The 72,089-nt window shown below is 46.3% G+C and overlaps 1 protein-coding gene across 1 annotated transcript; it reads right to left on the bottom strand.

Annotated features, from left to right (window-relative positions):
• Positions 1-25,656: 25,656 nt before the first annotated feature.
• H3-3A (H3.3 histone A) lies at positions 25,657-44,238 on the bottom strand. Its single transcript, XM_077485851.1, has 4 exons — positions 44,096-44,238; positions 42,616-42,770; positions 37,297-37,450; positions 25,657-25,864 (listed from the first exon to the last, which is right to left on the bottom strand). Exons 2-4 carry the CDS (start codon positions 42,741-42,743, stop codon positions 25,736-25,738), a joined length of 411 nt encoding a protein of 136 aa, XP_077341977.1. The 5' UTR covers positions 42,744-42,770; positions 44,096-44,238; the 3' UTR covers positions 25,657-25,735.
• Positions 44,239-72,089: the final 27,851 nt, after the last annotated feature.

Raw genomic sequence — 72,089 nt, 5'->3', positions numbered from 1 at the left:
GGGCTACAAACTGAAAATTATGATTTTCTATTTCAAAGTGCAGAAATTTCTGGTGAGCGGGAAATATTGGCACGTGGAGATATACATCTTTGATATCGATAGAAGCCAAAATCTCCCCTCCTTGGAGGATGGCAACAACCGACCGGATTGACTCTATGCGAAAGGATCAGATGTTCAAGTGCCGATTCAGATCTCAAAGAGATCTAGAGATCTCTGAGATCTAGAATAAGTCTTACTTCTCCGTTTGGTTTTGGAACCGTAAAGAGGTTTGAATAAAAACCTGTGCCTTGTTCCTCTAAGGCAGTGTTTCTCAATTCCAGTCCTCATGGCCCACTAACAGGTCATGTTTTCAGGATTTCCCTCAGATGAAACAGCTGGGGTAATTACTAAGGCAGTGAAACTGATCAAATCACCTGTGCAAAATAATGGAAAGCCTGAAAACATGACCTGTTAGTGGGCCATGAGGACTAGAATTGAGAAACACTGCTCTAAGGGAACTTCTGATATCACCGACTTGGATAATAGATGATCCAGCGCTAGAAGGAGAGCCGCCTTCTTCTCTGGGTCCTTGGGAACATTTGAACTTAGAAACCGAGGAGAAAGAAAATCTTGGAACTCTAGTTTGTAGCCTAGAGAAATGGCAGAAGCCACCCAACTGTCTCGACATTGTTCTTGCCAGATCCTTGAAAATTGCAGGAGCCTTCCCCCCCACCCGAGTGAGCGGAGGCACCCCTTCATAAGGAGGTTTAGCATTCTGTTTTGTGGGCTTTCTGCCTCAAGATCTCTTCTGACCTTGGTGCTGCCCTTGGGGTTTTCCCCTTGAGGCCTAGAGGCTGATGCCCCTGGCACAGGCGAAGAAGCCCACTTAAAGGAGAAATGTCTGACTTTCTTCTTTACTGGTAAAAGAGAGCTTTTGCCATTAGAGATCTTTTGTAGGTATTTATCCAAATCATCTCCAAATATCCGTTCATCATGAAAAGGGAAACTGGCTAAGCTGTTTACACGGTGCTTCGGCTGACCAACTTTTCAGCCAAAGAATTCTGTGAGAATGCACTAGTCCAAGCATAAGCCGTGAGATTTGAATGACAGCGTCTCTCATAGCTTCTACTGTGAAACACAGTGCATCTGATAAATCAGAGCAATGTTGGGCCTGTTCATCTCCTCAAACTGTTCCTTAACCACTTCAATACAGGGCATTTATACAGCTTCCTTACCAGACCAATTTTTAGCTTTCGGCGCTCTCGCACTTTGAATGCCAGTTACTCAGTCATGCAACACTGTGCCCAAACAAAATTTTTATCATTTTTTTCATACAAATAGAGCTTTCTTTTGGTGGTATTTAATCACCATTGGGTTTTTTATTTTTTGCGGCATAAGTGAAAATTTTGAAAAAAAAATTTTTTTTAGTTTCTATGATAAAATTTTGCAAATAAGTCATTTTTTGTTCATAAATTTGGGCCAAAATTTATACGGCTACATCTCTTTGGTAAAAATAAACCAAATTAGTGGATATTATTTAGTCTCTTTGAAAGTTATAGAGTCTACAAGCTATGGTGCAAATCATTGAAAATTGATCACACCTGATGCACTGACGGCCTATCTCATTTCTTGAGGCTCTGAAATGTCAGGAAAGTACAAATACCCCCCAAATGACCCCTTTTTGAAAAGTAGACAGTCCAAGGTATTTAGTAAGAGGCAGGGTGAGTTTTTTGAAGTTGTAATTTTTTGCCACAATTCTTGGGAAAAAGAAGAATGTTTTTTTTTTACAAAATTGGCATAATAACAAGTTATTTCTCATACACAGCATATGCATACTTCCAATTACACCCCAAAATACATTCTGCAACTCTTCCCGAGTATGGCGATACCACATATGTGGGACTTTTACACAGGTTGGCCACACAGAGAAGTCCAACATGCAGGGAGCACCGTAAGGGGTTCTAGGAGCATAAATTACACCTCTAATTTCTGAATGACCTATTACATTTGTGAAGGCTCTGGAGCACCAGGACAGTAGAATTACCCACAAAATGACCCCATTTTGGAAAGCAAACACCCCAACGTCTATTCTATGAGGCATAATGAGTCTTTTGAACAGTTAATTTTTTTTCCACAAGTCTTCAGAAAACGTGGAAAGAAAATTAAAACATAATTTTTTTTTACACAAAGTGGTCAGTTTATAAGATATTTCTAACTCAAAGCATGTACATAGCAAAAATTACACCCCAAAATACATTCTGCTACTCATCCTGAGTATGGCGATACCACATGTGTGTGACTTTTACACAGCGTGTCCACATACAAAGGCCCAACATGCAGGGAGCGCCGTCAGGTGTTCTAGGAGCATAAATGACACCTCTAATTTCCTAACGACCTATTACATTGGTGAAGGCCCTGGAGCACCAGGACAGTAGAATTACCCACAAAATGACCCAATTTTGGAAAGCAAACACCCCAATGTGTATTCTATGCAAATAGGTACTTGGGTACTCTGACGGGCTGGTGACAGGTACTCGGGTACTCCGCTGGGCTGGTGACAGGTACTCGGGTACTCCGCTGGGCTGGTGACAGGTACTCGGGTACTCCGACGGGCTGGTGACAGGTACTCGGGTACTCCGACGGGCTGGTGTCAGGTACTCGGGTACTCCGACGGGCTGGTGACAGGTACTCGGGTACTCCGGGCTGGTGACAGGCATTCGGGTACTCAGATGAACTGTGACAGGTACTCAGATGGGCTGTGACAGGTACTCAGATGGGCTGTGACAGATACTCTGGCTGTGACAGGTACTCGGGTACTCAGATGGGCTGGGACAGGTACTCAGATGGGCTGGGACAGGTACTCAGGTGGGCTGGGACAGGTACTCGGGTACTCAGATGGGCTGGGACAGGTACTCGGGTACTCAGATGGGCTGGGACAGGTACTCGGATACTCAGATGGACTGTGACAGGTACTTAGATGGGCTGTGACAGGTACTCGGGTACTCAGATGGGCTGACAGGTACTCGGGTACTCAGATGGGCTGACAGGTACTCAGATGGGCTGGGACAGGTACTCGGGTACACAGATGGGCTGGGACAGGTACTCGGGTACTCAGATGGGCTGGGACAGGTACTCAGATGGGCTGACAGGTACTCGGGTACTCAGATGGGCTGACAGGTACTCAGGTGGGCTGTAATGGGTGATGACAGGTACTTTGATGGGTGGTGACAGGTCCTCTTTATTGGGGGGGGGGGTAATCCGTGTGTGTTGGTGTGTACACTGAGCGGTAACGGGATGTTACCGCAATCTCCTCCTCACACGATCAGTGTGTGGAGGAGGAGAACCCAGTAACATCTCGTTACCGCGGTTTATTTACATTCTGTGACCGGCTGTGATTGGACACAGCCGGTCACGTGGTAAAGAGCCAATTTCATTGGCTCTTTACTGCGATCAGGGTTGGGCTGTGTCAGGGTGACAAGCCGCATCCTCGATCAGCGCTCTGCACGCGCCCTAGAACGGCACAGTACATGTGACCGGCTGTGATTGGACACGGCCGGTCACATGTATCAGGGGGGGGGTCGATGGGGATGGAAATAACACAGATCGGGGATGGGCTGTGTCAGAGGGACACAGCTCATCCACGATCGCCGCGCTGCGGGCCCCCGGGGGCCCGCAGGAGCAGCGAAATACAGAGGCAGTCATATGACGTCCACCCAGGATGGGAGATCCCATCTGTGGCCGTCATATGACTATGGCCGGGTATTGAAGTGGTTAATGGACTCGGATAAGCCAATTGCGGCAAGAACTGGCTGCGCTACTGAACTTGCTAAAGCCATATGGCTTTTAGAAAGAAGCTCCATCTTTTTATCTGTTGGATCCTTTAACATTAGAGCATTATCAACCAGACATGTGAGATTCTTATCCAGAGGCTATCGCAGCATGAATCGCTAGAACCTTCCATTCCTTATAGAAGTCCTCTTCCATAGGATAAAGTGTGGAGAATCTCTTAGGCGGATAATATTGTTTATCCGGGTGTTCCCATTCAGCATACATAAGCTTCCTTAGCCATGTATGAATAGGAAAGGCATCCCCAGATGGAAGAGGTTTTAATGATCCCAACTTAGGGGTGGGATCATCAAGAGCCTGCGCTACAGGCAGCAAAAAAGTTGAACGACCCAACTAAGTAAAAGAGTGCACAAGCAACCTGTCTTGTGATGTTACTCCTTCTATATTAGGATCCTCAGAAGAGGATAAACCAGTATCTACCAAATCTTTGGGAAGAACTACCTGATCCCCAGGCTCCTGAACCTCCAAAGGAGGGTCTTGAGCACTAGATGGGGATCTGCTACGTTTGACCCCACTATGGAGGGATCAAATAGCATCAATCTTCTTTTCCAAACCAGAAATGGTAGAAGACAAAACCTCTCGTGTGACATACTCAGGGGCTGAAGCGTCTTGTGCGACTGCAAGCACGGTTTTCCCTAACGGCTCAATCTGACCGGCTGCAACACTCTCAGAGGAGGGCGACATTCTTTTGGGAATGGTTTTAGTTTGTTGTGTAACCATTGACCCCTTAGAGGAGTTCCTGGTCCCTTTGCCACTCATAGCTTAAAAGCACAAAGCAGAGGCACTACCAGCAAAATAATGTAAACTGCTAGGCTATAGTACAGCGCAATAGCTGCTATTAATCCTAGCCTCTTTACAGTACAATGTGTCAAAGGGAAATGCCTGTCACCAAACTTGATCAAGCCAACCTCTTTGCTCTGCCCCTCCACCGCCAGGCAGCAGCTATACACACAGTGCTTAAATCACTTCCTGTACATGTGGCCAGCGTCTGCTGTCGTTAGCCATGCCTCCCGCACTTTCCCGCGCAAGCAGCGTCTGTAGACCTGGCAGGGGGGTAAATCCTCCGCTGAGCAGCCGTAGTCTGTCCCTTTTTTAAAAAAAAAGCCCAACTGTTTTGGCATCCTGTCCCCCGAAGGGAGAAAAAAAAAACAATCTGGGGGCACAGGAGGAGACCAGACCCCCCCCCCCCCCTTCTTACCGGAGGATCTGTTGCGGGTGGAGAGGAGGATGAAGGCTTCTGCCGTTTCCAGCATCAGGACGGTGAGGGCTCAATACAGCCCCCAGTGGTGACACATAGGCATGACAACATTATACATAGAAGGAGAAATTCCTGAGAAAATCTCCCTTACCTTTTCCTCATAGCAGGGTTTTATCAGAGATAAAGACCCAATCTTCACCCTTCACGGTAGGGTCCGAGACCTTTAACCACTTGCCGACCAGCGCACGACGATGTACGTCGACAGAATGGCACGGGCAGGCAAATGGGCGTACATGTACGTCCCTTTAAATTTGCTGCCCTGCCATCGGGAGCGCGCCGCTGGCGGCGCTCTCCCGCGCTGGTCGGGACCCCCGTGAGTCTAATCGCGGGACCCGCGGACTCGACCGCCGCGGGCATCCCCGCGATCGTCTCACGGAGCGGCCGAATGGAGAATTGCTGTTGTAAACAACATTTCTCTATTCTGCCTAGCAACTAGTGACGCTGATCTCTGCTCCATGTGATTGGAGCAGAGATCAGTGTTCACTAAATGAAAGCCCAACCCCCCCACAGTTAGTAACACACCCCTAGGAACACTTAACCCCTACACTGCCACCCACTGGTTAACCCCTTCACTGCCAGTGTCATTTACACAGGAATCACTGCATTTATATAGCAGTGATTACTGTATAAATGACAATGGTCCCAAAAATGTGTCAAAAATGTCCGATGTGTCCGCCGCAATGTCGCAGTCACAATAAAAATCGCTGATCGCCGCCATTACTAGTAAAAAAAATATATTAATAAAAATGCTATAAAACTATCCCTATTTTGTAAACGCTATAACTTTTGCGCAAACCAATTAATAATCGCTTATTGCGATTTTTTTTACCAAAAATACGTAGAAGAATACGTATCCGCCTAAACTGAGGGAAAAAAATGTTTTTTTATATATTTTTGGGGGATATTTATTATAACAAAAAGTAAAAAATAATGCGTTTTTTTCAAAATTGTCGCTCTATTTTTGTTTATAGCGCAAAAAATAAAAATTGCAGGGGTGATCAAATACCACCAAAAGAAAGCTCTATTTGTGGGAAAAAAAGGACGTCAATTTTGTTTGGGAGCCACGTCGCACGACCGCGCAATTGTCAGTTAAAGCGACGCAGTGCCGAATCGCAAAAAGTGGTCTGGTCTTTGACCAGCAAATTGGTCCGGTCTGAAAGTGGTTAAGGAAACCTTCAGGAACCGGGAAACTTCGGGTTACCCACAATTAGTGATGGACGAACGTTTCGCCCGGCGGTCGTTTCGCGGCGAATTTCCGACATTCGCGGTCCGCACGTTCGAACGCCTTTTTCCGTCGTTCGCCGCGGCGGACTTACGTGTTTAATGTATACAAGAACTTTAACCTTTGGTGACACGTTTATCATGTGATACAGGACAGCCAATTGAGACATGACAGCACATGGACACTTGGACATTCCCCCTAACCTATAAATACACCCGATCCGGTGGCCATTTTACATTCTTTCTTCTGTTACGATAGGGACAGGTTCCTGTGTGGAGTAGGGAGAGATAAACCACTAGCTATTTGGTACACAAAAGTTCTTTTCAGGACTGGTATAGGTGTTAGGTGTTGATAGGTTTGCTGTGCTGCTGATTCTTGCAGCAGCCTGAGTGTCTTTTGTTAGTTTAGAGAAAGGGAAAGGACGGTGTATGCTACAGGGACAGCCAGATTAGTCTTTCATCATCATCATCATCATCATCATCATTAGCTGTTACTATCAAGGTCCACAAAAGAGCTGTTCCAGTAACCACTAATCGTTCTCTTTTTTTGCCAATTTGTATAGGGACAGGAAGGAAGCAGTGTTGTCAGGCAGTGAGGGTAATTTTAAAGACTTGCTGTTATTATTAGTTCCACAAAGGTTCTTTTCAGGACTGGTATCAGTGGTACAGTAATAGGCTTGTACATGTATAATATTCTTTCTTCCAAATATAGAAAGGATATTATACTTGACTGCTGCCCTTCTGCTGCAGTCTGCTAAACATTCACAACTCACTTGTTCCACAAAAGTTCTTATAAGGACTGGTAACTTGGTATAGGGTGCTACGGTACATAGGCTTGAGTGCGGTACAGTCTGCTGTTCTGTAAGGACCGCTATCGGTCCACAATAGATAGGGTTGACGTGCACCACTGCTGACCGCTGCCCTATACTGCAGCAGTCCTTCAGCGGTATAGGGACTGACGTACAGTCTGCTAATCACTAACACACAACCTGCTTGTTCCACAAAAGTTCTTATAAGGACTGGTAACTTGGTATAGGGTGCTACGGTACATAGGCTTGAGTGCGGTACAGTCTGCTGTTCTGTAAGGACCGCTATCGGTCCACAATAGATAGGGTTGACGTGCACCACTGCTGACCGCTGCCCTATACTGCAGCAGTCCTTCAGCGGTATAGGGACTGACGTACAGTCTGCTAAACACTAATACACAACCTGCTTGGTCCACAAAAGTTCTTATAAGGACTGGTAACTTGGTATAGGGTGCTACGGTACATAGGCTTGAGTGCGGTACAGTCTGCTGTTCTGTAAGGACCGCTATCGGTCCACAATAGATAGGGTTGACGTGCACCACTGCTGACCGCTGCCCTATACTGCAGCAGTCCTTCAGCGGTATAGGGACTGACGTACAGTCTGCTAAACACTAATACACAACCTGCTTGGTCCACAAAAGTTCTTATAAGGACTGGTAACTTGGTATAGGGTGCTACGGTACATAGGCTTGAGTGCGGTACAGTCTGCTGTTCTGTAAGGACCGCTATAGGTCCACAATAGATAGGGTTGACGTGCACCACTGCTGACCGCTGCCCTATACTGCAGCAGTCCTTCAGCGGTATAGGGACTGACGTACAGTCTGCTCACTTCCTTGACCCAAAAAAGCACACCGTACTATATGCCCCTACCCTCCTCTTTGAAGAGGTTGAGCGGTGTCATATTTCTACTGGGGCTGCTTATGATATCCCTGTGCTGTGCTGACTTCCTCCTGGGGGTTCTTATTATGAAGGGATCACACTATCCCTGTGCTGTGCTGACTTCCTCCTGGGGGTTCTTATTATGAGGGGATCACACCATCCCTGTGCTGTGCTGACTTCCTCCTGGGGCTGCTTACGGTGCTGCTGTCAGTGCTGTATGTCACGGTGCTGCTGTCAGCGCTGTATGTCACGGTGCTGCTGTCAGCGCTGTATGTCACGGTGCTGCTGTCAGCGCTGTATGTCACGGTGCTGCTGTCAGCGCTGTATGTCACGGTGCTGCTGTCAGCGCTGTATGTCACGGTGCTGCTGTCAGCGCTGTATGTCACGGTGCTGCTGTCAGTGCTCTGTATTACGGTGCTGCTGTCAGATGCCTCTATCACGGTGCATGTGTCATTCCGGTATGTCACGCTGCTGGTGATCATCTCCTGCACCCTCTTCTTTGCCTACCCTGGTCCCTGACCTTCCCTCTCCTCCATTGCCTTCATTAGCTCCATAGTCCTGAATTGTTAGAACAATTTCCCAAATAAAATAAAAATGCTTGTAGTTATCGATCCCAAATTCACCTCATACATGTATTATGTCATTGTCCAGATGGTGGGACTACGTTTTACCCCCTAATAATTACCACGTGGCCGCAAATTCGACATGAAGGTTTGCAAAGTTCGCCTCCCATTGAAGTCAATGGGGCCCGCGGCGAACGTTCGGTTTCGCGAACGTTTGGGTCCGTTCGCATTTCGCTTTCGCGAAACGTCCCGTCGGAAGTTCGTCCATCACTACCCACAATCCTGGACCTGCGACAGCACCCTGCCAGTAAAAACTTTATGGCCTTACTACCAAAAAGTACTGGATCCCAGGGCCCTGCTCTCTAAAGAGAAGCATTCACAAGCAAAAATAGGATTTTTTGCACTCCCCGTAAAATCCTTTTCTCTGTAGTTCACCGACTGACAGCTCCTTTCTTAGACCATCGGGTTGTTACGCCACCTTCAGTAGAGGACTAAGCAGAACATCAGCAGTATAACGTAAACAAAAATAGGAGGGGAGGGTGCTATGTCAGTTGGTGAACTACAGAGAAAAGGATTTTACGGCGAGTACAAAAAAAATCCTATTTTCTCTTACATTCACCGACTGACACAGCTCCTTTCTTAGACCATTGGGACGTCCCCAAGCAGTGCCAAAAGGAGGGGTGGAAAAACAGCATATAAACTTCACCCACAATGACATGCGGGAACTAGTATAAAAACTTTACACACAAAAACAGTGTGTGGGAATAACCAAGAACTTTTTTACTTAATCTGGGAGTCACTACCTCCAAACCGCCTCAGAACTTGCGGTAACAAATGCAACAGTGCATTTACTTAAAGTGGAGGGCCACCCTGAAAAACAAAAGTACATTAACCACTTAATAACCGCCCTATAGCCGAATGACGGCTTCAGGGCGGTTTCTTAACTGTGGGAGGCCGTCATATGACGTCCTCCCAGAATTCCGCTCTCGCCCGCCCCCTAGGGCGCGCACTCGAGAGCATCCGTGATCACGGATCACGGTAAACGGCCGCTCGTCGCGGCCGTTTACCACTTGATCGCTCCGTCAAATGACGGAGTGATCACTTGTAAACAAACCGGCGTCATGTTATGACGCCGGTTCCTCCCTCCCCCTCTCTGTACCGATCGGAACAGCGGAGGGGGAAGAGATCGGTGTCAGCAGCGATGTGGGCTGCATCTGCAGTGCCCACATCGCTGCTCACCGAAAATTAACCCCTCAATTCCCTGCAAATACTCTGCAATACCCTGCCATTACTCTGCATTACTCTGCAATACCCTGCAATACCCTGCAATACCCTGCAATACTCTGCATTACTCTGCATTACTCTGCAATACCCTGCAATACCCTGCAATACTCTGCATTACACTGCAATACTCTGCATTACCCTGCAATACCCTGCAATACCCTGCAATACCCTGCAATACCCTGCAATACTCTGCAATACCCTGCAATACCCTGCAATACTCTGCAATACCCTGCAATACTCTGCAATACCCTGCAATACCCTGCAATACTCTGCAATACCCTGCAATACTCTGCAATACTCTGCATTACCCTGCAATGCTCTGCAACACCCGCCAATACCCTGCAACACTCTGCAATGCTCTGCAACACTCTGCAATGCTCTGCAACACCCACCAATACCCTGCAACACTCTGCAATGCTCTGCAACACCCGCCAATACCGTGCAACACTCTGCAATGCTCTGCAACACCCTCCAATATCCTGCAATGCTCTGCAAGGCAATACTCTGCAACGCCATACTCTGAGATACCCAGCCATACTCTGATATACCCAGCCATACCCAGCCATAGTCGGGGATACCCTGCAATACCCAGCCATAGACACCCCCCCCTCCCGCCGCCCTCCGGTGCTTCTACCGACTCGCCAATACTATCAAATCCAGAATCTTTTTTTTTTTTCTTTTTTCAGGCTTCCCAGCTTAGAGGTGAGATGCGGGGTCTTATTGACCCCACATCTCACTGTAAAGAGGACCTGTCATGCCATATTCCTATTACAAGGGATGTTTACATTCCTTGTAATAGGAATAAAAGTGATCAAAAAATTTATTTTTGGGGAAAAAAATGTCATACTAAAATAAATAAAGTAAAATGAACAATAAATTTTTTTTTTTTTTTTAAAGCGCCCCTGTCCCCATGTGCTCGCATGCAGAAGCGAACCCATACGTAAGTCCCGCCCACATATGAAAACGGTGTTCAAACCACACATGTGAGGTATCGCTGCGTACGTTGGAGCAAGAGCAATAATTCTAGCCCTAGACCTCCTCTGTAACTCAAAACATATAACCAGTAAAAAAAAAATTTAATCGTCGCCTATGGGGATTTTTAAGTAGCGACGTTTGGCGCCATTCCACGAGCCTGTGCAATTTTGAAGAGTGACATGTTAGGTATCGATTTACTCGGTGTAACTTCATCTTTCACATTATGTAAAAATTGGGCTAACTTTACTGTGTTTTTTTTTTTTTAAGCACAAAACAGTTTTTTTTCCAAAAAAAAGCATTCGAAAAATTGCTGTGCAAATACCGTGCGAGATAAAAACGACCACCATTGTATTCTCCAGGGTGTTTGCTAAAAAAACATATATAATGTTTTGGGATTCGATGTAATTTTCTAGCAAATAAATGATGATTTTTACATGTAGGAGAGAAATGTCAGAATTGTCCTGGGTGCTCCAGAACGCCTGATGGCGCTCCCTGCATGTTGGGCCTCTGTATGTGGCCGCACTGTGTAAAAGTCTCACACATGTGGTATCGCCGTACACGGGAGTAATTGCAGAATGTGTTTTGGGGTGTAATTTGTGGTATGCATATGCTGTGTGAGAAATAAACTGATAATATGACAATTTTGTGAAAAAAATCTTGATTTTGCAAAGAATTGTGGGAAAAAATGACAACTTCAAAAAACTCACCATGCCTCTTACTAAATACCTTGGAATGTCTTCTTTCCAAAAAGGGGTCATTTGGGGGGTATTTGTACTTTTCTGGCATGTTAGGGTCTCAAGAATTGAAATAGGCCGTCAGTACTTCAGGTGTGATCAATTTTCAGATATTGGCACCATAGCTTGTGGACTCTATAACTTTCACAAAGACCAAATAATATCCACCAATTTGTACTTATTTTTACCAAAGATATGTAGTGGTATAAATTTTGGCCAAAATTTATGAAGAAAAAATTACTAATCTGCTAAATTTTATAACAGAAATGAAGAAAAATTCATTTTTTTACAGAATTTTCTGTATTTTTTCTTTTATAGCACAAAAAATAAAAAACCCAGCGGTGATTAAATACCACCAAAAGAAAGCTCCATTTGTGTGAAAAAAAGGACAAAAATTTCATATAGGTCCAGTGTTGCATGACTGAGTAATTGTCATTCAAAATGTGAGAGCACCGAAAGCTGAAAATTGGTCTGGTTATTAAGGGTGTTTAAGTGCCCAGTGGTCAAGTGGTTAAAAATTATAAAAAAAAAATAAAAAAAAAGAATTTTTTTTTTTAACCACTTCCCACCCGGCCACTGCATATAAACGGCCGGGTGGGAGCTCTCTACTTCTGACAGGACGTTCCTGAACATCCTGTCAAAGTAGCGGGATCGCGCGGGCGTGCTCCCGTGCAGCTGCGCGATCCTGATGCACGCGTGTTCCCCGCACACGTCGCATTTCGGATCGGCAGGAGGGCAATGTAATTTGCCCTCCTGATCCGCACGATGGCTGTATCTAATCACAGCCATCGTAAGGTAAACAAAGGGGGATGGGTGGCAGATAACAGGTGATCGCACCGCCGCATGCCCGCGCAGCAGCGCGATCCCAATCTGCCTGTGACCCCCGGAGACTGCAGAGCAGTATACAACAGGAGGTCCATGTGATTGGCCCTCCTGATCACATGACGACTGTGTCCAATCACAGTCGTCATGTAATGTAAATCCAGAGAGGTTGTAACTGCTCTCATCTCTTCCTCTCCTCACACAGAGCCTGGAAGGGGAGGAAGAGAGATCTGTGCTTCAGCCGGGAAGATCAGTGAGTTTATAACTGTTTGTTCGCTGTTTACCCACTGATCACCCAGCTAGTGTCCCAAAAACACAGTGTCCAAAAACAGTGTCCCAAAAATACCTGTCATACAGAACAGCGGGCACATCTGTCCGCCAACAGCGGGCACATCAGCCCGCCATCTGACACATCAGCCGCCCGCCATCACCAGGCGCATCTGACCGCCATCACCAGGCGCATCTGACCGCCATCACCAGGCGCATCTCACCGCCATCACCAGGCGCATCTGCCGCCATCACCAGGCGCATCTGACCGCCATCACCAGGCGCATCTGCCGCCATCACCAGGCGCATCTGACCGCCATCACCAGGCGCATCTGCCCGCCACCATCAGGCACGTCTGCCCGCCATCATAAGGCACATCTGACACCTGCCATCAGACACTTTTGCCTCCCACCAACATCTGGCACATCTGCCGTCCGCCATCAGGCACATCAGCCGCCCGCCATCACCAGGCGCATCTGACCGCCATCACCAGGCGCATCTGACCGCCATCACCAGGCGCATCTCACCGCCATCACCAGGCGCATCTGCCGCCATCACCAGGCGCATCTGACCGCCATCACCAGGCGCATCTGCCGCCATCACCAGGCGCATCTGACCGCCATCACCAGGCGCATCTGCCCGCCACCATCAGGCACGCCTGCCCGCCATCATAAGGCACATCTGACACCTGCCATCAGACACTTTTGCCTCCCACCAACATCTGGCACATCTGCCGTCCGCCATCAGGCACATCTGACGCCCGCCATCACCAGACGCATCTGACCGCCATCACCAGGCGCATCTGACCGCCATCACCAGGCGCATCTGCCGCCATCACCAGGCGCATCTGACCGTCATCACCAGGCGCATCTGCCGCCATCACCAGGTCCATCTGACCGCCATCACCAGCCGCATCTGACCGCCATCACCAGGCGCGTCTGCCCGCCACCATCAGGCACGTCTGCCCGCCACCATCAGGCACGTCTGCCCGCCATCATAAGGCACGTCTGACACCTGCCATCAGACACATTTGCCTCCCGCCAACATCTGGCACATCTGCCATCCGCCATCAGGCACATCTGACGCCCGCCATCGGGCACATCTGACGCCCGCCATCGGGCACATCTGACGCCCACCATCAGGCACATCTGACGCCCGCCATCTGACATCTCCCGCCCGCCATCTGATATCTGCTGCCCGCCATCTGACATCTGCCCGTCAACATGACTAAAAGGTCGTACAGCGCAGAGGAGGCTTTCCAGATACTCCAGAGTATGTCGGACGAGAGTAGCGGGGAACTCTCTCCGTCAGACTCGGATAGCGATTATGAGCCAGTGGAAAGCAGTGGCTCCGAGATGGAAACTGTGGAAGATAGAATCCTAACAAGGAGAAACGGGAGAAATGAGAAGGCGCAGACATCCACCAGCAGCGCAGCACTCCAGGATGATATGCAGGCATCCACCAGCAGCGCAGCACTCCGGGATAGGCAGGCATCGACCAGCAGTTCTGCAACCTTCCTTGAAGATAGGCCAGATGCTAGCAACGGAGCATCCCATCAACGAGGCAGTGCCCATACTAGCCTTCCAGATGTTCTACTGTATCCAACATGGCTGCCCAATACGTCAGTAGAACCTGTAATTTCCCTTTTTACATCCCAGCGAGGCCCTCAGATACAGACGGAAAATGTAACCCCACTTTATTATTTTCATTTATTTTTTACCAATGATCTCCTAACCGACATTGTGGAGCAATGTAATCTATATGCCAGCCAACATATAGCCAAAAATCCAAGTTCTTCCTATGCCGTCCTTTTTTTGGAAACCCCTCACCGTGGCAGAATTTAAAATTTTCCTTGGCCTAACCCTCAACATGGGGCTAACAAAAAAAAAATGAAGTCCATTCCTACTGGTCTACCCAACCTATCCACCACATGCCGGTTTATTCGTCAATTATGTCCAGAAACCGTTGAGATGATCTTGAGATTTTTACATTTCAATAACAATGCCCAATGCCTCCCTCTAAATCATCCCAGTTACGATAAATTATTCAAAATTCGGCCCCTAATGAATTTTTTTTCCGCCAGTTTCAAGCAGATGTTTACCCCTGATAAAAATATTTGTGTGGATGAATCCCTATTACACTTCCCTGGACGACTTGGAATACAACAATACATGCCCAGTAAAAGAGCCAGACGTGGGGTAAAATTTTATAAGGCGTGTGACAGGGCCACGGGTTACACATATGACTTTATAATTTATGAGGGAAAAGACCGACCGATAAACCCCCCTGGATGCCCTACCTACATGGGAACAAGTGGCAAAATTGTCTGGCAGCTGATCCAACCATTGCTTGGGAAAGGTTACCACCTATATGTAGACAATTTCTACACAAGTCTCCCACTTTTCCGCCATCTGTACCTAAAGCAGACTGTGGCCTGTGGGACAGCACGGACCAACCGCAAAGGCTTCCCACAGATATTGGTCACCAAGAAATTAAAACAGGGTGAAATGGCCAGTATGCGGACTGACGAGGTACTAGCAGTGAAGTGGAGAGATAAAAAAAGAGATGTCTACATCCTTTCCACAATACACAATGACACCTTGGTGGAACTGCAGAGAAGAAAAGCCCCCATCCAGAAGCCAAAATGTATCCATGAGTATAACTTATACATGAGGGGGGTGGATATGAATGACCAGATGATGCAGCCCTACTTGGCCACCAAGAGATCACTGTTTTGGTACAAGAAAGTCGCCGTTTATTTGATGCAACTAGCCATGTTCAATTCATATATTATTTTTTCTAAGAGCACCCAAAGTTCCCTGACCTATCTAAGATTCCAAGAAGATGTTCTCACAGCCCTTGTCTATCCCCATGGCCAACCCACTCAACTAATTCGATCTGATGCAGTATCCAGACTCCATGAAAGGCACTTTCCCAAAATCCTTCCTCCTACCCAAACAGGTCGCAAACCCCCAAAAAAATGTTGTGTGTGTACAAGTAGAGGAATTCGCCGCGACACTCGATACTACTGTCCAGACTGTCCCTCCCAGCCAGGCCTCTGCATTGGAACTTGCTATCGAAGCTATCATACGTCACTACACTATTAGTAAAGTGAAGATGATTTCTTTCCAGTTTCCACTTTCTGCCATTTCTGTGTATGCCCCGGACTGTTAAATGACTATGCCTCTGCCAAACATGTTTCTGCCTTCCAGGTGAATTGACCTCAGCCTGTTAAATGACCATGCTTTTTGCCTGCCTCCTGAACTGATCATATGCCCTGCCACTGTACAGCACAGGGGTCTCACATGTGAGGGGCTCCAGAAAAAGTTTTCAGAGTGGAGAAAACGTTTTTCTCCAGGTTTTTCGTTTTCTCGGATTAGGGTCTGGAGACTCAGAGGCTTGGTAGAGATTTGGGTGGGAAGAAGCCTCTACCCCTGTCCTTGGGTCTTACCTGACCAAGGCCCAATGTACAAAGTGCCGCCTGCCACCTGAACTGGCCATGCCTATGCCTGAACTGCCTGCTAAACCTTGGACTGTACTGAACCATGTTCATAATTTTCCATATCTGTCTGCTGCCTGGACAATTCCTGGACATTTCCTTTGGCTGTCTAGAAAATGCTTTGACTGCTCTGGAACGGTGTCTCTGCCTGCTAAAACCACAGGTGGGCCTTTTTTTTACCCTTTGCTCAGCAGAATGTATTTTGGGGTGTAATTCTTGGTGTGTACATGCTATATGTTAGAAGCCTGAAGGTGGTACTTGTATGTTGGGCTTCTGTATGTTGCTAGGCTATGGAAAAGTCTGACACATGGGGTATCGCCATACTCAGGACGAGTAGCAGAATGTATTTTGGGGTGTCATTTTGGCTATGTACATGTTATGTGTTAGAAAGATCTTCTAAATTGACAACTCTGTGAGGAAAAAAAAAATTTCATTTTCTTTCCACAAAACTTTTGGAAAGAAATTATATGTTCAAAAGACTCATTATGCCTCATAGAATATACATTGGGTTGTTTTCTTTCCAAAATGGGGTCACTTTGTGGGTAATTCCATTGTCCTGGTGCTCCAGGGCCTTCAAAAATGTGATAGGTATTCAGGAAATGAAATGTGTAATTTATGCCTTTAGAACGCCTGATGGTGCTACATGGATGTTGGGCCTCTGTATGTGGCCAGGCTGTGGAAAAGTCTCACACATGGGGTATCTCCATACTCAGGACGAATAGCAGAATGTATTTTGGGGTGTAATTGCAATTATGCCTGCACCATGTGTGAGAAATAACTTGTAAATATGATAATTTAGTGAAGAAAAAAAATATATATATATATATATCTATATATATTTCTTAATTTTCCAAAGCATTGTGGGGGAAAAATTGCAACTTCAAAAAATTCACTATGCCTTTTACTAAATACCGCAGACTGTCTTCTTTCCAAAGACATGTAGTAGAATATATTTTGGCCTAAATTTTTGCCAAAATTAGATTTTTTTGGTTTCTTTTAAAAGAGAAAGTAGAATTTTTTTTTTTTCAAAATATTCGCTCTTTTTTTGCTTATATTACAAAAAATAATAAATTAAGTGGTGAATAAATACCACCAAAAGAAAGCTCTATTTGTGTGAACAAAATGATAAAAAAATAATTTGGTTACAGTGTAGCATGACTGAGTAATTGTCATTCAAAGTGAGAGAGCACTGAAAGCTGAAAATTGGTCTGGGAAGGAAGGGGGTTTAAGTGTCCTGTATTGAGGTGGTTAAAGTTACCAGAAATGCCCGTTGCTAGGCATATCGTCCTAATCTGCCTCTTCCTCCTCCGCAGTGATGTTCTGTCTTCTCTCCTCTGTGCGGCGTCTTCTGGGTAATGGGTCGCGCTGTGTTCTGGGGAACTGTGTGTCCCAGAACACAGTGTGCCCCATTCACAAAGCGCTGCGCAACTCGCCCATGCGCAGTAGGAAACAGGCAGTGAAGCCGCAAGGCTCCACTGCCTGTTTCCCTTAGTTGAAATGGTGGTGCCGGGACCCGAGGGACGGGTCGGCCTCGGGCGGCCGATATCGCGGGCGCCCTGGACAGGTAAGTCTGCTTTTTAAAAGTCAGCAGCTACAGTGTTTGCAGCTGCTGACTTTTAACATTTTTTTTTTAAAGCTGGCCCTCCTCTTTAAAAAGGTACTGTGTTTTTACCAAAAAACAGGAAAAAATGTAAGTGCAATTACACGGCCGCCTGCAAAACTTTGCGGCCAAAACAGGCGTCAGCCGATGCACCGACATCTACCTTGTAGAATTTGGTAAAGGTGTGAACAGACGACCAAGTCGACGCTTGCTGTTGGAAGGCCCAAGACTTTCCAATTGCCCTGGTGGAGTGGGCAGTGACCGGAAAGGGAGGCACCCGCCCCTTTAAGGCGTAGGCATGTATTACAATCTGTCTGATCCACCTGGAAATGGTGGCCGTCGAGACCGCCATGCCTTTTTTCGGACCAGCCACCGAAACAAACAAGGAGTCTGACTTCCGAAAGGAAGCTGTAGCAGACAAATACACCCTCAGAGCCCGAACCACATCCAGGGAATGGAGGGCCACCTCTTTGGGATGGGTTGGTTTAGGATACAGATGGTAACACAATGTCTTCATTGATGTGGAATGCCGAAAACCACCTTCGACATAAAAGAAGGTTGCGGATGCAACACCACCTTATCCTTGTGTATAACCAGATAGGGCGACTTGCAAGACAAGGCAGTTCCGAAACCCTCCTGGCCGAGTTAATGGCCACTAGAAAGACCACTTTCTGAGAAAGAGTCAACAGACGGATCTCTCTGATATTTTAAAATGGCGGTTTCTGAAGCGCCGATAACACCAGATTCAGATCCCACAGGGGTTAATGGTGAACGCACCGGAGGATCTACATGTCGGACCCCTTAAACAAAGGTGCTCACCAGAGAGTGAGACGCCAGGGGTCGCTGAAAAAAACAACCAAAGATGAAATTTGTCCCTTAATGGTGCTTACGGCCAATTTCTGGTCTACTGTAGAAACAGCAGGATCCTGGATATAGAAAAAGAGTGCAGACGCCACCTTTTCTCCTCACACATGGCGATGTAGGCCTTCCAGGTACGATGATATATCTTCCTAGAAGATTTCTGTGCTCTCAGCATAGTTCACAGCTTCAGTGGAGGAAAGGCATAGATTAGCCGATACTGATCCCACGGAGCCACCAGCGCATCTGCCCAAGGATCTCTTGTCCTGGACACGAACCTCGACACCTTCCGATTGAGACGGGAGGCCAGAAGATCCACGTCTGGTGTGCCCCATCGCAGGCACAGTAGCCTAAACACCTCTGGAAGCAACGCCCATTCTCCTGGGTCCAGTATCTGGCGAATTAGGTAATCCACCTGCCAGTTCTCCACTCCCGGGATGTAAATAGCCAATAGGGCCGGTACATGTCGCTCTGCACACTGAAGGATGTGAGCGACTTCCCGTGCTGCGGCCGAGCTTTTTATTCCCCCTTGGTTATTGACATATACCACTGCAATGGCGTTGTCTGACTGGCTCCTGATCGGACGTCCTCGAAGTCTTATCGACCATGTGGAGAGGCATAGCCTGATCGCCTCTCAGTTCGAGCACATTGATCGGCAGCTTGGATTCCTCCGACCAGAGGCCCTGGGTCGACTGAACTCACATTACTCCACCCCAGCCGGTTAGGCTGCCGTCCGTTGTGATCACTGTCCACTGTAGCGGTCGGAAAGACTTCCCAGACCGAAGTGCCAGGGCCCTCAGCCACCAGAGCAGGGAGTCCCTGATTGACTGGCTCACCTGAATCTGCCTGATCCAGGGATAACGGAGATTTGTCCCATTTCGTCAAGATCTCCTTCTGCAAAACTCTCGTGTGAAACTGGGCATACGGTACTGCCTCGAAGGAGGCCACCATGAGTCCCAGGACGTAGCGACGCCCACCTGCGGTTCATCAGCAGTTTTACCAAGGCTCTGAGAGTTTGCAGCTTGTCTGAAGGGAGATAGACTCTCGCTTCCATGGAGTCCAGCAGTAGGCCTAGGTACTCCAAATGCTGAGTCAGTACAATCACCGACTTTTTTAGGTTCAACAGCCACCCAAATTCCAGAAAGGGTCTGCATGGTGATCGCCACATCCTCCACTAAGGCTGCTTTCACACTGGGGCGGTATTCAGGCGTTACAGCGCTAAAAATATCGCCTGTGTAACGCCTGAAAAAAACCGGCCCCTTTAACTCCAGTGTGAAAGCCGGAGGGCTTTCACACTGGAGCGATGCGCTGGCAGGACGGTGAAAAAAGTCCTGCTAGCCGCATCTTTGCAGCGGTGAAGGAGCGGTGTATTCACCGCTCCTACCCATTGAAATCAATGGGACACCGCGGCAATACCGCCGGCAAAGCGCCGCTGCAGCGGCGCTTTGCGGGCGGGTTTAACCCCTTTTCGGGCGCTAGCGGGGGTTAAAACCACCCCGCTAGCGCCCGCACACCGCCGCTAAAACGACGGTAAAGCACCGCTAAAAATAGCGGCGCTTTACCGCCGACGCTGCTCTCGCCCCAGTGTGAAAGCAGCCTTACTGAGACAGAAGACGCTCTCAGGAGGAGATAGTCTAAGTAACCCACGATCGCGATCCCGCGTTGTCGCAGCAATGCCAAAACAGTAGCCAATACCTTGGTAAAGACTTGGGGAGCTGATGCCAAACCAAAGGGGAGAGCTACAAACTGGTAGTGGGCTTCCCAAACTGCAAATCACAGAAATTTCTGATGCCGAAGGCATATGGGTATGTGCAGGTATGCATCCTGGATGTCCAAAGATGCCAGGGAGTCCCCTTGATGGAGTGCAGTAACTACTGAGCGAACCGATTCCATTCTGAACCTCTGTACTTTTACAAAGTAATTGAGGGCCTTTAGGTTCAAAATTGGACGTGCCCCTTCCTTTTTGGAGACTACAGATTTGAGTAGAACCCCTGAAAATGTTCAGACTCCGGAACAGGTACTATCACCCCGCGACTCAGCAGGTCCCTTACCGCCCCAATTGGGCCTCCCGGCGAGCCGGGAGTACAGGCATGCTGGAGGGGGAAGACTCTGTTTTGTGGCCAAGAGAGGAACTCTTGTAGCCTGAGGAAATCAGATCGCAGACCCATTGTTCGGACAGCCGAGAGGCCCTCCTGGCTGCAAACTCCCAAAGGCGACCCACCCCGTGTTGTGGGCAGGGACAAACCTTCATGCGGTAGCACTTTTGCTCGCAGGCTTGCGGTTCCAGGGACGCTTTTGTCCTTCAGAGGTCGTCCTGTCGGGCTGGGGACGTTTAGCCAAAGCCCCTGATGGACGAAAAAGCCTTTTGTGAGCAGAAAGAGGGCCCTTGCCTACGGCGTGGCTCCTTAGCTTTCATGGCCTGTGGTAGTAGTGTACTCTTACCACCTGTGGCATTTTTAATAAGGTCATTGAATGAGGCTCCAAAGAGCCGCTCATCAAGGAAGGGTAGATCTGTCAGGGCTTTTTTTTTTTTTTTTTTTTTTTTTAAGATGCCTGGTCAGCTGACCAGCATTTTAGCCAAATCAGGCACCTCAGCACCACTGCTGACACTGAAGCCCTGGATAACAGCAGGAGGGTATCCAGGGCCACGTTACAAACATACTTAAGGCCTTGCACTAACTGGTCTGCTAGTTCCACGCAGACAGGAGAAGCCGGTTGCTCCCCCAATTCACAGTGCAAAAGTTTTGCCCACTAAGTGTCTGTGACACAAGTGCGGATGCCAGTACTGGTTGCATTTCTGACCCCACAACCGTAAACAAGGAACGAGCCACTGCCTCAGCTTTCCTGTCCGTGGGGTCCTTAAAGGCAGGAGTCCCCTCTACCGGGATTGTGGTTACTTTGTTTAACCTTGATACTGGGGGGTCCACGACCGGAGGAGCCGACCACTTTTTGAGAAGGCTCTCCTCAAAGGGATAACGCACCGCCATGTATTTGGGGACCGAAAAGGTCTGTTACGGTGGATCCCATTCCTTGTATATGAACTTATCGAAATAAGTCAGATACGGGAACACCTTAGGTGTACAGGCTGGCTTACGGGACTCAAAAGGGACTGCTACATCAGCAGAGGGATCTGCTGGCTCCTGAATTTTCAGGTTATCACGCACAGCTGTGATAAGTGCTCCAACAAGCACTTTATCGCGCACGGACCCAGACAGGGAATCACTCACTGTCCGAACGGTCCTGGTCAGCTCCGTCTGAAACGACAGAACACCACCCTCAGCAGGGCCTGAGTCTGCATCAGAGCTCTACCTTTGCGCCCACACACCGCCTCCATCTTGGCAACGAACGAATTAAAGAACGCCAACAAAGCGTCCAGAGGCACTGCACTGTCTGCAGGCGAACCGGTTGCAATTGCCTGGATTTCAGGGGAAGAAACACCAGTTTCTGAAGCCATGCTGGCCCTACCCCCTCTGCCACCTGTTGGGGAATTAGGACAGTGATGGTCCCACCCACCTAACTGCTGCTGGCTGAGGGGCTCCTTCCACAGGACTTACCACCCTGACAGAGTTCTGCGCCATCCAGCTAGGTGTGCCTGTGTCAGCTCGCAGATGCATAAAGAGACCAAACCGTGCTGTGCTGAATAGAGCTGAAGCTGAAAAACGTGTTTAGGCTTCAACAAGATGGCCACCGAGCATCCAGTATAAAGGACATAATCACAGGGAAAATGGTGACAGAGCATGCTCCCTGGTCACACCAAAAATGGCCACCGAGCACTGTATGCAACGAACAGTAAAAAAACAGCCAGAGAAATGGCGGTAACGGTGCTACAGCGATCAGCAGACAGCCTCCACACACCTCAGGGGAGAGACCCACACACACATCCAGGGCACAGCTATCCAGCGCAGTAGTAGCCCTCCCCCCCGGGAGCCCCTATCTATGGCACACACCCCCCTCAGCAGTCCATGCAGCATCCCCCACAGGGAAGGGGGGGAGGGACGATAGGGACAGAGAGAAGAGAGGGAGGTGAGGGACCCCCAAATTGACCTCCCAGGGAACGCCCAGCTGCTCAGCCCCACCGAGGCAGGGATAGCTGTACTTACCAGTCCTGCAGAGCCGAGAAACATTCCATCACAGACCCACTCTCCGATCAGTATGGGGTGGCTGCTGGCCCGGCACGCAGACATCAGAAGGCTGGTTATGTGTGTGCCCCAGGGCATTACGTCCACCAGCCGCCCCTGGAGCCTGAGGAGCATGTCATGGCCAACCCAGCACGGAGCTCTGGTCTGCACATGCTCGCTGGCCAGGCTGGGGAGAGACTACAAGGATAAGGGTATCCAGCCTGTCACCCAGCCGGCTGATGATAGATTACAGGATCTTTAATCTTGCGCAAAAAGCAAAACTTCTGCAGAAAAATCCAGGGACCGATGGGCCCGCAGGGTTCCCAAGTCCTTCTCCTTCACTGGGCAGAAAAAAAAAAAAAAAAAAAAAAAAAGAGGCTGCAGTAGCAGGCTGAGGGGTTGTTACCTAAGGGACTGCCCCTTGGGCAGAACTAGAAAGTTCTAGTTTTAACATGTCCTGCCTAATCCTCTCCTGAAGGTGGCGTAACAACCCGATGGTCTAAGAAAGGAGCTGTGTCAGTCAGTAAACATAAGAGAAACCTTGTTTCTTCGGACATGAGGCCTGGGTACCATTCATTTAGCCCATGAAAAGACATCAAAACGGATCTGGTCAGCATGGCTAGCCCCCCCAGCAAGGATTGCTTCCAGTGGAGCTTAGCACATCTTTACTCGTGACCAACACCTTAGACACTGGTGAAAAAAAAAAAAAAAAAACTGAGGACTCCCAGTAATGGGAGGGGTTATATATGGGACAAGTCTTGCGCTAGGGGCATGACAGTGTCCATCATCTGACGGTTCCCCATATAACCCACATAGTAACTACTATGGCCGTGTCCCCTGATGTAAGAAAAAAACAAAACCCAAAAATAAATAAATAAAAACGGGTAAACGAGTTAAGCCACGTTTTTACATTAAAGTGTTTAATGAAAAACTCCTCAAAAACACGGCTAAATGGGGGGGGGTGGCTTTTTAGCTCTGCCGTTTTTTAATTTCCTGTGTGCATAGGCCCCAAGTTGGAGACATTTTGTAAGGATGTTACTCCACAACTTGGTGTCATCTGCAAAGACTGAAATGGTACTTTTAATCCCAGACCTTATATCATTTATAAAATTATTAAAAAGTAAGGGTGCCAGCACTGAACCTTGGGCTACACCACTGATGACTTTAGAATTAGAAAATTCAACTTTGTAGGACTAAAATACAGCATCAAAATGGGGGCCGATTACACCCGTTTTAAAATTTACAGGGGAGAGCAATAGGCAGAGGGATAGATATTTAGTAGTTGAGCTTTATTGAACCATATTCACTCTACTGGCTGCAGTGTGGCTAGTAAGGAAAAAAATAAATAAATAAAAATTTCTACCAGGTGTCATTTGCCACTCCATATTTAAAGAAAAAGCCCCATAAACAAATGTGGTTTAATGTCTTTTAATAGCAAACTTACAGAACAGCACAGAAGACGGACAACATTAAAAACATGTATCTGAATGCAGGACAACTCAGTTAAAAAGAAAAAAAAAAAAAATTATAAGAGTGAATGGATGGAATTTACCATATGGTAAAATGCTACAAACATTTAGTTGCCATCAATAAGAAATTTACTTATAAAAAAAAAAAAAAAAAAAAAAGAAAGAAAAAAATAAATCCAAATGCTGGCATTGTCCAGAAAAAATAATATTGTAACAGGTCTATTTATATTTTTTATTATAAAGTTGAGGTGTTTTTTTCTCTCTATTTTAACTCAAAGTTTTTGTTGTAGTTGAATGGTGTTTGAAGAGTACCCTGTCACATGCACAGCATGATCTGCCGTTTTAGGAACGCTAGAAGGAAATGTTACTTGCCTGCATTTCTAGCTCAGTCAAAACTCTTATGTGAAAGTGGCGCTACCAAACTTCCATGGGTTGGGCATGTAAAGCTCCATGACTTGATGTTCAATGTTCTAACACTAAACCTGATTACCAGGAGACAGAAAATGCTGCTGCAAAAAAAATAAAAAAAAATAGAAAATAGCCTCCTGAAGGCCAGATGAGCTGACAAGTGACATATTCCCTTTAACAAGTACACACTTTGAATTAAAAAGGAATTGCATCCATTGAGAACATCAAATAGCTATGCCGATTCCTAATTAATTAAAAGACTAGATGATGGCTTTGGCTTCAAAGTGGCTTCTTCCTTTACGTGTATGTGACAGGTACACTTTACATACATAATGCCAGTAAATCCAAAACGGATATTTCACTTTGAGAGATGAGGGTGGGTCAAGTCACCCACAAGCTTCCTATAGCTCTGTAAATTTAGACATGGAACCTCCAAGTTATCTCTGCGCACCTGCCATGAGGCCAATCAATATATAAACGTAAAATCACCATTTTCCTTGTCTTCATTGTGACATATGGGAAGGAAATTTTTTTTCCCCCATAAATATTTTAATGAACAGCAGGAAATAAAGCAGAAATCCAACAGCATGCTGATTGCACAAAACTTAGTAGCCATGTAATGATTCGAATATAGAATTCTAATTCCAGCTGCCTTTAATCAGAGACAGAAGCTTAAAAAAAAAATAAAAATTACACACTATTAGAAAAGCACAGAATAGCCAAGTTATTCCCCATTAGAGTTTCCCTTTAAGGTTACAGACGGACTGCAGCAGCAGAATTAAGACTGGTTTTGCTGAGACATAACTATGGGGTACGGAGGCAAGACATCACCGCTATATTCTGTAAAGTGTACAAGAAGTTAAGTAGGTGACAGAAGCCACCAGCACCCGTCCATAATTTGAATATCAGTTTTGGATGGACTGAACCTCTCATGTAAAATCACACACATGAAAATGGAAGAAATTTTGCACACTTGAACCTGTCCCCCTACATTTTCCATTCACAATCATATTTAGGTACCTTTAACCCCATGAAGAAAAAAAATATATCTAAAACGCTCAAACTACCAATTACACGGAAGAAGAGATTTATTTTTTTTCGGGTTTGAAGATGACAATGTTTTTCTCGAGATAGGAATTTTTATTTCTTTTAAGCACGCTCTCCACGGATGCGGCGTGCTAGCTGGATGTCTTTTGGCATAATTGTGACACGTTTGGCGTGGATAGCACACAAGTTGGTGTCCTCAAACAGTCCGACCAGATATGCTTCACTAGCCTCCTACAAAAGACAGAAAGAAGAAGTTAGGCTCAGATTTCGTGTAAAGGGATTTATTACCATTACACAACACAAATGTTCATAAATGAATGGCAATGGGCTGCAAGCATCATTGTAAACGATCTAAACACTTAGGCCCCTTTCAGATGGAGCAGAGCAGAATCTGTCCAAGCGGATCTGCATGCTCACTGGGGTATTTCTCCACTGAGCAGGCGGATGACAGGTCTGTGTCCGCTCTACTATGCAGAGTAAAACACGGGCACAGCCCTCTGCTCTCTATGGGGCAGTTGGACGGATGGGCAAACGCATCCCCATCCACCTGTTTTAGTGGACCAGAACGAATGCCAATGGGTGACCGACACATGGCCACTGACATTGGCCTCCCCACAGAGAACAATGGGTGATCCAATGAGGTCCGTCTGAAAAAACTGACAGGCGGACCCGATTGGTCCACTGGTGTGAAAGGGGCCTTACTGTTACAGAATATTGCAGTCTTATCTTTCAGAGAAAAGGGTGTGTGCTGTTATTCGCTTGTATTCTCTGCCAAATCGAACAAAGATAACAATCCAGCACAAAGTCTGGGCAACCATGGAGGCGGTCCTGCATCCTGCCTGATCATGTGTCCAAACTGCTAGAGGAGACTAAAACTGTCAAACAAAGCCTCTGGGTTTTCCTTCATGCAATCTTTAAAGCACCCTTGTTATACGACAGTTGTTTTGAATGTCCTAGCATTGGGCTAGATTAAGTTATGGTATCCAACCTTACAACACCACTTCTGCTCTAATAGGGAGAGGATACAAAAAACAAACAAATTGAGAAAACTGAATTATAAAAACAAATGAAACAATATTATAACTGATTATACTTTGGCAGCCACAGGGGAGAAGGTATAAAACCTTTATATGCAAAACCAGCATAGTAATACACCAAGAAAAGTAATTTACAGTACTTTTTTCAGAGACAGGAATGCAATAATTTCCTTGGTGTACTTCTGTAAGTTTTGTGAATTTAGCCCATTGCCTTTCTGAAGGAAGATAATGGAGCTGAGTTTTAGGACATAAAGAGAGGGGCATTCAAAGCCTGTCAATTATGGAGATTCCCAGAATGCATAATAGAAGGCTATTTGAGCAGAATAGTTGGCGCAGCTCTAAAATACTTGCCTTTGCTTCAGAAAAACTACTGTTCCAGGATCCCATGGACACCAGTCACTTGATTTCTCTTCAAGTACAGATCACATGACAGGCTCCCACAGGAACCATTTTTTGCAGTATTTTACGGAGCACGTCATTATTTCCTATGATTGGGCCTAAATGCACATAGGATACTGCGAGCACCACAATTCATAAATTCTGCTTAAGCCTGGGAGTAGTTGTAGGAAATTGCTCAGGATGGGGAAGTGGTGGAAAGACAGGGGTGATAAATTATGTGACAAAAGAAAAAAGGTTGTAGAGTCCAGAGTTAAATTTATGAAAAAGTGTTATTCAGTAAGGCCGGTCAAAGACTGTTGGAATCTCACCGGTTCAGTAGGAACCTCCCGAGATTCAAACTGTACGGACAGGTGCTGGAGGTACCAAGTTGATCGATCAACAAACAGCCTGCTGGATTTTACATGCAATTATTGCCAGCGGATGGTATAGCGACTACAATAAGCACTGTGTGGGAGAATATAGAATTTCGCTCCGTGTACAGCTTGCATAAGACAAAGCATTTTGGGATTTCCAGTGGGTACCCCCATTTAACAGTGCTTTATATGTGCTAAGAGGTGTATTATTGGACAATAGAAAGCAAAAAAAAAATAAAAAAGCCTATAACATATGTTGTGCACAGTTCCTGGCTCGGCAGCCTGGTGCAGGCTTCTGCTTTGATTGTATGTAAACCCAAACAAACTGCTCTTATTTGCTACCTTCTGCTCTGTAAAATATATAATTGATGGCGTTTTTGTTATATCTTTTCAATAAGTAAAACCGTACCCATTTATTCTACCAGAAATCTTGTGAGCAGATAGCCTTCTGTGCCCTCTGCTTGTGCTGCACTTTTGTTATATTGTTCCTAGCTTTCTCTGGGGATTACAAAACCCTGTCCCTTTGTGGAGCAGGAGAGGAGGATGGGGCGGTTCTATAGTCCTGTTGTCCTTATACAGTAGGGCGATGGACTATTGTGTTAAGGAAGTGTGTGTTACTAGCAAGATCACTGGATTCTAAAGTCAATGTTTGCGCTTTTTTTTTGAGTGATGGAAAATCCAAAATGTTGCAGTTGTCACTGGAACAGGAATAGAGGGAAAAAGCTTCTGATGGGCACAGTTTTTCCCATGACAATTGTCTAAAAAAGGAGATCTCCCCTCACTTTCGGCTGTTTTTCTGAGACCAGAAATGAAAGGAAATATACATAATGGGGGACAGAGCAGAAATAAAACCTAGAAAGGGAGGGGGGATGTTAACTCACTAATTAAATGCTTCCATCCTCTCTGCACCATTATAGTGTCCCTGTGTTCCGAAAAAAAAAAAAAAAACCCACACACCGCCCGATTGTACAGATATAAGCTCCGCTCTGGGCACTCAGCTGATTCCTCTTCCCTATTGGCTCACAGCAGCAGTGGGCGGTACTGAGCCCTCCGGCTGACGTCAGGCGGGGAGGAGGGAGAGAGGAGAGGGACAGCGCCGACAATCAGCTGAGCGTTAAGAGCCACGCTCATATTAGGTACAATCAGGCAGTTTTTTTTTGTTTGTTTTTTTACAGAACACAGGGACATTATAATGGTGCAGAGAGGATGGAACATTTAACCACTTTCAGACCGGACCATTTTGCTGGTAAATGACCAGAGGTCTTTTTACACTTTGGCACTGTGCTGCTTTAACTGGTAATTGCGCGGTCATGCAATGTTGTACCCAAACAAAATTTGCGTCCTTTTCTTCCCACAAATAGAGCTTTCTTTTGATGGTATTTGATTGCCTCTGCGATTTTTATTTTTTGCGATATAAACGTAAAAAGACCGCAAATTTTGAAAAAAAATGATATTTTCTACTTTTTGTTATTAGAAAAATCCAATAAACTCAATTTTAGTCATACATTTAGGCCAAAATGTATTCAGCCACATGTCTTTGGTAAAAAAAAAGTCAATAATTGTATATTTATTGGTTTGCGCAAAAGTTGTCACATCTACAAACTAAGGTACGTTTTCTGGAATTTACGCAGCTTTTAGTTTACGACTGTCTATCTCATTTCTTGAGGTGCTAAAATGACAGGGCAGTACAAAACCCCCCCAAATGACCCCATTTTGGAAAGTAGACCCCCTAAGGAAATTGATAAGAGGCATGTTGAGCCCATTGAATATTTTATTTTTTTGCCTCAAGCGATTGAATAATGACAAAAAAAAATTTTTATTTTTTTTTTACACAAAGTTGTCACTAAATGATATATTGCTCACACATGCTATGGGCGTATGTGAAATGACACCCCAAAATAAATTCTGCTGCTTCTCCTGAGTACGGGGATACCACATATGTGGGACTTTTTGGGAGCCTAGCCGCGTACAGGGCCCCGAAAACCAAGCACCGCCTTCAGGCTTTCTAAGGGCGTAAATTTTTGATTTCACGCCTCACTACCTATTACAGTTTTGAAGGCCATAAAATGCCAAGATGGCACAAAACCCCCACAAATGACCCCATTTTAGAAAGTAGACACCCCAAGCTATTTGCTGAGAGGCATGTTGAGTCCATGGAATATTTTATATTTTGCCACAAGTTGCGGGAAAATTACAAACTTTTTTTTTTTTTTTTTTTTTTTCACAAAGTTGTCACTAAATGATATATTGCTCATGCATGCCATGGGCATATGTGAAATGACACCCCAAAATAAATTTTGCTGCTTCTCCTGAGTACGGGGATACCACATATGTGGGACTTTTTGGGAGCCTAGCCGCGTACGGGGCCCCGAAAACCAAGCACCGCCTTCAGGCTTTCTAAGGGCGTAATTTTTTGAGTTCACTTCTCACTACCTATTACAGTTTTGAAGGCCATAAAATGCCAAGATGGCACAAAACCCCCACAAATGACCCCATTTTAGAAAGTAGACACCCCAAGCTATTTGCTGAGAGGCATGTTGAGTCCATGGAATATTTTATATTTTGCCACAAGTTGCGGGAAAATTACAAACTTTTTTTTTTTTTCACAAAGTTGTCACTAAATGATATATTGCTCACGCATGCCATGGGCATATGTGAAATGACACCCCAAAATAAATTCTGCTGCTTCTCCTGAGTACGGGGATACCACATATGTGGGACTTTTTGGGAGCCTAGCCGCGTACGGGGCCCCAAAAACCAAGCACCGCCTTCAGGCTTTCTAAGGGCGTTACAGTTTTGAAGGCCATAAAATGCCAAGATGGCACAAACCCCCCCCCCCAAATGACCCCATTTTAGAAAGTAGACACCCCTAAATTTAGGGGTACACTAGTGAGACTAGGTAATAAATGGCGGGTGCCCTGAAACTATAAAAAAATAACTAACCAACCAGCGTCACCTGTAACAGTTATATGGTGATCACTGGTGAAAGGGTTAACTAGGGGGCAATCAGGGGGCTTTATGCGGTAGTATATGGGGGTCCCTGGCGCTATAAAAAGCTGCGGCGAACCTAAATACCTACCTGCCTAACTAGCGTCACCTGTGACACTAATACAGCGATCAGAAAAACGATCGCTTATTAGGCTGGGTTCACACTGGAGCGATGCGGGAACGCCACGAATGCGCGGCGGGTTCCCGCATCGCATGCCTCCCGGCGGCAGTTCACACTGCCCTATGCGAACTGCTGGGAGTGTCAGTGAAATGTTAATGACACCCCCAGATCAGTTCGCATATCGCAGTGCGATCTGCAAACTTGGATCGCATGGTGTGAACACCCATGCGATCCGATTCTGCTGCGGACCAAAAAAAGGGTCCCGTGCGAGTTTGCGGCGGGTGCGGCGGGTGCGACACGAATTCAGCCATACTATCTGTATAGCTGAACTCGAATCGCACAGAGATCGGATGTGATTTGCACTGCAGTGCGGTGCGAATCACATCCGTTCTCATAAACCGCTGCAATGTGAACCCAGCCTTAGTGACACTGGCGACGGGGGGTGATCACGGGGTTAAACCTTTATTGGGGGGGTTAGGGGGGTACCTTAGAACTAAAGGGGGCTAACCCTAACTGCCCTAACAGTTATTAGTCACAAATGACACCTGCCGGGTGATCAGGGGGTTAAACCTTTATTAGGTAATAAATGGCGGGTGCCCTGAAACTATAAAAAAATAACTAACCAACCAGCGTCACCTGTAACAGTTATATGGTGATCACTGGTGAAAGGGTTAACTAGGGGGCAATCAGGGGGCTTTATGCGGTAGTATATGGGGGTCCCTAGCGCTATAAAAAGCTGCGGCGAACCTAAATACCTACCTGCCTAACTAGCGTCACCTGTGACACTAATACGGCGATCAGAAAAATGATCGCTTATTAGGCTGGGTTCACACTGGAGCGATGCGGAAACGCCGCGAATCCGCGGCGGGTTCCCGCATCGCATGCCTCCCGGCGGCAGTTCACACTGCCCTATGCGAACTGCTGGGAGTGTCAGTGAAATGTTACTGACACCCCCAGATCAGTTCGCATATCGCAGTGCGATCTGCAAACTCGGATCGCATGGTGTGAACACCCATGCGATCCGATTCTGCTGCGGGCCAAAAAAAGGGTCCCGTGCGAATTTGCGGCGGGTGCGGCGGGTGTGGCGGGCGCGGCGGGTGCGGCGAATGGCTGAACTCGAATCGCACAGAGATCGGATGTGATTTGCACTGCAGTGCGGTGCGAATCACATTCGTTCTCATAAACCGCTGCAATGTGAACCCAGCCTTAGTGACACTGGCGACGGGGGGTGATCACGGGGTTAAACCTTTATTGGGGGGGTTAGGGGGGTACATTAGAACTAAAGGGGGCTAACCCTAACTGCCCTAACAGTTATTACAGTCACAAATGACACCAATGCAAAAAAAAAAAAAAAAAAAAAAAAAATGACATTGGTGTCACTGTGACTGGGGGGCAGGGGTAATTGGGGGGGTGATCGGGGGGTAAAGGGGGGGTGTGAGTGTGCCTGGCATGTTCTACTGTGTGTGGGATGTGTTGGTGCAACTCACTGATCCGCTCTCCTCCGTGTCGGAACGAAAAATACCGACACGGAGGAGAGAATACATCACTTCCTCTCCTGTGTTTACATTACAGGAGAGGAAGTGATGTCACCGGGGATTTCCATTCGTCGGGAGCGATCGCGAGGGGGTGGCCATGAATGAATGGCCGTCCCCTCGTCCGGGATCGCTCCCGAACGAAAACCGACCGCCGCAGGCACCGGGCGGGGGCCCGATCGGGCCCCCGACCCGCGGGAGGCAAAGCACGTACATGTACGTGCTTATGCCTGCCCGTGCCATTCTGCCGACGTACATCGGCGTGAGGCGGTCGGCGAGTGGTTAATAGCAGCAAGAGTGGGCACGAGCAGAGAGGGGAAGGGAGAGGACACAGGAGACAGATAGGAGGCTTCGGCTGATGGAATCACGCAAAGAGACCACAGTGTCAGGGCTCAGCAGCCATGATTATCGTGGTCAGTTTGCAGATGGGAGGGTGTAGCCAGGCAGTAACAGCCAGGTATTTCAGGTGATACAGGGGTACAAATAACAGCACAAGCACTGTGCTGTATAACATGCTTTAAGGGAACAGGATCTTTATTTTTTTGGGTTAAACGCTTTAAGGTAACCATAGACTGCCTCAATGCCCTGTTGGTACCACCTGGCTCCACTAAAGTAGATGGGCCAGCTGAAAAAATTATCGGCTTAATGACTGCATCCTAGCAAATTCCAATTTGTTTTAATGTAAAGATTTGGAGAACATGACATTACCCTTCAAAAAGGAACTAAAGTCCCACTTAGAAGAAATAAAACAAAAAACACAAGCAGTTTATTTTGGGCACAAAATATAAAAACAAAAATAAAACAACCCACTCCCAGCAATTCTTCCTATTAGAATGTCCATCATATTCACATTACAGTGTGCATCTCTGAACAGACCTGGGAACAATACAACTCCTGCAGGCTTAAAGAGGAAGTAAACCCTAATAGGTTTACTTCCTTTGTTTCCCTGCAAAGGCAAAGCATAATGGGCTACTATGCATCGCATAGTAGCCCATTATGTGTCACTTACCTGACACAGGAGCCAGCAATGTCCCCGATTTCCTCGCCGGCTGGAAGCATCTATCTTCCTTTCGGGGTCACGGACTCCCGCACTGGAGCCGCCAGTCACGTCATGTCCTTTAATGAAAACGGCACGCTGTGACCCTTCTAAAGTGCGCCGAATACATTGGCGCATGCTCAGAAGGAATCCTTGTACGGGGAATTGTAAATATGTCCTAAACCATGTATGTTTAGGAGATATTTACAGCACTTACAGGTAGGCCTTAATCTAGGCTTACCTGTAGGTGAAAGTGTGTTGTAAGGGTTTACAACCACTTTAAGCAGGTTCTAAAAACTTGATTTTTAGAAACCTTAATGCATTCTCCGCATTAAGGTAAAAACCCTTTTGTACCACAGGATCCCCTCAGCCTCACACCGAACGAGGAGCCAAGACCGCCAGTGGGGGACTCCAGAAGAGGGAGATAGGGGCTGCTCCAGAAGCAGGTAGATCTAACATGTTCATTAATTTAAAAAAACAGAACAGAACAAGGTTCGCAATTGCTTTAAGAATTACAGCTCTCTGCTCAGGGAGTTGAGGACAGAGTGATCGGCTGTGTTTGAACTCTCAGTTCTCAGTGTTAGAGCTAGAGCCAGAGAGTTATGGCACTGCCAAGATCATCTGCATACAAGTGCCCCCCTCTCTCATGCACCTCAGAGGCAAACAAGCCATCTCTGTACGAAACTATCACTTATAAGAATGCAACTAGACAGACATTCTTGTCACAACGAGGCAGATGTCGGATACTCACCTAAAAAAAAAAAAAATAAAGACCTAAAATTTACATTTACTTTTGTTTGAATCAATCAGGGAAGGGGGAACTTGCCTACTGGCTGCAAAAACACATGCTGTAGGGCTACAATCATATGGCCTAAACCAATAGCAGCTATGAATGCCAGAAATGTGGGCTTTGAGTGAAGATACTGCACTGCCACTTAAGGCCATGTGACAGAACAAAAGCATAAAAAAGATTTGCTTATTATACCCGATAAGCACGTACATGGATACTTTCATTCTTTTACCCTTTACCCCCAAATTCAAGTAATGTCAACCTCAAGCTAAATACATTATATTCACACACACAAAAGTTAAAGGGATGCTCCTCCTCATTAGGATGTCAGCGAGGGCCCTGGGATGATAGGGATTCTGGGTGGGCAGTGTAAGGAAATTTGCATTTTCTGTGAGCAATCATTTTCAACTCCTAAATTGGAAACTCAAAAATGTTTTGAGGATAACAGTAGTTCTTTAAAGTGGTTGTAAACCCTTACAAACCACTTTGACCTACAGGTAAGCCTAGATTAAGGCTTACCTGTAGGTCCAAGAAATATCTCCTAAACCTATACGGTTTAGGAGATATTTACAAGCGCACTGAGCCGGCCGCAGATCACTGTAATATGCCGCTCGTGTCGGCTCCCGTGCGCATGTGCAAGAGTGATGTCACCGCGGCTCCGGCCAATCACAGCGCCGGAGCAGCGAGACCCGGAAGTCATTCCGGGATACATGGGAGCAGCAAAGATGAAGACGGAGGACCACTTCAGGGGCTTCGTTCTCAGGTAAGTTATTGATAATGAGCTAGTATGCTATGCATACTAGCTCATTATGCCTTTGCCTTGCAGGTTGCCTTGCCTTTACTTCCTCTTTAACCACTTCAATACAGGGCACTTATACACCTTCCTGCCCTGACCAAATTTTCAGCTTTCGGTGCTGTCGCATTTTGAATGACAATTGCACGGTCATGCTACACTGTACCCAAACTAAATATTTATTATTTTGTTCCCACAAATAGAGCTTTCTTTTGGTGGAATTTGATCACCTCTGCGGTTTTTATTTATATATTATTTATATATACGGGGCAGGTGTTGCGATGATGTCATTCTGCTATATGGCGGGCGGCAAGTGGTTAAAGTGTACACTTATCTCACAACAAATTTGGGACAGCAACTGCTGAACTCCTTTGAAACTTGATATTTTCCTGTTTACATTCACCCACTAAGTGTCACAATGCGTTGCCCAGTGCCCAAAGGTCTTGTTCCAGGCTAACATAAACCAAAACCAAGCTGATAAAAGGCCAATCCTGAAAGTTGCACATAGACACCCCCCCCCATCCCCCCCCCCCCCCCCCATGAACAGAAAAGAAATTACATTTTCCTGGCAGTTTATATTCATCCACTAGCTTTAAAGAGGAAGTAAACCCCTGATGAGTTTACTTCCTCTTTCATTCCCTGCAAAGGCAAAGCATAATGGACTACTATGCATCGCATAGTAGTCCATTATGTGTCACTTACCTGACACAGGAACCTGCGAAGTCGCCGCTGTACCCTGTAGTCCGCCACATCCATCTTCTTGGTGGGGTCTCGCAGCTCCGCCGCTGTCATTCGGCAAAGCCGCCACTCCCGCGCATGCGCACGGGAGCCGACACGTGCGGCAGCTCCGTCGTTGAGAATGCCGCGCTCAGTGCGCCGTAGACAGCGGTGCCTGTTTTCGGGCAAATATCTCCTAAACCATATAGGTTTAGGAGATATTTCTTGGACCTACAGGTAAGCCTTAATCTAGGCTTACCTGTAGGTCAAAGTGGTTTGTAAGGGTTTACAACCACTTTAAGGCTGCTTTCACACCACTCCACTAAACACATCAAAAATATTTGCAGAGATTTTGCTGTAATGCGTTAGATTTAATGCAAAGCATGATGCATTTTTGCCGTGTTTACACTGCATTTTCCCCCCATTTCACTTATGGGACGCAATTTTCATGATTTCCAGTGTGACTTGCTTGTGACTGGTGAGACTTTACACAGAAGTGGCATCAGCATTCAATAAGAAGCATTCATGAGATAATCAAGACCAGTGTTTTTTTTGTTTTTTTAACCCCCCATCTCTCTTCCAAAGTCATCCTTTCTGCCTAAACTCTCCTCCCAAGAAAATTTCATTCACACGTGAACGTAGCAGAAACGCACATTCCTGATAAAGTTTTTTTTTGCGCAAATTTTTCACATGTAAAACGTGCATCACATAATGAAAACCACTCACTTGAATAGTCTACTCTATGCGTCCCAAAGTAGTGTTTTTTTCATTGAGTGTTTCGGGCATTTTGTCGCACAACAAAACATGCACCTGCAAACCACAATTGGGGCATTAATAAGGCTGCATTCACATCTGCCCATTTCCGAATGCGGTGCAACCCGCACAGAAAACACGCGCCGTCATGCATAACGCACTGCAAATGCACATCGAGCTTGTGTCATCAAAATGCACGCTGCACTTACAAAGTACATGGCAAAACAGGCTTTTTTGTGCGAGTTGCCTAACACTTGGAGACGCGTGACACTCCACAACCATAAAGGTTCTTGATGCTTTGGGTCTTTTGTCACACAGAGCAGCCCATTCGTTTGAATCGGCTGCCTTATACGCGATGCACGTTGACGGGTGAAAAACAGGGGGAAAAAACATTAGTGGGAACGTGCGTTTCTGCATGCAATGGACTTAACAGGTATTTTGCAATATTTGTAGCATTTTAAAACACGGTGAAATGTTCATTACAGGAACTATTGTATATAAATTTTTGACTTGAAACCAGATGTCCTTAGCAATCTCATCCTGGCCACAGACTTGAAGTTTAAAGCAAGTTGGTCAGCATTAAAGGGGTTGTAAAGTTTGCGTTTTTTCACCTTAAAGCATCCTATGCATTAAAAAGGTGAAACAACAAAAACAAACAACCACACACAAACCCAACAACCTTGCACTCTCCCGCCCCCGTTTTACTTACCTGAGCCCCGAATCTCCATGGGCGTGATCCCGCGCTGCTTTCCCCCAGCTCTTGTGGGTTCTTCATTGGAGGATTGCTAGCAGCGCAGCCATTGGCTCTCGCTGCTGTCAAATCAATGATGTGGTGCGCCGGGGCCAAGTGATACACTCGACAGCTATGGCCGCCGACTATCACACGGGAGTGTGCCCGCAAGCTAACCCCCATGGGAGAGAGCTTCCCAGAGGGGGGTTAGCCGAGACAGCCGCCGAGGGACCCCAGAAGATGAGGATCGGGGCCACTCTGTGCAAAACTAACTGCGCAGTGGAGGTACGATATGTTATATATAAAAAAAAATAAAAAAAAATTTAAAGCCCCTTTAAAAAGCAAAAGCTCAAACGACATACTGTATAGTCTTTCAAAAATAATTTTGTTTAGTTACGAAACAAAAAAGGTTACCTGCAAAGCACCGATAGCAGCGCTCTGGAAGCGCAAATCTGTTTTGAAGTCCTGAGCGATTTCACGAACCAAACGCTGGAAAGGAAGTTTGCGAATCAGCAACTCAGTGGACTTCTGGTAACGCCTGATTTCACGGAGAGCCACGGTACCCGGCCTGGAAAGAGACAAACAAAATCATTTATATATAATTTTATATTTTAAAGACCATGATGTGCCTTTGTTGAGCATACATATACTAACCTATACTCATTCATATACAACATTCTAGGCATGATATAGATCGATAACAAGGCTGGTTCCTGTAGGCAGCAAAACCACTATTTTTTTTTTAATAGCAATCAACACCAGGGCTCTTCTCCAAGTCAAATCACATAGTCAAAATGTTCTATATAAAATAAGATGTGCACAAGCAACACCCAAGAACAAAAATATAATACAAGTAATCAGTTTACTGGATTTCTGGCTGAGTCAAGTTTTTTTTGTTGCACTTGTTGAACAGATACAATACATTCAACTATACATTTACAAAAATACTTTAAAATTACTTTTTCTTCAATGCACACACAGATCGAGCAGTCAAGTAAAAGTAATAGGGGTGCTTCAGCAGCAACAGGGAAAAAAAAAAAAAAAAAAAGTTAAAAATGGGGGGCAGCATTGCCATCTAAGGGAAAATTGTAAGCATCCTTGGCCAATCAAACCTCAGGAACAAAAATCAGAAGAGGCATAAAGGGACATGCACTTGTATAACTTGTAGTTAAAGTGGCTGTAAAAAGGAAAAAAATAAAAAATAAAGTTCTCACCTTAATGCATACTATGCAGCAAAAAAAAAAGAAGAAAACACAAACACTACTTTGTCCAGTTCCCCTCCAGCCCTCCTAAATACTTACCTCAGCCCAATCTCAAATCAGTGCTGTGCATGAAAACAGCCTGTGGAGAGCGGGGCTTGGGATTAAGCCTACACACATACCCCCATAGCAAATAGCTTGCTATGGAGACACTTGGCAGGTGAAAAAAGCCAGGAGCACCTCAGAAGAGGATTGGGGCAGCTCTTTGCAACAAACCATTACAGAAATTTTTTTAATAATGGGATTACGATCACTTTAAGCTAAGAAAATGGTCCAGCCTTAGGACTTTAGGAAGCAAAGCCTGAATTTACAGGTTTTAGGCATTCCATGTAGCTTGAGAAGGCACCAAAAGGCAAGAACTGTCACTTTTGTAAATTAGTTAGTTCACCTTTACCGACTTATGCTGAAAACATCCCTAAGCATTATGCCTTCCGTATATGCATTCAGCAAAGAGTGAAAGACCGCAAACTGTGCATGCGTGATTAAGTGCTTGTTTGTAAGTTTTCAGAGCCACACAATGCTTAGTACGTCCTGTGATCTGCTGAACAAAGATGGCAATGCAACGAACAGCTGGGGGAAAAGACAAAAAAAAAAAAAAACCCACAGGGATGTTTGACAAAAGTCAGTACACGTGAATGAACCCTAATGTTCGGACAGTGTGAACAGACCAATCCTACAGCTCCTGAAACTGTTTTACACACTGCAGCCGCTCGGCGGTCCCTGCACTCTGACAGCAATACATGGAGATGCTTCTCATATAAAATGTCACTTCATTCATTCACAGGACCCTGTGAATGAATGAACTACAACTACCAAGTGTCTTTTCAGCAGTCGGCTTGTAGTTCTCAATGAAATACCATGGCGCTGTTGAAAGCCATGGTAGTTAATGGAGTCTTCCTGTAGGTGTGAAACTGCTGCCTATGGATAGTACAATTTACGTTGTCGCATTGGCATGCACCGATTTAAAGCGCGACATGTTTGGTATCCATTTACTCGGCATAACATCTTTTATAGTTTACAAAAAAAATTGGGTTATATATAAAAATGGAGTGAGTGCCATACAAACGGGGCTGTCCCAATCAGCTGACCGAGCCGAATACACAGAGTCGGCTCGGTCTTTTTCGGCAGCGCTCGCTCCGTAAACAGCAGGGAGGCGGGACTACGAGCGGAGCCGAGCAGACGGCTCGGTCTTTTAGACTCGCAGACAGTGGGGATCGGCGTATAACACGCACCCACGACTTTCCCCCGATTTTAAGGGGGAAAAAGTGCGTGTTATACGCCGATAAATACGGTATGTAAATGAGCATAAACATAGGCAGTAATCTGTATAGACACTACCTAGAGGGTTTGATGTGAACTTTAAATTGTTTTAGTTTTCTGAGAGACAAGCCCCCTTAATTTATGAATGTTTTATTTGCATTTGCTTTCTTTATACAGATTACTGTCTGTGTATACTTACCCTGGTTATTGTACTCATTTTGGTTCCTGTGTATACAAGTATTAAATAATAAAAAAAAAAACCCACACACCCCCACAACTGCCGACAGGGTTTTTTTTTTTTTTTTTTTAAATGACAGAAGAGATAATTGTCTACTCTGTCATAAATGCTTCCACTTGCCTGTCAGCAATAATGTACACTACACAGTTCTGAGTATATTTACAGCACCCGATTTGTGCTGTGATGAAGTGACTCCCGTGCACAAGAATGACATTCAAGCAGCCAAACAAAGCGAACCCAGAAAGAAGAAAGACGAACAGATAAAAAAAGTGATATTAAAAACCTTTTTTTTTTTTTTAAATTATTATTACAAACACGTTACACTTACCTGCTCCAAGTAATGGTTTTGCACAGAGCAGCCCATATCCTACTCTTCTCGGGTCACCCGCCGCCACTCATGGCCCCTCCCCTCCTGTCGTGAGCCTCAAAAGCAGGCAGCTTGCTATGGGGGCACACAAGCAGGCATGCTTCTAGACCACTGCTCTGCATGTTTATTCAGACACAGTGCTGCAGTTTTCCCCTCTCTCCTCATTGGTTCACTGGCTGTGACTGACAGCAGTAGGAGCCAACGGCTCCCACTGCTGTCTCAGCCAATGAGGGAGAGGCCCTGGACAACCAATGCTCTTGTACACATCGCTGGATCGAAAGTGAGCTCAGGTAAAATTTGGGGGGAGGGGCCGGGGGAACTGCAGTACACAGGTTTTTTACCTTCATGCATAGAATGCATGAAGATATAAAAAAAAAAAACCTTCAGCCTTTAAAACCACTTTATAGTAACCAGCACTAACAGAGCAGCAATGGAGGGCATTCTTTGACAGGTAAATCTCTTCCAATGACTGAGTATGCGGCACATTATTATAAACCTGCAGGAGCATGCCGTGCCCCCCCCCCCCCCCCCCCCATCCATTTATAAAATAAAAAATTGGTGGTGTTTAATACTGCTTTCACCGCAATAATGCAGCATTTTGTGTGAAAACGCTTCTGTGAAACTTTGTAACTGCTCTTCAATAAATGCTCCCGAGTACTGCACCTGTTGGATGCATATTTTAAAATGACCATCCACATTCCTTTGTCAGGAGGGGTGTAGCAGATATTTTTTAGTTGTTACAGTAGTATGCAAAAGACACCCTTGGTCAAATGACACTTTCTGCTATGGATCTAAGTGAACTGAAGGCTAACACATCAGAAAAACATTCAGCACACTACACCACAAGGTAGTGCATTACTGTGCAGAATAAAGCATCAGAGGGGAGAAAACCCAACTAAGCCCAAATGTTTACATACAAATATGTATAGCAGTTTCTGAAAACAACATTTTCTCCTGAAGCCGAGTATCTAAAGACAAAATTATTAATTTTAGTATCAAGATAGACTTGTGTTTGGTTAAAACCTCCATTCAGTTAATTTTTTGCTGTCTGTGTCCTGTTGGGCGGATTTGTTCTTACTTCCCCTGCTAGAAAGTTGCCACCAGCCGGTGTCTCCACCAAAAGACTTCCCCTTTATTCCTGTAAAATTTAAAGTCTTGGATTTCCTAACACTTTCTGGACAGAGGGTGAATCTACAAAAGGGCTCATTCACATAAAGCACGCTGCTGAGCTCCCCTTACAGCTCCTCAAAGCACAAAAATGCAGCTGCTTAGGTCTGTATACATGCAAAGCATAACAAAAAAAAAAAAGGGCATGTTGCACTTGGTGGGTGGTGCCTCCACCGAACATGACCTATTCAAATGAACACAAACTGCGTGCAATGCTGTGGGTCCGCATTGAGGGTTAAAACTGGCACCAAAATATTGTCTTCAACACCTGTCAAATTCTCCCTGAAAAGTGACCACTGATTGCTTTACAGAGGGGGAGCAATAACAGCCGCACATATGAATGAGTCCTAAGGCTTGGTTCCCATCTACAGGGGGGACAGAGAGCGGGTACCTGCGTCCCACTTCTGGATGACTTATCCACAGCGAAGTCATCCTGAAGTTCAGCCACCCCCCCGGCCATTCACAAAGCGTGTTTCGAGTATGCACAGTAGGGAACCGACTAGGTTTCACTGCTTGTTTCCCTTACCCAACTTGGTGGCAGGAGCACCTGGGAGTCGACTGAAGACACAGCTGGATTTGTGGACAAGTGTCCTGATATTAAAAAAGTCAGCAGCTACAGTATTTGTAGCTGCTGATCTATTTTTTTTGACGTTGCCTCGAGCTCCTGTTTAACAATGAGAAACCTCGAGTATAGACACTCTGCTACGACTAATATCATCCAGCACTCTAAGCGTTAAACCGACAGCAATGTGTACACTGACTTGAAGCACTCTGCTGCCCTCTATGGCCAGCTCCGGAGCCGCACACAACACACCACAAGTCAAATGGGAACTGTGCCAATTTCGGCTGACAAGAAAAAATAAAAATCAATGTTGAAATGAGCCCCAAACCTCACTTCAAGCCAAAGAGAAAATGTAAATAAAGTAAAGAGCACATTTAACTAAAAAGTATAACTAGCAATTATTTTAAAATAAAAAAAAAATATATATAATAATCAAAAAATGTTTTAAATTAAAAGCGCCACAGAAACAAAAATGGAAACAACCTAGTATGCAAATCTGCATGTCCCACTTCTCTAACAAATACATTTGCTATACTTTTTGCATATTAGGTTGATAATTCTCCTTTAATTGGTATTCTAATTAATAATTGCACAATACAATCTAAGCTGTCAGCAGCTCATTAAAACACAAAAGTCACCTTATAATAATGAAAAGGAAAAAAAAACACACTTGTGTACTTTAATAAAAAACAAACAATCACACTAGGATGGGAAGGCCCCTCGCTGTATCATGCACACAATGTCCGCCCGCTAAAAAAAAAAAAAATATCGATTCCCCCACATGGATTCATCACCAAAACAAAAATAAGCGGCTAAATGGTGCCGCGCATGCGCGGAGAGCCTCTCGCGGCACGGCATCCGCGCTGCTTGATCACATTACCTGTAACGATGAGGCTTCTTCACCCCCCCGGTAGAGGGCGCGCTCTTCCTCGCCGCCTTGGTGGCCAGCTGCTTCCTGGGAGCCTTCCCGCCGGTGGATTTACGGGCTGTCTGTTTGGTACGAGCCATCTTGCCGACAACGGATGGGTCCTAAACCTGACCGGGGAAGGAGGGAGCGGAGGGGGAGGGGGAGCAAGAAAAACACAAATGATGTTTTTAATCTTGTAAATAAAGGAAATAAAAGTGTCATCGTCATCCTCCTCCTCGTCCCCCAGCACTGATCTCCGCATCTCCTCCACGTCTCCCATTCACCTAACATGACCGATATTCAAACTGTGGCGCTGTGTGTGTGGTGTGTGCTCTTCTCTCCCCTCCCCCCCCCAACTCACTCATTTCCATGGAGGATGGGGGCACACACTCTCCTAACCCCCCCCCCCCCCCAAATCCAGCCGTCTGTCTATGGACAGAAGGGGGGAGGGGGGGATCTCTGTCTGCTTGTTGCAGGATTTGATGGCATTGCTCATTGCTGTCATAACAAAAATAATCAAATAAGAAGCAAAACTCCACACCGGGCAGAGAATGATTAGGAATTGTCCTCCTTGCTGGGACAAAGCTGGGGGGAGGAGGAGGAGGGGGGGGTGCACTGGGGGTCCCATCTGCAGCACTAGAGATGGGCACTCTGGGCAAACTCCAACCAACCAACTGGCACAATCCACCCCTCCCCCTCCAGCACCAGGCAGGTCCCAGCTGCTATCTAATCATCCAGGTGGTTATTACCCCCCCCCCCCGAGTTATAGGGGGTCCCAGGATAAAGTTGCCCCCCCCCCCCATCTGTATAATGAAGGGTTCAGGCAGAGAAGGGGGGGAGGGGGATGTCCATGCCTGAAGTGAGTGTATTAGTGAATGTTGTTACACTGTATCCTCTGCACACAATGCAGCACACAGGGCGCCCCCCCCCCACACGTGTAAGAGGAGAGACCCCCCCTCCCCCCCCAAATCCCCAGCACCGGGGGGGCAGCAGGGATAGAAGATGGGGGCCCATAGAGATCACCCCACTCCCCTCCCCCACACACAAGGTGCCCCCCCTCCCCCTCCTCCCAGACAGACAGGAAATATGGAGAGAGCTCCGCACATTACCGGGGACCGGGGGGGAGCTTTGCACCCGATTTTCCACACTTTCCCCGGCTCTGCGCCCCCCGGAGCCGCTCTCACCTGTTAGGCGGGAGTGTGAGGGGCGGCACGGTGCGGGTGAGGGGAGGCCCGGGCCGGGGGAGCCCGAGAATTCATCGAATGAAGGGCCCGGGTGTGAGAGGAGGAGAGCGGGGAGAGGTCCGCTTATCCCCGCCGATATCCAAACTTTGTACCGGGGGGCGGGGAGGGGGACCGGGGACAGGCCGGCCGGGTGAGGGGGGGCTTCCCGGGACCAGAGACGAGGGTTCTCCGGGGGCTCGGGGGTCCCGGAGGGGGACAAGGAAACTTACCTTCCCCGCTACTGGAGAGAGCACAGGCGGCTGCTGCTGAGGGAGGCAACACACAATTGAAAAATGGCTGAAAGCTGCTCCGTCCCATAGAGCCGCTCACTCACCGCCAGCCGACCAATCAGAGACAATGGAGGGCCGGCCCCGGGATGGGATCTGTGTGTACAAACACAAAGACATGCTCCACTACTACTCCACTACTACTAATACTACTAATACCACTCTATGACAGACCCCGGGATGGGATCTATGTGTACAAACACAAAGACATGCTCTACTACTACTAATACTACTAATACCACTCTATGACAGACCCCGGGATGGGATCTATGTGTACAAACACAAAGACATGCTCCACTACTACTCCACTACTACTAATACTACTAATACCACTCTATGACAGGCCCCAGGATGGGATCTATGTGTACAAACACAAAGACATGCTCTACTACTACTAATACTACTAATACCACTCTATGACAGGCCCCGGGATGGGATCTATGTGTACAAACACAAAGACATGCTCCACTACTACTAATACTACTAATACCACTCTATGACAGGCCCCGGGATGGGATCTATGTGTACAAACACAAAGACATGCTCCACTACTACTAATACTACTAATACCACTCTATGACAGGCCCCGGGATGGGATCTATGTGTACAAACACAAAGACATGCTCCACTACTACTAATACTACTAATACCACTCTATGACAGGCCCCGGGATGGGATCTGTGTGTACAAACACAAAGACATGCTCCACTACTACTCCACTACTACTAATACTACTCAATGACAGGCCCCGGGATGGGATCTGTGTGTACAAAGACATGCTCCACTAATACTCCACTACTACTAATACTACTAATACCACTCTATGACAGGCCCCGGGATGGGATCTGTGTATACAAACACAAAGACATGCTCCACTACTACTCCACTACTACTAATACTACTCTATGACAGGCCCCGGGATGGGATCTGTGTATACAAACACAAAGACATGCTCCACTACTACTCCACTACTACTAATACTACTCTATGACAGGCCCCGGGATGGGATCTGTGTGTACAAACACAAAGACATGCTCCACTACTACTAATACTACTAATACTCTATGACAGGCCCTGGGATGGGATCTGTGTGTACAAACACAAAGACATGCTCCACTACTAATCCACTACTACTAATACTACTAATACTACTCTATGACAGGCCCCGGGATGGGATCTGTGTGTATAAACACAAAGACATGCTTCACTACTACTCCACTACTACTAATACTACTACTCTACGACAAGCCCCATGATGGAGATCTGTGTGTACAAACACAAAGACATGCTCCACTACTACTCCACTACCACTAATACTACTAATACTACTCAATGACAAGCCTCGGGATGGCATCTGTGTGTACAAACACAAAGACATTCTCTACTACTAGTCCACTACTACTAATACTACTAATACGACTCTACGACAAGCCCCGGGATGGAGATCTGTGTGTACAAACACAAAGACATGCTCCACTACTACTCCACTACCACTAATACTACTAATATTACTACTCTACGACAAGACCAGGGATGGAGATCTGTGTGTACAAACACAAAGACATGCTCCACTACTACTCCACTACCACTAATACTACTAATACTACTCAATGACAGGCCTTGGGATGGGATCTGTGTGTACAAACACAAAGACATGCTCTACTACTACTAATACCACTCTATGACAGGCCCCGGGACGGGATCTGTGTGTACAAACACAAAGACATGCTCCACTACTACTCCACTACTACTAATACTACTCTATGGCAGGCCCCGGGATGGAGATCTGTGTGTACAAACACAAACACATGCTCTACCACTGCTCCACTACTACTAATACTACTACTCCTCTATGACAGGCCCGGGATGAGATCTGTGCATACAAACACAAAGACATTCTCTACTACTCCTCCACTACTAATACTACTATTACTACTGCTCTATGACAGGCCCTGAGATGGGAATCTGTGTGTACAAACACAGACATGCTCTACTATGACTCCACTACTAATACTACTATAACGTCCTTACAGGATGTCTCCAATTTACAAGCCGACCTCAATGCACTGTCTAACTGGGAGACTATGTGGCAGATGAGGTTTAATGTTGATAAATATAAAGTTATGCATTTGGGAGCTAAGAATATGCATGCATCATACATACTAGGGGGGGGTACATCTAGAGGAATCAATGGTGGATAAGGATCTGGGGGTTTTGGTAGATCATAATCTCAATAATAGCATGCAATGCCAAACTGCGGTTTCCAAAGCGAGCAAAGTCCTCTCTTGTATTAAGAGAGGTATGGGCTACAGAGAGAGAGAGAGATATAATTTTGCCCCTGTACTAATCATTAGTAAGACCTTATCTGGAATATGCAGTTCAGTTTTGGGCACCAGTTCTCAAAAAATGTCCGGGAACTGGAGAAAGTGCAGAGAAGGGCCACCAAACTGATAAGAGGCATGGAGGAGCTCAGCTGTAAGCAGGCCCGGACTGGGACAAAAAATAGGCCCGGGCATTTTGGATTGAGCAGCCCATGACATGGTAACCGGCCCCTTCCCCACTCTCCACTCTGACAAATCCCCTGAGAGAGGGGAGGGGGGAACCCAGCAAAGGTGTGGGGGTGAGGTGGGACCAGGAAAGAGCATGGGGGTATGGAGAGCACAGGGAAGAATCTTGAGAACATGGGGTGGGGCAAGAGCACAGGGAGGAAGAGAAGAGCACAAGGGGCAGCGGAGAGCATGGGGGGAGGTGGAGAGGACAGGGGGCAGCAGAGAGGATGGGGGGAGGTGGAGAGCACAGCAAGGGTGGTGGAGAGCACAGGGGGGGTGGTGGAGAGCATGGGGGGAGGTGGAGAGTGCAGGGAGTGCGGCGGAGAGCATGGGGGGAGGTGGAGAGCGCAGGGAGGCAGCAAAGAGCATAGGGGAGATGGAGGGCACAGGGAGGGTGGTGGAGAGCATGGGGGGATGTGGCGAGCACAGGGAGGGTGGCAGAGAGCATTGGGTAGGTGGAGAGCACAGGGAGGGTGGTGGAGAACATAGGGAGGGGGCGGTGGAGAGCATGGGGAGGTGGAGCGCACTGGGGGGTTGGCAGAGGGCATGGGGGAGGTGGATTGCACTGGGGGGGTGGCCGAGGGCATGGTTGAGGTGGATTGCACAGGGGGGGGGCAGAGAGCATGGGGGAGGTGGATTGCACTGGGTGGGTGGCAGAGGGCATGGGGAGGTGGAGCACACTGGGGGGGTGGCAGAGAGCATGGGTGAGGTGGATTGCACGGGGGGGTGGCAGAGGGCATGGGTGAGGTGGATTGCACTGGGGGGGTGGCAGAGAGCATGGGGGAGGTGGATTGAACTGGGGGGGTGTGGCAGAGGGCATGGGGGAGGTCGATCGCACTGGGGGATGCAGCGGGCATGGTTGAGGTGGATTGCACTGGGGGGGGGGTGGCAGAGAGCACGAGAAGGCAAAGAGTATGGGTGGTGTAGAGAGCCCAGGGGGGGGGGGCAGCAGTAATAAGCAGGAAAGGAGGAGGGGTGGGGGCGGCTGCATATAGAACAATCATTCTCTTCATCTTCCTCCTGCAGTCTCCTGCTTCTCCTCTACCTCTCACAGGCATTCTGATTCTGCAGGAGGAAGATGGAGAGAATGATTGTTCTATATCCAGCCGCCCCCCACCACTCCTCCTATCCAGGTTATAAGGGGGTGAGCGCAGAGCACGGCGCGGAACTCACGTTTTCTGTTATCCGGTGTTCTGCCAGGACTCAGCAGCAGGTGTCTGCTTTGGCTCCTCCCCCTTCACAGTCATCATATACAAGAGATGACCAGAGACTGCAGATCTAATACAGGAGATGACCAGAGACTGCAGATCTATTACAGGAGATGATCAGAGACTGCAAATCTAATACAAGAGATGACCAGAGACTGCGGATCTAATACAAGAGATGACCAGAGACTGCGGATCTAATACAGGAGATGACCACAGACTGCGGATCTAATACCAGAGATGACCAGAGACTGCGGATCTATTACAGGAGATGACCAGAGACTGTGGATCTAATACAGGAGATGACCAGAGACTGTGAATCTAATACAAGAGATGACCACAGACTGCGGATCTAATACAGGAGATGACCAGAGACTGCGGATCTAATACAGGAGATGACCAGAGACTGCGAATCTAATACAAGAGATGACCAGAGACTGCGGATCTAATACAGGAGATGACCAGAGACTGCGGATCTAATACAGGAGATGACCAGAGACTGCGGATCTAATACAGGAGATGACCAGAGACTGCGGATTTAATACAGGAGATGACCAGAGACTGCGGATCTAATACAGGAGATGACCAGAGACTGCGGATCTATTACAGGAGATGACCAGAGACTGCGGATTTAATACAGGAGATGACCAGAGACTGCGGATCTAATACAGGAGATGACCAGAGACTGCGGATATAATGCAGGAGATGACCAGAGACTGCGGATCTAATACAGGAGATGACCAGAGACTGCGGATCTATTACAGGAGATGACCAGAGACTGCGGATTTAATACAGGAGATGACCAGAGACTGCGGATCTATTACAGGAGATGACCAGAGACTGCGGATCTAATACAGGAGATGACCAGAGACTGCGGATCTAATACAGGAGATGACCAGAGACTGCGGATATAATGCAGGAGATGACCAGAGACTGCGGATCTAATACAGGAGATGACCAGAGACTGCGGATCTAATACAGGAGATGACCAGAGACTGCGGATCTAATACAGGAGATGACCAGAGACTGCGAATCTAATACAAGAGATGACCAGAGACTGCGGATCTAATACAGGAGATGACCAGAGACTGCGGATCTAATACAGGAGATGACCAGAGACTGCGGATCTAATACAGGAGATGACCAGAGACTGCGGATTTAATACAGGAGATGACCAGAGACTGCGGATCTAATACAGGAGATGACCAGAGACTGCGGATCTATTACAGGAGATGACCAGAGACTGCGGATTTAATACAGGAGATGACCAGAGACTGCGGATCTAATACAGGAGATGACCAGAGACTGCGGATATAATGCAGGAGATGACCAGAGACTGCGGATCTAATACAGGAGATGACCAGAGACTGCGGATCTATTACAGGAGATGACCAGAGACTGCAGATTTAATACAGGAGATGACCAGAGACTGCGGATCTATTACAGGAGATGACCAGAGACTGCGGATCTAATACAGGAGATGACCAGAGACTGCGGATCTAATACAGGAGATGACCAGAGACTGCGGATATAATGCAGGAGATGACCAGAGACTGCGGATCTAATACAGGAGATGACCAGAGACTGCGGATCTATTACAGGAGATGACCAGAGACTGCGGATTTAATACAGGAGATGACCAGAGACTGCGGATCTATTACAGGAGATGACCAGAGACTGCGGATCTAATACAGGAGATGACCAGAGACTGCGGATCTAATACAGGAGATGACCAGTGTGATACGGATCTCTAAGAGAGACTGACCACTTTTATTTTTTATTAAGATCAGTTTAAAGCATTGCCAGGCATGAAAAAAAAAAAACACTATCAACCAAGATACAAAAAACACATTGGCAGGCATGACAAAAAAAACAAAAAAAAAACATTGGCAGGCATGAAAAAAAAAAAAAAACACATCGGCAGGCATTGAAAAAAAAAAAGACATTGGCAGGCATGATTAAAAAAAAAAAAAAAACACATTATCAGCAAAGATGCATTAAGAAATATACATATATATACAGACGGCCAATAGTGTCACTTACCTTTCTAGCAGTTGCAGGTCCTTTTACGACACTAGGCAGATGAGGTCTCCTCCAACTCCTCCCCCTTCGGTCACATGACCTCTTCACTTCCTCCTAAGGTGAAAGGCTGGCCGGATGGCCGTGGAGATGGCTGTGGTGAGCGGCGCTGGCACAAGGAGCAGCCCAGCCCGCAGCCCAGCCCAGCCCGGGACTCTGGCAGAAATAAATGCGCCCGTCTCCGCGGAGTCGGCCGCGGAGCCGGCCGCGGAGCCGGCCGCGGAGCTGCCGTGGAGCCGGCCGCGGAGCTTGTTCCAGGACCAGCTTCACAGTGCCGAGATGACATGCGGCCCGGCGGTCCGCGGCCCACCGGGCAAATGCCCGGTGTGCCCTATGGCCAGTCCGGGCCTGGCTGTAAGAGTCCACGGCTTACTACGCATGCACCAATGGCGCGTTGCCACAAGAGGAAATCTGTGCCATCTGCGCAGAAGACTTGATGGAAAAGTGCACCTTAACCATTATTCTTTTTTGTTCCTTTTGTACTCAGCTGTCAGATTGGAACCAACCCCCACTTGGATCTTGACCATTCTTCTTCTGATTAACCCCTTTATGCTTCGCTACCCAACTGGACTTGACCTCGGCTCGGATCCCGGACTAAGGCTTGCACAGGGTCCACCAAGTCTCTGTATCCATCTCCAGAGGCTTTAAGGACCCAAGGTGCAAGGGAGGCCTCCCCACTACTTCGGTCTCACATCAGGTATGTGGCCCTCATGACAGAAAAATCCAGCCATGTCTGAGACTGAGGGGAGTGCTTCCAGCTTCAAGGCCCTGTGCCAACAAGTGGCCTCTGTGTCTCAGGCTCTGATGTTCATACAAGAGGAGTACTTTCAACTGGAAGGTCAGCTGACTGCAATGGCCAATCCCTCACTTCCGAGCCCTGCAGAACCACCGGTTATGGCCATGGGGCAGCCCATCTCTACTCCAGCTCCTGAACCACGGGTTCCTATGCCAGAAAGCTTTTCAGGGGTTTGCCACAAGTTCCAGGCTTTCAGGCACGCCTGTCGGCTATACTTTACCTTACAGCCTAGGACCTTCTCTTCAGAGGATACACAGGTTCGGTTCGTAGTAGCCTTACTTACAGAAGAACCTCAAGCATGGGCTCATCAGCTATTGGAAAGGGAGAGTCCTATACTGCACTCACTGTCTTCTTTATTTGATGCCATGGCAATCCTCTATGATGACCCACAATGAACCACCACGGCTGAAACAGTGTTGACCTCTCTACAACAGGGGAAATGCCCTGTTGAGGACTAAGTAATGGAATTCCCATCCTCCGCCTCCCTCTAAGGGATTGAGGAGTATGAGGTGGAGGCCATCCTGGACTGCTGTAGAAGGGGCCACGGATGCCAATTTCTGGTACAGTTGAGAGGTTACAGCCTTGAAGAGAATTCCTGGGAACCCGAGTCACATATCCACGGCCCAGATCTTCTCCAGCAGTTCTTTCAGCAAGCTTTATCCCAGACAGGTGTCCGGAGGCCACCCCTTTGGGGGGGGCTCTATAAGAGTCCACAGCTTACTACGCATGCACCAATGGCGTGTTGCCGCAAGAGGAAATCCGTGCCAACTGAGCATGCGCCAAAGACGCCTCAGGGTGCCAACCCACAACTGTGCAGAAGACTTGATGGAAAAGGGAAAATTCCAAGGACGCGCACAGGAAGTGACCTCATCCTGATGGGAAAAGGCGGGAAAATACCCAGGAGGCGCACAGGAAGTGACATCAACCAGATGGAAAAAGGCGGGAAAATGCCTAGGAGGTCCACAGGAAGTGACCTCAAACTTTCCTATGTAAGCCCAGCCCAGACACTGCCAAATTGCTGAAGTATCTTCAGTCCCCCCTCGTTTCTGTGCTAGTGTGTGATCTGCCTGAATCTGTTGTGACCTGCAAACCGATTTGACTACTCTTGATTGCCGCTTGCTATTGACCTCGGATTTGTACTTTAACCATTCTACTTCTTTGCCCCTTTTGTACTCAGCTGCCATATTGGAACCGACCCCGGCTTGGATCTCGACCATTCTTCTTCTGATTAACCCTTTTATGCTTCGTTGACCAACTGGTCTTGACCTCGGCTCGGATCCTGGACTAAGGCTTGCACGGTGCTCTGCACCCCTGCCACTCGGTGTCCACCAAGTCTCTGTCTCCATCTCCAGAGGCTTTATGGACACGAGGTGCAAGGGAGGCCTCCCCACTACTTTGGACTCACATCAGGTACATGGCCCTCGTGACATCAGCTATGAGGAAAGATTAAATTAGAATTTATTCTCTCTTGAGAAGAGGAGATTAAGGGGGAATATGATCACCATGTATAAATATAAAAGGGGTCCATATAGTGAACTTGGTGTTGAGTTATTCACCTTATGGTTAACACTGAGGACAAGGGGGCACTCTTTACGTCTAGAGGAAAAGAGATTTCATCTCCAAATACAGAAAGATTTCTTCCCGGTAAGATCCGTGAAAATTTGGACTAGACTCCCTCCAGAGGTGGTTTTGGCCAGCTCAGTAGATTGCTTTAACCGCTTCCTGCCTGCCGGCCATCAAATGACGGCTGAGCGGTACAGCTCTTGTTCTAGATGGACGGTCTGGAACAACTGCTCTCGCGTGCTCGTGGGAGCGTGCATCGTGGCGATCAGTGGTGGGGTGCGTCAGTGTGACACACCACTACACCGATCTCGATAAAGAGCCTCTGACGGAGGCTCTTTACCACGTGATCAGCCGTCCCTGATCACGATGTAATCAGGAAGAGCTGTTGATTGACTTTTTCTCACTCACGTCTGACAGACATGTGTAGAGGAGAGCTGATCGGCTACTCTCCTGACAGAGGGGGTCTGTGCTGATTGTTTATCAGCGCCAACTCCCTCTCAGATGCCCCCCAGGACCACCAGGATGCCACCACACTGGACCACAGGTATGCCACCCTAGACCACCAGGGAAATGCCAATCAGTGCCCATCCCCAATGCCTGCTAGTGCCATCAGTGATGCCTATCAATGGCATCTATCAGTGCCGCATATCATTGCCACCCATAAGTACCCATCATTGTCACCTATAAGTGCCCACCAGTGCCACCCATGAGTGCCCATAAGTTATGTTTAAATTATGTTTGGGTACAGTGTAGCATGACCGCGCAATTGTCATTTAACCACTTGCCTACTGGGCACTTAAACCCCCTTCGTGACCAGACCAATTTTCAGCTTTCAGTGCTCTCACACTTTGAATGACAATTACTCATGTAATACTGTACCCGAATGAATTTTTTTTTCATACAAATAGAGCTTTCTTTTGGAGGTATTTGATTACCTCTGGGTTTTTTATTTTTTGCGCTATAAATGAAAAAATACCTTATATAATTTTGAAAAACAAACAAACATATCTTCGGTAAAAATAACCCAAATTATGTGAAACAAAAAAAAAAAAAATAACCCAAATTAGTGCACATTATTTGGTCTTTGTGAAAGTTATAGAATCTACAAGCTGTGGTGCAAATCATAAAAAAATGTTCACACCTGAAGTACTGGTGGCCTATCTCATTTCTTGTGACCCGAACAAGCCAGAAAAGTACAAGTACCCCCAAATGACCCTTTTTGGAAAGTAGACATTCCAAGGTATTTAGTAAGAGGCATGGTGAGGTTTTTGATGTTTTAATTTTTTTCCCCACAATTCTTTGCAAAATGAAGATTTTTTTTTCCCACAAAATTGTCATTGTAATAGGTTATTTCTCTCACATGTGTATACCACAAATGATACCCCAAAATACATTCTGGTACTCCTCCTGAGTATTACAATACCACATGTGTGGGACTTTTCCACTTAGGCCCAACATGCAGGGAGCACCGTCACGTGTTCTAGGAGCATAAATGACACATCTAACTTGTAGACTACCTATTACACTTTTGAAGGCCCTGGAGCACCAGGACAATGACAGGAGACACTGATGTGGCACTGATATGTGGCACTAATGACATGTGACACTGATGACAGATGGCACTAATGACATGTGACACTGATGACAGATGGCACTAATATGTGGCACTGATGACACGTGACATTGATGTGGCACTGATGACAGATGGTCCTAATACGTGGCACTGATGACACGTGACACTGATGTGGCACTGATATGTGGCACTGATAAAAGATGGCACATGACACTGGCAGGTGGCACTGATGACTGATGGCACTGATACATGGCACTGATAACAGATGGCATGTGACACTGACAGGTGGCACTGTGGACAGATGAATGTAAAAAAGTTATTCCTGCGCCTAATCAGGAAGAAATATGGTTTTTGTACCGCTGCACACACTGAAAAAGGGGTACCTGAACCCCAATTAAAAATCAGGAAAGGCAAAAAAGTAGTGGTGCGCAGTACTAGCCTAGGAAATATTGGCCTAAAAGGTCTATAGATTCAAAGAAGTACCAGGTATTTGGATGCTAGGTGTGCTGCCACCCAGACTGAAAAGGTAATGTATAGGGGGCTTAATGTGCGTGTTTTATGAGGGAACGTGGAAAACCCTCACCACTATAACATAATAGTGTTTGGGATGAGTATTAAATAGATGGAGCCATACGCGAGAAGGAATCTAGTGGTTAAAACCTAATGATTTCCAATGCGATTTTTGAAATTGACATAAACCTATAAAGTGGTGGTGCTGGACAATAGGTAGGTCCGTGTTAGTGTGTCTTACAACATCCCGTGAATAAAATATATATAAAGAAGTCAACAAAATATGTGGTGATAATTGATGCGATTTGTAACAACTGATAAAATCGCATGAAAAGTGCTAGTGCTAAATGATAAATAAGTGTGTTGCAATGTCTACTACACCATAAGCAGCAATATACATAAAAACAGTCGTTGGCTCAATGGAGCAATTTTGTGCAAAAAAGTGACTAATTGTGACTAGCAAGAATCGCATAAAGTGCCAGTGCTGGATAAAGGTTATAAATTAGATGCGTGTGGGTGTCTTTCTACCATATAGTAAATAATAGAAGCGAAATCTAATCATGCAAAATAGCAAAAAAATAAAAATAAATGAAAAACACAACATTAGAAACGCATAAACAATATATGTGTTAAATAAAGGTGGAAAAAGTAATAAAATCTCTCTAGAGATGATTCGGATAAATAGTGCTCAGTAGTTGAAAACTATATAACATATAAATTGCACAATAACATATGTTAAAATTGTGTCCATTCAAAGCTTGTGCGACAACCAGTGGCGATTATGTCCAAAATCGCATATGACAAGAAAATCGCATACGGTGCTGGTGTTTAGTTCTATGTGCACTATAGAGTAACGATCTAATCGGTGGTGGTGGTGGTGAAAATATCCCACGTGGTCCTGTGTACTCGAAATATGGGTGTCCCCTTACCTTACAGCTGTAAGGTAACAGCATGTAACATATATATTCTCAGGATTCCTGGTGATCTTTATCCCACGAGGTCTTGTTACTGTGTCCCCAAATCCTGACGTCTCCTGCCTATTGCGCTATGTAGTCTCTTTAAATGGTCGCTCAGCAGTTCCCAGTTTGGGGGGGGGGGTTGTTACCTCAGCAGTTTAAGTAAGGGATTTAAGCAGATAAGGAGGAAGGGAGCCCCATAGCGTAGTAATTTGTAAACAAAATTGAAATTTATTCAAACAGCAATTAGACTACTCACAAAACATACAGATTTCAAGCATAGGGTATAAACGAGCTGCAAGCTCGATTGCGTCACTTCCGGTAGCGTCCCGACGCGTGTTCGTCCCCTGATGAAGTCACGTGACCGTGACGAACACGCGTCGGGACGCTACCGGAAGTGACGCAATCGAGCTCGCAGCTCGTTTATACCCTATGCTTGAAATCTGTATGTTTTGTGAGTATTCTAATTGCTGTTTGAATAAATTTCAATTTTAAGCTATGGGGCTCCCTTCCTCCTTATCTGCTTAAATCCCTTACATAAACTGCTGAGGTAACAACCCCCCCCCCAAACTGGGCACTGCTGAGCGACCATTTAAAGAGACTACACAGCGCAATAGGCAGGAGACGTCAGGATTTGGGGACACAGTAACAAGACCTCGTGGGATAAAGATCACCAGGAATCCTGAGGATATATATGTTACATGCTGTTACCTTACAGCTGTAAGGTAAGGGGACACCCATATTTCGAGTACACAGGACCACGTGGGATATTTTCACCACCACCACCACCGATTAGATCGTTACTCTATAGTGCACATAGAACTAAACACCAGCACCGTATGCGATTTTCTTGTCATATGCGATTTTGGACATAATCGCCACTGGTTGTCGCACAAGCTTTGAATGGACACAATTTTAACATATGTTATTGTTCAATTTATATGTTATATCGTTTTCAACTACTGAGCACTATTTATCCGAATCATCTCTAGAGAGATTTTATTACTTTTTCCACCTTTATTTTTTTTTTCAAATATAAATTTTTATTACTTTTCAAACAATGCCCAACATGGGCATAAACATATAATACAACATAGAAGTGGGATACAAAAGAAGAGGGGAGGGAGGGAAAAAAAAAAAAAAAAAAAAAAAAAACATTGTGCATGGCTCATCCATAACATCTCAAATACCGAAACGTGATTGGGAGCCTTAATCCCTTCAGTTCCCCCATCTCCGGCTCTCATCAGAACCTCGATACCCCGGTAGAGACCCAATACCAAGGCAGAGACCATTAAGAATAGGGGAAGGGGTCCTGACAGAGAAGACTAAGAGAGGGGGGAGAGGGGGGTGAGGTGAGGGGTGGGGAAAGGAGAGGGATGGGGAGGAAGAGGGGGGGGGAAAAAGAAGAAGGGGAGGGGTGGAGGGGGGGGGGGAGGGGGGGGATTTCTGGTTGATTCAGGACTGCCCTACCCCCCCATGCAGTATCTATCGCCGAACATATTACAAAGTTCTCAAAAGTACCCCTTCGGGCGAGAAAATAAATTGGTGCCAGGGTGCCCATGTTTTCCTAAATCTTTCCTGCTGTTGCCTCCCCGTAAGCACCAGGTCCTCCAGTCTACTAATTTCCTCCACCTTACGAACCCAGGACGCCACCGATGGAGGGGCCTCGCTTTTCCAGTGGAGCGGTATACATGCTCTTGCGGCATTCACCAATGGGCATAAAATGGATTTTTTGTACTTTTTAATAGACATGGCATTCATGTGCAGGAGGAAAAAGGCCGGATCATTAGGGACATTATACTCCGTAAATTTTTGAGTAACGGTCCTCACAGTGGACCAAAAATAAGACAACTTCGAGCATGCCCAAAATACATGCAACAAGGTGCCCTGTTCCAGTCCGCATCTCCAACAAAGCGCAGAGGTGGTCGGATAGAAAGAATGCAAAACCTGTGGAGTTAAGTACCATCTCGTCAAGATTTTATAGTTCGTTTCCTGTATAGTAGTACAGATGGTAGATTTCAGGACCAATGCTACAATGTTGTGAATCTGGGTCGGAGTAAACGTACAGTTCAAGTCCCTCTCCCATTTTGTCATGAAGGTCAGATGAGCATTATCCCCGGGTGTGATAAGGAGATTATACATTGTGGACAACGTTCTTGGAAGCACCCCGTTACCAGAGCAACATTCCTCAAAGGCGGTCAACGGTCCATCAAATCGGAGGGGGAATGAAAGGGTTCGAAGAAAATGTCTAAGTTGGACAGCAGTCCAGAAAGCTAATTTATAAGGTCCCGATGTATTACAGAGCACCTCTATGGACGGCCAATCCCCATCTATCCGGAAACATCGTGCTTGTGTGCGCCCACTACTGGACATAACCTGTAGAAGATGGGGGTCCATCCCAGGGGAGAATTGTGGGTTCCCCATAATAGGAAATAGCGGGGAGTTAGGCGTGGAAAGCAACCCCTTTGAGCAAATCTGTGACCCCACCCGTAGAGTCGTCCCTATCAAGGGATGCCTTTTCATGTAGGCTGGGAGGTGTCTATAACACCAGATGGCCCCTGTTAATGGCACCCGGACCAGGGCCTGCTCCAACCGGATCCAAAGCTTCAGATCCCGGTGCCTGCACCAGTCTACAATTCTACCGAGGTGTACCGCCTGATAATATTTCTTTACATCAGGAACGGCAAGGCCGCCGAAGGGTTTCCACCTTTATTTAACACATATATTGTTTATGCGTTTCTAATGTTGTGTTTTTCATTTATTTTTATTTTTTTGCTATTTTGCATGATTAGATTTCGCTTCTATTATTTACTATATGGTAGAAAGACACCCACACGCATCTAATTTATAACCTTTATCCAGCACTGGCACTTTATGCGATTCTTGCTAGTCACAATTAGTCACTTTTTTGCACAAAATTGCTCCATTGAGCCAACGACTGTTTTTATGTATATTGCTGCTTATGGTGTAGTAGACATTGCAACACACTTATTTATCATTTAGCACTAGCACTTTTCATGCGATTTTATCAGTTGTCACAAATCGCATCAATTATCACCACATATTTTGTTGACTTCTTTATATATATTTTATTCACGGGATGTTGTAAGACACACTAACACGGACCTACCTATTGTCCAGCACCACCACTTTATAGGTTTATGTCAATTTCAAAAATCGCATTGGAAATCATTAGGTTTTAACCACTAGATTCCTTCTCGCGTATGGCTCCATCTATTTTTAATACTCATCCCAAACACTATTATGTTATAGTGGTGAGGGTTTTCCACGTTCCCTCATAAAACACGCACATTAAGCCCCCTATACATTACCTTTTCAGTCTGGGTGGCAGCACACCTAGCATCCAAATACCTGGTACTTCTTTGAATCTATAGACCTTTTAGGCCAATATTTCCTAGGCTAGTACCGCGCACCACTACTTTTTTGCCTTTACTGTGGACAGATGACACTGGTAGGTGCCACTGTGGACAGATGGCACTGACAGGTGACACTGGAGACAGATGGCACTGGGAACAGGTGGCACTGGGGACAGTTGGCACTGATAGGTGGCATGTGGGAAAGATAGCACTGACAGGGGGCATTGGGGACAGATGGCATTGACAGGTACTGTGGGCACTGTATTTTCTATTTTTTGTGTACACTCACAAGCTGCAGCATGGAAGCTCTCCCTCCTCACATGCGGCCTCTGGGTGAGGAGGGAGAGCCGGTGTTTTGGCAGATAGTGTCCTGCCATCATATAGTGTGAGTGGAGGTGGTAGCCCCACCATCCAAGCGGACATAGGGTTGTGAAAATTAGAGGGCCCCTCGCGGGCAAGCTTCGCTCGCCACGCTTCGGGCTCTGCCTCACTGCGCTCGGCTCTTTTATATTCCTGCTCTATGTCCACTTGGATGGTGGGGATAGAACCTGGACTCATGGCGCAGGCGCCGTTCATCCTCGGCTATTTTCGGAATCTGTGTGTGCTGTGTACTGCGCATGCGCAGTACGCAGTGGACACTATCCGATGGGGGACCATATATGATAGGACACCGGCAATGAGAGACGATCATCTCTCATTGGACACTCCGATCGAGTGCTAAATGGCAACTGTGATTGGACATTTAGCATTATCTGTCCAAGGGACACCCTCCTTGAAGTTTAACCACTTCAATACAGGGCACTTTCACCCCCTTCCTTCCCAGCCCAATTTTCAGCTTTCAGCGCTCTAGCGCTTTCAGTGACAATTGCGCGGTCATGCTACACTGTACCCAAATGAAATTGTTATCATTTTGTTCGCACAAATAGAGCTTTATTTTGGTGTTATTTATTCACGACTCCGTTTTTTTTTTTTTTGCGATATAAGCGCAAAAAAAGCGGAAATTTGGGAAAAAAAACAATATTTTCTTTTTTCTATTTGAAAAGAAATCCAATAAAATCAAATTTTGTCATAAATTTAAGCCAAAATGTATTCTGCTACATGTTTTTGGTAAAAAAAATTCCGTTAAGTGTATAATAATTGGTTTGTGTGATCACGGACATATGTACGCAAATGATCATGTACATATGTGTGCAGGTGATCACGTACATATGTGTGCAGATAATCATTGGGACATGTGATTTTAGTGGGACATATGTGGGGGACATGTTTTTATTATTAGGGACATGTGTTTTTATTATTTGGGGACATGTATGTTTTGGGGACATGTGTGTTTTGGGGACATATGTGGGGACTGTGTTTTCACTGTGTGGTGTGTTGTGTGTTTACACTACACTGATGATCAGTGAGTAAAAAGCTGTGAAAAGCAGCCCATACTCACTGATCATCAGCCAGCTGCAGCGTTCTGCTCTCCTCTTCTCAGCGGTGACTTCCGTGTGAGGAGAGGAGAGCCGATTGCCTAGCAACCGGCTGTTTGTTTACATCACATGACGGCCGTGATTGGACACGGCCGTCATGTGATCAGGAGGGCCAATCACAGAGCCCTCCTGCCGATCTGAGATGTGCCGTGTCCGGGTGACACGAGCACATCGGGATCGCGCCGCTGCGATCCCGCTGCTCCTGAATGACGTTCCTGAATGTCCTATCAGGAGCAGGCGGCTCCCACCCGCCGTATATATACATTGGCCGGGTGGGAAGTGGTTAAGAAAGGCCTGGATTCTTTCCCAAATGTACATAATATAACTGGGTACTAACATTTATAGGTAAAGTTGATCCAGGGAAAATCTGATTGCCTCTCTGGGATCAGGAAGGATTTTTTTCCCCTGCTGTAGCAAATTGGATCCTGCTTTTCTGGGGGGGGGGGGGGGGTTCGCCTTCCTTTGGATCAACTGTGGGTATAGGATCGGGTATATGGGATTGTATGATATTTTTTATTTTATTTATTTATTTTATTTTTTATGGTTGAATTAGATGGACTATGTAACTACTACTGCTATTACTACTCTACGACAGGCACCGTGATGGGGATCTGCGTGTACAAACACATAGACATGCTCTACTCTCTAATACTACTACTACTCTATGACAGGCCCCAGGATGGGGATCTGTGTGTACATGCTCTACTACTACAACTCTAGGACAGCATTCAATGCATGTACAAACACAAAAACATGCTCTGCACTGTACATTCTATTAATACTAATACTAGTACTACTCAATGACTGACTGGATGGACCACTACTATTACTGCTACTTTATGACAACACTCAGTGTGTGTACAAACACAAAGACATGCTCCACACTCCACTTCTTCTACAACTATTACTATACTACTAAGCTATGACAGGCTCAGGATGGGGATGTATGTACAAACACAAAGACATGCTCTGCACTCCGCACTACTACTCAATGACTGACTACTCAATGAATGACTGACTGAGGGGACCACTAATAATACTACTACTCTATGCAGCACTCAATGTGTGTACAAACACAAAAGACATGCTCTGCACTCTACACTCCACTACTACTAATAATCTACTAATACTACTACTACTCAATGATTCAGTGTGTGTACAAAGACATGCTCTGCACTCTGCACCCCACTACTACTACTAATCTACTAATACTACTACTACTCAATGATGGACTGGGGGAACCACTACTATGACTACTACTCAATGACAGCACTTAATGTGTGTTCAAACATAAATACATGCTCTGCACTCCACAGACTACTACTAATACTACTACTCAATGACTGAAGGGGGGGGGGAGGCACCTCATCCTTACTACTACTACTCCATGATTGCTCCTAGAGGGTGTATACAAAGACATACTCTGCACTCCACATACTACTACTAATACTACAACTCAATGACTGTGGGGTCCACTACTAATACTACTACTACTCAATGACTGACTGAGGAGACCACCTCACCACTGCCTCTACTCAATGACAGTTCCAAATGTGTGTACCAACAAAACGACATGCTCTGCACTCCACACTTCACTACTACGACTAATACTACTACTCAAAGACTGGGGGGGACTGACACATCACTACTAATACTTAATGACTCGGGGGACCGCCACTAATACTACAAAGACATGCTCTGCACTCCACTGACCAGGGGGGCCAACTCATCACTACTAATACTACTACTCAATGACTGGGGGGGGGGAGCACTACTAATACTACTACTCAATGACAGCTCTAAGTGTGTGTACAAACACAAAGACATGCTCTGCACTTTACACTCCACTACTACGACTCGACTGACAGGAGCACCTCATCCCCAGTAATACTCAATGACTGACTGAGGGGACCAACTCATCAATACTAATACTACTACTTAATGACAGCTCCAAGTGTGTGTACAAACACAAAGACATGCTCCACACACCACTACTAATACCATTACTACTCAATGACTGACTGGGAGGGGGGGGGGAACTCATCACTACTAATACTACTACACACTGACAGCTCTGACTGTGTGTACAAACACAAAGACATGCTATGCACTCCACTCACTACTACTGATAGTGCTACTCAATGATTGGGGGGGCAACTCATCACTACTGTTAGTATTACTCAATGACAGCCTCAAATGTATGTAAAAAAACAAACACTTACTCTACATTTCAATTACTACTAATACTACTGCTCAGTGGGGAGGGGGGGGGGGGGCGAAATTACTCAAGCGCAGCTCACGAGTGTGTGTGCATACACAAAGATGCTCTACACAATATTAATACTAATAATGACAGCTTTGAGTGTGTGTACACACTAATACTACTAAATGATTGGGGGGGACATACTAGCTCATTATGAAATACTTACCTTAGAACGAGGCCCCGACATCTGGCCCGATCCACGCCGAGGGAGCTGACATGCTCCCTCGGCGTTTCTTCCGGGTATCGCGGCTCCGGCGCTGTGAGTGGCCGGAGCCGCGATATCGTCACTCCCGCGCATGCGCGCGGGAGATTTCAGTCCGGCCGCTCGGACGCTGCCAGATTTTGACGGCGAGAAACCCCTTGTGCGCATGCGCCGCTGCAGTCAGCGGCGCATACCGAGGGGAATATCTCCTAAACCGTACAGGTTTAGGAGATATTTTTTTTACCTACAGGTAAGCCTTATTATAGGCTTTCCTGTAGGTAAAAGTTAAAAATGTGGGTATACAACCACTTTAAGGCCCACGATCTAACTTTTTGACAACAAACATGCAAATTAGCTGTTTTAAGGCAACATCTGACCGTGTGTATGCTCCATCTGACAAACTTTTTCGTTTTTCATCGGACAAATGTTGGCTGTGTAAACAGACATATTTTTCGACAACAAAAGTCTGATGGAGCAAAGTCCGATCGTGTGTACAGAAAACCATCAGACTTTACAAACACGCATGATCAGAACCAATGCAAAAGATCAGACAACGATACAAAAGTGCAGAGCCCACCAGGAAGTCCACGCAGTGCTGCGCTAATCACAGGCAGTGAGACATTGCCCGATCTCTGCAGCCGCACATCGGGGGAATGTCTCACTGCCTGTGATTAGCACAGCGCTACGCCGACTTCCTGGCGGGCTCTGCACGTGGACCATGCAAACACGCCTGAGCTCATCCCTAAACAACATTAATACTAATACCATTCAATGACAGGTTTAAGTGTGTGTACAGGCATGCTCTACACACCAATACTACTACTAATCAATCACTAGGGGAACCAACTCATCACTACTAAAACTACTCGAATGAAACAAAGACATGTTCTTCTACTACTACTAATACTACTCAGTGACAGCTTGGGAGTGTGTACAAACACAAAGACATTGTGCTCTACACTCTACTACTAATAATACTACTCAATGACTGGAGGACCTTATAATTACTAATACTACTACCTAAAGACAGATTGTATACAAATACAGACACACTCTGCAACTTACTACTACTATGCAATGACAGATCGGGAGTGTGTACGAGCACAAAGAAATACCCCACACACTACTACTAGGACAACTCATTGTCTGATCGAGGGGACTTTATTATTACAAGTTCTACTACACAATGCCAGATTGAGAGTGTGTGCACAAACACAATGACTGAATTAAAAATACAAACACCTGCTCTGCTCACTACTACTATTACTATTACTCAATTACTGACTGTGAGGACCCAATAATTACTCCTACTATTAAACGGTGCACTTTGGAAGTGCACTTGCTTGAGGACTTAGTACATGAAGGGAAGCTCTGCTGACTGCCATCATCCAATCATGTGCTAGCAAAAATGCTGTTTTAAAAAAAAAAAATATTCTTTGCAAATCGAAGCTTCACCTCATTTACTAAACTCTGAAGTAAATGCACTTGCAGAGTATAACTGCACTTGCAAAGTGCACAGCTTTAGTAAATCAACCCCAATGACTGTTTGAGAGGGCCTAAAAATTACTAATGCTAATACTCAAAGACTAATTTAGAGGACATTTATTATTACTACTCATTGGCTGACTGAGAAGACTTTATTATTACTACAAATACTCAGTGATTGACTGGGGGGACCTGATCATTACTGCTACTAATATTACTACTCAGTAATAGCTCAGGGGTGTGGATACAAACATACTGACACAATCTGCACACTACAACTAATTAGCAATGACTAACTGGGAACCTGATCATTACTACTAATGATATTTGATTGAAGGGACCTGATCATTACTATTACTACTCAATGATTGGCTGAGGAACCATATAATTATACTATTAATACTACTACGCAATGACAGCTCGGGAGTGTGTGTACAAACATAATAAACAAAAAGAGTCACTACTTAAATTCAATCATTGACTGAGGGGACATGATCATTACTATTACTACTACTCAATGACAGCTCAAGAGTGTGTGTACAACACAAAGACACACTCTGCACATACTACTCAATGCCTGATTGGGAGGACCTGATCATTACTAATACAACAATGACAGCTTAAAGTGGTTGTAAACCCTTACAGACCACTTTGACCAACAGGTAAGCCTAGATTAAGGCTTACCTGTAGGTCCAAGAAATAGCTCCTAAACCTACATGGTTTATGATATATTTTTAAATGACAGGCACCGTAGACATCGGTGCGCAGGCGCACTAAGCCTGTCGTTGCTAGCGACAATCAGGCTGTTAGTGGCAGCTCCCGCGTGCATTGCGCAAGGGTGACGTCATCACGGCTCCAGCCCGTCACAACGCCGGAGTCGCGATACCCAGAAGTCACTCCGGGTATCATGGCGGCAGCGTCGGAGGAGGACGACAAGGGTCGCTTCGGGGGCTTCCATCTCAGATAAGTTATTCATAATGAGCTAGTATGCTATGCATACTAGCTCATTATGCCTTTGCCTTGCAGGGTCTATTTTTATTAAGGCTTTACTTCCTCTTTAAGAGTGTGTATAAACAAAAAGAGACAATCTTTACTACTACTACTACTACTCAGACTGAGAGGACCTAATCATTCTTACTAAGAGTCATTGGTTGACTGAGGGGACCTGATCATTACTACTAATACTACTACTTAATTAAAGCTCAAGAGTGTGCGTACAACTACAAAGACACACTGCATACTACTAACCAATTATTGCTAATGCTAATCAACAACTGAGTGGGTCTGATCATCACTACTACTTCTACTACTAATCAATGACCGACTGGGGGGACCAACCTAGTATTACTACTAGTACTACATGTACAGTTCAGCTGTGTGTGTACACAAATACATACCCTGCACAATACTAAGGCTCTGTTTCCACTATTGCGAGTTGTTGTGTGACGTGACACGTGAAGTCACATTACAAGTCAAAACCCATGTATTTCAATGGTCCCCATTCTAATTGGTGTGACTCAAGTCTCAGCGACTCAAAAAAAGTTTTTTGCACTACTTTGTTACGACTTTGGTGCGTCTTGTTCTCACATAGTTCTCACCGGTCGCATGACATTGCATCAAAAAGCGCATTGAAAAGTCGTACTGTAAATTGCACAGCTTTGTGGTGGCAATTGCCTAAGACTCAATGACTGACTGTTGGGACCTGATCATTGCTTCTACTAGCAAATGACCGCCTAAGGGGACCTGATCATTACTAATACTACTTCTCAATGACTGGCTGGGAGGGGGACTTGATCATTTCCAATACTACTTCTCAACGACTGACTGAGGGGACCTTATTATTATTACTACTACTACTACTACTACTCAATGACCGGCTGGGGAGACTTGATCATTATGACTGTTACTCAATAACTGACTAAGGAGACTTGATCATTTCTACTACTATTGAATGACTGACTGAGAGGACCTGATCATTAATAATACTACTACTCAATCACCGACTGAGGGGACCTGATCATTTCTACTACTAATACAAAAGGAACAGACTTTTGAACGGACTTAGTCCATTCGTGTGTGGGCAAGTCAGTTTGTTCGGAAGGTCCATCGGAACCCTGCTGAAAGTCCGGGAAGACAGTTGGACCTAGTCAGCCGGAAAGTCTGGTCATGTGTACACGGCATAAGACATATTCTGCACACTACAACTGCTACTACTACTGAGTGACTGCTTGACTGAGAAGACCTCACCATTGTTACTACAACTCACTAAAGGGACCTGAACATCACTATTATTACCATAGCTCCCAACTTTCCCTGATTTCGAGGGACTGTCCCTGATTTGGAGCAATGTCTCTCTGTCCCTCATTCCTCCTCATTTGTCCCTCATTTTGGTCTGATCTATATAGTTGTACATAAAATGCACTTTTTATCTTTCAAAAAGTGTTTCCCAGTGCTAAATGTTCATCCAAATTCTAAATTGCTGCATTTGTAAATTTTAAGAGCCAATATAAAGGAATAATAGTGTTAAAAAAGCCCTTGTGGATCTAATTAACTTTTTTGTTGGTTAATTCTCCTTTAAGGAGGTGTGGCATGGGGGCGTGTCCTATGCTTACATACGTTTGCTAGTAGCTGTCGCTCATTCCCATCTCTAAATGTTGGGAGATTACTCATTGACTGACTAAGGGGAGGGACCTGAACATTACTACAACATAACCTAAAAATAAATCAATTCACAATGTGAACAATAAATGAATAAATCCGGTGAACAAAAAATTACCAGTTCCAATGAAGATTCAAATACCAATAAAAATTAATTCAAATATTGATGAACAGTGAATAAATAAATATCAATTACTATGAATCAAAAATAATGAAAATGAATTCATAAATGTGTTCATAAAAAAATCATATAAATATATACATAACATTTATTTTTAAAAAGGAGATGAAAAAATATAAAATGAAAGATATATAAATCAGCCCAAAGTGCATGAACAAATTAAGTGACGGCTGAAATGTTTTCCACAATAAAGTGACTTGTGCTGAAAGGATCCTACCACCAAGTGAAGCGTATTTTTACAAGCTGTAAAAACATCAAACGCATATGGCCATAACCCGGTCGGGGCCTTTTCCTCAGAAAGATCTCCCCATACGATCCAATCACCAGAACGATCCAATCGACAAATCCTCTGTAAAGCTCTCCCAGCCCAGCTCAATCAGCTCCCCGCTGGTACTAAATGATATGGCGAAGGGTGGATAATTGTTTACTCAAAAGAAGGAATGATGGAGCAATCATAGGTAAAACCGGTAGCGACGTGCTGACATCACCGCACGCTATGTCCGTCTGTTTGTTAGCAACTTAGCATAGGCGTGTGTTCTGTAGCCGGCCGGCCACAATTTTATGCTAATTTAAGTGTTTTTTTGTCTACACGCTGCAGCGTTTTTACTTTTAAATAAAAATACCCTACGGGTTTTACCTACGGGTTTTCACCAGTGCACAAAGCAAAGTCTATAAAGACATGGATGAGTGAGTTTGGGTTGGATGAACATGCCCTCTTAATTATAACCAGAACAGGTCCCCATTGGAAGATTTCCCCTCTGTTTATCAACTCACATTTTCCCTTACTTCAGTCCCAATGATAATAGTCAGCAGGCCTATGCTAGATGGGGAACACTGGACTGACACAAGGGATGTGCCACCCTTCAAATGCCTGTTTTTTTCAGGGATCCACTTAAAAAATTTGAACAAGGCTTCTTTTACACTCAAAGAGGAAGCTCAACCCTAGTCTCTCCTTGGCATGCTGGCACTGTTGACACTCAGAGGGAGACTTCTTTCATATATTTTGGACTTTGCTAAAATACAAGCCTAATAAACCCAGGTGACAATCTAATGTATGCAACTAATCTTACGTTTGTTAAGTCCCCCATGATATGTTTGTTGGGACCAGCTGATAATTTTGTACAAACAAGGCCAGATAAAAGCTCTTGTGGGATTTGTGCTACATTATGTCAGAAAAGCTATTACTTTGACCTAGAAAAAACCTGAGCCTCCCACCTTACCATTTTGGAAAAAAACTTAACTCCAGGCTCCCCCTCTTCCAGGAAACATACAAAAGTACATGATGCTCAGACAATTTCTGTAAAGTCTGAACTTCCAGGCTAAACACTCTATCCAATGCAACCAATTTGCAACTCCTCACTTCAACACTTATTTCCATTGTTCAGAGCCTTGTATGTTGACCAATATCCTTATGTCTGCTGGACTCCTACGCTTTACTGCTTCACAACGATCTAAAGTCACATTAATGTTCTGAACTTGCCCTAAAAACTGATCTTCCCTCTTCTCTTCTCTCTCCTCTTCTATTTGAGGGAAGAGAATATTTTGATCAATTTTCCTTTTTCACATTGCACTATCTTTCGTTTTTCATGCCTTAGGTAATAATCAAATATGGAATGAAGTACTTAGAAGCACAACTGGGAATACGCAAGAAGATGGGAATACCAGCTGATGCCATCTACAGAAAAAGGTCTCAGTGGGAAACAACTTGGGCAGAAGAGGTATCTAGGAAGCAGAAGCACTGAAATAAAACAAAACGTTGTAATAATATACCCTAATGAAACCAACAAATTCTGTAGAGTTCCAGAGTTAAATGGGATTTATATTTTCCATTAGTTAAATGCAAATTTTTGTGCTAGACTGACAATTTTTTTTATATTAGCATAAAAATATCATGTTTGTTCTCACAGTAAAATCCTTTGAGGAAAACAAGTAGTCCCAAACCTTTGGGTCATATTTCCACCTACAAACACTGGCAAACAAAAAACTGTAGGCCAGTCCTAGGTTAACCAGCCTGCCTCCTTTTAGTAACAAAGAATTACCAATAGCATGGTCAAAACACGTAGGGGGTGGAACCTGTGCTCTCAATGGACTCCAAAAAAACTTTTAAGTCAAGTTCAAAAATTCTATTTTTTTCATGTCCTCTGAGGAACAATAAAGCTTTGTGACATCCAACTGAAGGGTGAACAGAGCAAGACATTTCTGACAGGCCCAACAAAAACAAGGGACTGCCTGCAGCTCAAAGAGCCACCTAAAGCTGACATTAGGCAAAAAGATTCACCTGGTAAAACTTGGAAAACGTGAACAGAAGACAAGGTGACAGCCATACAAACCTGAGTAAACGGTGGCCTGATTGTCACGGTCGTTCCACCACCCCGGTCACCCAAGTAAGACTTACCCGCAGGTTCCCTGTACGAGGGGATCGTCGGTGCCTTCGGACGTGGGTTGGCGCTAACGAACGCACGCGAGTGCACGTAGTCCCCAACAGGCGCACGCGGGTGCGCGTTGACACGAGCGGGCGCACGCGGGTGCGCGACGAGCCGAACGGGCGTACGCGGGTACGCGGGGTCACGAACGGGAGCACGGTCACCCGCGGGGGTACGTAGACGTACCGTGCGACCGTTCTTGGCGCCCAGTTGCCTACTTAAGGGACCTGCTCCTGCTCCTCTGTGCTGTCCCGTCTACAGCGTTCCTGTGACTCCTGCTATCTGTTCCTGTGTGTGTGTTCCTGATTCTGTACCCGGCCTGTTCCTGGACTTTGCCTGTTTGCCGCCTGCCTCCGACCCTTTGCCTGATTGACCACGCTTCTGCCTTCTGCCTTGTACCTCTGCTGCCCGATTGTTGCCGACCCAGCTCGTCCCTGACCACGTCTGCCAGTCTGCCTATGGACCTGCACTGACTACTACTTCTGCAGCTCCTGCCTGTTCGCCTGTGCCAGCTGTCCAGCAGTTCCTGTCCAGCATCCTGCGCTGGTTGCACCTTCCGCTCCGGTCCACCATCTGCTCCGGTCTCTTCTACCAGCTAACCAGTCTGGCACTTGTGCCCTCCGGACTCCTGAATCCCTGTTCCCATCTCCAGGGGCTCTCGAGCCGGGGCTTACGAGGCGCCGCTCCCTGCACGCTTGGGCTCTCCAACCAGGTACGTGACAGTACGGGACAGCCATGTCCGAGCCCTCGCAGGGAGCGTCTCCGATGGATGAACTGTGCCACCATCTAGCCGGCCTCACCCAGGCCGTGAAGAACCTGCAAGAGGGTTACGGTCGTTTGGAGGAACGGGTTCAAGCCCTATCTGCCGCAGCTCCAGTTGCCTCAGGATCCCCAGGCCCTCCTTCAGTGGTCATGTTGCCGCCAGAGCCAAGGGTCCCTACACCAGACCGTTTTTCCGGTAACCGGAATAAGTTTAGGGCCTTCCGGAATTCCTGCGAGCTCTTCTTCGCCCTTCAACCCCGGACCTTTTCTCTCGAGGCTACGAAAGTAGGGTTCGTTATCTCCTTGCTTACCGACGAACCCCAGGCCTGGGCACATCGCCTCCTTGAACGAAAAGACCCCTCTCTGGACTCCTTAGATGTCTTCTTCCAAGCCATGTCTCGTCTATATGAGGACCCCCAGCTCGCAGCCACCGCAGAAGCGGCTTTGCATGCACTCCAGCAAGGTCGCAGGCCAGTAGAGGACTATGTGTCTGAGTTCAGGCGCTGGAGCGCCGACACAGAGTGGAACAACTCAGCCCTCCGTTACCAGTTCCGCATGGGACTCTCGGAGGCTTTGAAGGACGAACTGGCCCGTGTAGGAACTCCTGAGACCCTGGAAGCGCTCATCGACCTCTCTGTCCAGATCGATAGGCGGTTAAGAGAGCGTCGTCTGGAGCGCTCTTCTTCCACCTCTCGCCCAGTCTGGATGATGCCACGGGTTCCAAGTGCCAATCCACCGGTTCTTCCTGGTCCTTCTTCTCCGGATTTATCGGAACCCATGCAGCTGGGACTACTACGTTCACCTCTGACCCCCGAAGAGCGCCAACGCGAAGATCTGGTAACCTGTGCCTCTACTGCGGGGGATCTGGACATTATGTTCGCACTTGCCCCGCCAAGTCGCGTAAGTGCCTGCTTATACCTCCCGCCTCTTCTCCTACTCCGCCTAGTACCAGTACCATCTCTCACCTGGCTGTGCCTCTTCTTTTACAGTTCTCCGGCAAGACTATCAGCGTCAACGCGATCATTGACTCTGGGGCCTGTAGCGGTTTTATGGACCTATCCTTCGCCCTGAGAAACAACATTCCCCTTCGGCCCAGGGCCAAGGAACTTCCAATCTATTTGGCCGACGGTTCCTCTCTGAGATCCGGACCTGTAACCCAGGAAACATCTCCCCTTCTTGTCACCATCACGGGGGACCACCAGGAGCACCTGTGTCTGGACATTATCGAGTCTCCTCTCTTTCCCATAATTCTTGGCATACCCTGGTTGAAGGCCCACAATCCCCTGATAAATTGGTTCACTGGAAAGATCGAGTTTCCATCTACCTATTGTCATCAGTATTGCCTTCCAGCCATCAAGACGGACCCTCCTTCCCTGCTCTGCTTGGAGACAGACACCGAGATCCGACTGGCAGTGCCCGAAGTCTATCACCAATTTTTGGACGTTTTTAGTAAGAAGGGCGCAGAGACTCTACCTCCCCACAGACTATATGATTGCCCGATAGACTTGCTTCCGGGAGCGGAGATTCCCTTCGGGAGAATCTTTCCCCTATCTGAGACCGAGCTGGGAGCTCTAAAGACCTACCTGGATGATAATTTAAGGAAGGGCTTTATCCGACCTTCCACTTCCCCGGCAGGTGCAGGGATTTTCTTCGTCCAGAAGAAGGACCACTCCCTACGACCATGTGTAGACTACCGGGCACTCAATAAGGTTACTGTGAAAAACCGCTACCCTCTACCGTTGGTGCCTGAATTGTTCCAGAGACTGGGGTCGGCTAGGGTGTTCTCCAAGCTGGATCTGCGGGGCGCCTACAACCTGGTCCGTATCCCCAAAGGCGATGAGTGGAAGACCGCCTTTCGTACCCGCTTCGGGCATTATGAG

The sequence above is a fragment of the Lithobates pipiens genome, unplaced genomic scaffold (genome assembly GCF_037356315.1).
Source record: "Lithobates pipiens isolate NorthernLeopardFrog02 unplaced genomic scaffold, aLitPip1_a1.2 Scaffold_18, whole genome shotgun sequence".
In the NCBI taxonomy this organism is placed as follows: domain Eukaryota; kingdom Metazoa; phylum Chordata; class Amphibia; order Anura; family Ranidae; genus Lithobates; species Lithobates pipiens.
This window is presented reverse-complemented; position numbering and strand designations above follow the sequence as displayed.

Excerpts from the sequence above, each read along its gene's own strand:
- H3-3A (XM_077485851.1), bottom strand. The coding sequence starts at position 42,743 with ATGGCTCGTACCAAACAGACAGCCCGTAAATCCACCGGCGGGAAGGCT. Across the intron at positions 37,451-42,615 it reads AAGAAGCCTCATCGTTACAG|GCCGGGTACCGTGGCTCTCC; the intron begins GTAATGTGATCA and ends GTCTCTTTCCAG. Across the intron at positions 25,865-37,296 it reads CTGCTATCGGTGCTTTGCAG|GAGGCTAGTGAAGCATATCT; the intron begins GTAACCTTTTTT and ends TGTCTTTTGTAG.